The 72,089-nt window shown below is 32.7% G+C and overlaps 1 protein-coding gene across 1 annotated transcript; it reads right to left on the bottom strand.

Moving 5' to 3' along the window:
• Positions 1–17,310: 17,310 nt before the first annotated feature.
• On the bottom strand, positions 17,311–24,069 carry LOC149546326 (uncharacterized). The gene is given in 6 exon segments (XM_089791155.1): positions 17,311–17,845; positions 18,041–19,009; positions 19,012–21,090; positions 21,729–22,058; positions 22,187–23,312; positions 23,427–24,069. Coding segments are annotated over 6 exon segments (5,391 nt in total). The 5' UTR covers positions 23,966–24,069; the 3' UTR covers positions 17,311–17,497.
• Positions 24,070–72,089: the final 48,020 nt, after the last annotated feature.

Raw genomic sequence — 72,089 nt, forward strand, 5'->3', positions numbered from 1 at the left:
CTTCTAATACTAAGTTATCTCATGAACACTTCTCAGTGTGATGATAGTTATATCTTCATGTTTCTGACAATCCTAATGAGAGTACGTATGGAACTGCCTTGCTCTTCTACCTCTACTATTCTCCTACAAAGAGCTAGAGAATTTCATATTTAGATAAGTGCATGCAAGGTCTCTTACATTTTCTTTTTTCCACATGTGTTTCACTATATGTTTTTCCATGGTAAATTTAGAAGGGAAAAATCATAACTATGAGTGTGGTCTATGAAATTTATATTGATCTTTTTTATTTTGTAAAGATAATTTTTAATTATTATTTTACCAACAAAAAAAATTTATTGTTAAAATATTTGATGAATTAAATTATATAATATTTTTTCAATGTTGTAAATATTATATCTGTATTAAATATTAAACTATATAACAAGATGATTAAAAATCATTTTTCTCAAAATAGAAAATATTCATGATTTTTTTCAACTCAACAATAATTATTTCTTTTTTTAAGTTTACAAATAGACAACTAATAGACAATTTATGTTCTATTGTTGCACCTATTTTGTTGCATTGGGATGTGTATTGCATCTGTTCTCCTGAACTTGTTTTTGATTGAGTGTTATTTTTCTTGTGTTCTCATCTAGTCCTTGTGTTATGATCTTCATGATAGTGGTGTACCACACATGAGCACATGCGCATGCATTTGTCAAGTGACTTGCGAGGCCCAAACTCCCATTTGTTGTCTTTCGGAGAGTTCTGATCATTTTTGGATTGGGTTGGGAATATGCATGCCTACAAGCACTCATCGTTGGATGAGTATGGGTAAGGTATGGTAGCACCATGAAGGGAGCTTCTATCTCAAAACCTAGTGATCATTGTGCCCCAAGGGTTAGTAGAGGAAGTTTTAACTAGTGATAACTAAATGAAATACTGAGTAATAAAACTAAGATAATAAAAGGACACAATGTGAGAGCACTTCGTTAGGGAGTTGAACTGCACGATATCTAGCTTGGGCTTCACGATGCCAAGTGACTCCATGCAATGAGTCCCTACATAGTTATACATTGAGTGTCTAACCAAGACCTATAGTACTTGCATTGTCTCATGTTCTTGGTTTTAGTCATCTTTACTGTCAGGCATGAGTGTTAGCCATAGATGTTGCTTTATGTATGTTTGTGGTTGGATCATTATCTCCATTAGCACAATGGGAGTGGACCTATAGGTTTCACGTGGTTGGGAGGCATAGCTACCCTTACCACTACTAGAGACCATTGTACAAAGACAGTCTATTATTCCCATGCGACGGATGCTTGATTTTCACTTGGATTATTCAAGAATCCAGAGTATGCTTCCTTGTGATTTATGCTTTCATTGGAATGCTTGGATATCATGTTTATATGATGTTATTTATTTTATGCATTCCAATATTATGATGTTTAGCATATGATTAGATGATGTGATATGATTAGTTGGAATATCTATTGCTTTACTTGTTAGCATGTTAGATCTCCTTCCTCTTATGATGTTATTACATTTTAGTAGTAACATCCTCATAAGATAGTTTTCACTATCAAGTTGGCAATTTGGGATGTTACGTGTAGGGGATGGCTAGGACCTTTAAGGTCTCATGATGCTATTATGGTTGGGAGGAATCACACAAGTATTTTTTTTATTTTGAACATTGCAATGTTGCTTCTAGTATGTATCCTTATGTTGTTATGGTTTAGATGGTTAGTTGTGTTTTCTCGTTGATGCTATTGTGTTCAAGTGACCAAGCCTTGACTTGTGGATCAAGTACTCCCCAATGTGGAGGTTCTAAATCTCTATTTTATCCCTCTGAAGATTCTTGTATCAATTATTACATTTTATGGGTGACATTATTCTAGCATTGAACGATACTTATAAAGAATCGCACACCAAAAGAAGGAATATTGTGCAATACTGGAAAGTATTGCAAGCCTTAAGGAAAAAGGTTGTGTGATACTGGAAAGTATCACATGTCCATTCAAAAAACATTGTATGATACCGGATGAGTATTGCACGACCTTAGAAACTTTATCACTCATCCCTTGAAAGTATTGCACGACTTCTTGAGAAACATTGTAGATACTGGAAAGTATTACCCATGTTGTTTTAAATGTCCCATGGCTTTGTTAGGAAGAGGGATTTTTTTAGTGGCTATTATTTGCCAATTGGCTAATATGTATAGAAATTGGCTATAAAAAAGATCGTATACTAGTTGACCGGTTTGCCCAGATTTTATAAAATACTCATATAGTGGTCAAAGCGTTCGCCACTATTATTACATAATTTTAGTTTGGTAGTCGGTTTCTTCGCCCATATTTCTCTTTAATCTTTACTCTTATTCGCCATGGAATTAATTGAGTGTCTCTTTCGACAATCATCATTCGCCAAATGCCCATTTTCCTATGTGAATTTTTTTTTTTATGAGTGGCATTGTACTCCACAGACAAGTACAACTTACCTTGATACGTGTCAACATTTTGGTGACTACCTCGACAATTCTTCTTCCTTCAAGAAATGTTGGCTGAAATTAAACCTTAGCCATTGATCTTGGATCATCAAATGGTCAAATAATACATTTAACATAATTACATTTCAAAACATAATTCACCATCAATATTAATAATTTTATTATAAAAAAAATTATAATCGCCATTATTTTATAAAAATTGTCTAAACTATTAAAAAATTTGCCACCAAATATCCATTGATTAATGCATAATTCGCCAACACTATTAATTTTTTTTCACCCAAATAACATGTGATTCACCACAATTTTATAAATTTTGGGAGGGGGGGGTTCCTTAAAGTTATCCCTAGTTAGGAAACATGTTTGGGTGACCAACAGGTATGTTTTGTCTTGACCGAAATTTTTTGAGAGGTGTTTGGGTTACCCTTTGCGGAGTTCTTGATCTTATTGGTTTGACTTTGACTTTTTGAATTTGGAACGTGTTCAGATTTGAATGCATTTTATGATTTCCATTTTTGTCCCTTTTGATTAGTAGTGGCGTTTGGAGATTCATTGGTGTTTGGATGTTTGTTTAGTCTTCTATTGTGATCTTTGTGATCCTTGTAAGTTGATCGTCATGTGCATCTATACAGTTTGTGTATGTTTATATACATACATACATACATACATACATACATATATACACATATACAAGAATCTTTGGGTAGGGCATTACAAACTCCAACTCCTACATTACTTCAAGCTTGGAAGTAGTCAAGCACCTTAATTCTACAAACCTCTTTAAGACTATCCTTCCCTTTCTGAAGAGTACTAATCTTATCCAATAGTTTCTTCCTTATCAAAATTAGTCATTGCTTGATTGGACTTCTCACAAATAGTAGCAAGTTTCTCTAAACTATATCTTCTTCCTTAATTATCTTTTCAACATCAAGTACATAATTACCCAATCTAATACTATGAATATAAAGTTCTTTACCCTCTTAAATATAAGTCTTAAATTCATTTATGTGCACGTCAAATAGATGTGTCACTAGCGATGGAGACACATGAACAACTACACTCTATGGAAACCCCAATCTTCGAGTAGCCCAATAGAGAATTTTGGTATCAGGGTAGAAGATGTGTAGTGTGCACATTAAAATTTAATCCCCAATTTAATGTGATCCACTAGGAATAAATTCCTATTATATCTAAACATGGTTTACAAATGCCCATTTTTCACTACCACTATTAAAAACCAAACAAATATTGGTTTCAATTGTGAGATAGGTTTTGTAGAATCCATAAATGAGAAACCCTCTAGGAAAAACCTTTTTGATAAAAAAAAAAGTTTCAATTTTTTTGCCACTCAATTAAATAAAGCAAAAAGAAAACAAAATAATGCATGCTTGACAAACTCATTAACCCATCTCAATTATATTAATGCTTCTATAAAAAGAAACTGTTGTGATTTTACTTGCTTCATTTTTTGTTATATTTTATCTTTTTGCCAACACAAGCCTCTTCATTTTTTGTTAGATGTTATCCTTTAAAGCATAATATAGTTGGACGAAATAGTGAATTGAGTGAAGGAAAGTGATGAGATTAAGATTCTGAGTTGATCAGAAAGCAAAGAAGAGTCTAAAGAAGAGAAAAAGGCATAAAGAAAACTTGAAAATGCAAAGGTAGTTATTAGATCATTTCACTATTACTTTCTAACCATTCTAGCAGAAAATCTTATAATCAAGTGGATTTAACAATCCAATTTCTAAATCTTTTGTAAGGTGGCATTCAAATGAATGTACTAAGTCCTCTAACTAGACTACTCGTTATAGTGTTATAGATCATCTTTGGTGAAAATCAACTAACTATGTCACATCTAGCAAATGTGTTTTTGACCTTTAACACAATTTTCTCTTAATTGAGCACAATTTAGAAGGGTGAATTATTTGTGGGTGATAAGTCCCACAGTATTTTTTACCTAAATTAAATTTCCATGTTAAAAATTGGTGTCAAAGTGTGATTCAAAGTTTTGCATGTTGTTTTATGATTTTCATATGCATATTGTTATTTTGGTTGAATGTTTGAATCTGATTAATAAGATTATTTGTTGAAAATTATATCCTTCAACCTTCCAACAAATTCTTAAAAAAATTGTATGAGACCTCTTCCACCTAAAAAATAGAGCAGTAGCCCCTCCCATGGGACCCCTGCCTAAGAAACTCCATTCCTACCAGATGAGGAGCAACATGCTATCATATTCATGAACCCCGATAGAGAAGATGGTTGGCCAAGCTTTCCCTTCGATATGGAGTAGGTCCTACCAGCCCATTGAGGACAATCGTTCATCAATGTCTCGGCCAAGATTTTCTCGCCTCAAAGCTTGATAGAGTAAGAGCATTGTCATCATTCCACTAATCCTCAGCAAGATAAATTGTTTGATTGACCAATAATCATATAAATATTTAAAATTTGCAACACAATTTCTAACACTTTAGAAAAGATTTAATTTACTAACTGTAGAAAGCTTTAGAGGACTGAGTATTAAAGCTGAAGATGGTTAAAATGATTTACATCAATCATCTAAGTAAAAGGAAAAGGAAAACACTTCAAAAAGGAAATAAACAGAAGTGAAGGAAATCTGTGACTGACCAGCCTCTAACAAATAAAGGGAAGAACTCATGTTTCCATTGAAATATACAAACCTACCCTTGGAGATTTTATTTAGTAAGCCATCTACTTTGTTAAGCCACTCAATTGAAGCTTGAATTCCCCATTCTTTACAGATTTATGCATCTAAACTTGTTACCCGATTATCAAAATTGTCTCAATTTTGATCTTGTTAATCCTATAGTTATTTTTGAAACATGCCTCATTTTAACCATTGAAATGGTCATTTCATTTCTGATTTTTTGAGAAATGTTTCCCTCCAATACCTTTGGCTTGTTCCCAGCTCTGCTCAGCACTTTAAATTTTCAAAATCCAACTTCTGAGCCCAAAGTTATTGTAGGTTAATGGAGAGACCCAAAAATTCATATTTTCAATTTTATCATTAACCGTTAACCTCTCAAAAGGTTAAGGATAAGTTTCAAATTATGTATTTTGGAGGAGGTTAATTAACCTCTCCAAAATTATGTATTCTCTCTCTCTCTTCATTAACCTCTCAAAAGGTTAAGGTTCATGGGTCAAAACACGTATTTTGAACCAAATCATTAACCATTAAACTCTTTAAAAGGAGGCTAATGTTCAAGTTCAAAATATGCTTTTTCGAGACGGTTAGTAACCTCTCAAATTTCTTGATGAAAGATTGGATATATGGTGGTCCATGATCAGTCATAATGAAAACTCATGAATCTACAGGTGACAAGCTATTTCTGTAGAATTGAACATCTCCTCCAAGGAGCAGAAGCCATTCGCAAAGTTTATCCCAATGAAGATTGGCTTCATTTAACTAGACTCATTCATGATATGGGAAAGTTGTTGCGTCATCCAGATTTTGGAGTTGAACTTCAATGGGTTTTTGTAGGTGATACTTTCCCTGTGGGATGTGCACTCGATGAATCCATAGTTCATCTGCTCGGTGGAATCATAAACTATAAGGGAATGTGAATTAGAGATAAGGTGAGTGCGGCTGTTTGATTTATGTGATAGTTGGGCTTGAAACGTCAAAGATAGATTCCTAACTACACCAAGTATCTTTGATCAAAGAAAGCATGCGGTAGAGAGAGAGGAAGCCAGTAATGATCAAAAGGAAAGGAGAAAGTATGTTGCTGGAGCCATATTATGGACTAACGTTTTGTCTCAGAGTTTGCTCACATTTTGAAGAGAAGGCAGTCGATCTTCAAACCTTTGAATGCTCTTTGCCATTAAAATACATGCATAGAAACACAACAACTATTTGACCAAATGCTTTAAAAACCATTTCTATTACCTCGCTGCCAAGATTGCAGTATGTGACAAAATTTTAAGTTCTGAATGAAATCCAAACACGTGAGCCGTATTCATATTTCCAGCCACAGCTATGTCTTCTCCTCCTAATCTGCACATGCATGGTGGAATAGTATGTTGTGAAACAAGGTAGTTCTTTAGTATTTTGGAATCCCGCTATGCATTGGTTGGTGTGCACGAAAACCATAGAATGCATGGTCATTGAATTGTTTGTGAAAATGACAAGCCACTCAAGAAGGATAAGCTATCACGGTTTACTACTACTCACAAAGCCAGCGCTGGTAATGTTGTCTTTATTCTCTTTACACATATAGCACGTGTGACAAGGAAAACTTCACCAGTGCTATTCAAGTTAGTGAAAGTTGAGAGAAAATAGATAGCGAGCACAACCAAAAAAGGGGCATAGGAACAATCTGATCCAAGTTGCTACCCTCAACTGGAACAAGACAAAATATGTGGGCTGTCTATCTTCTATATATATATATATATATATATATATTCACCGAGTGGTCCTCCTTGGCAATTGACAACTCATGTATAGAATAGAGTGTTGTATATGCTATTCAGAGCTCAGAGAAATAATAGGCTGGATATGACAAAAATCCCTATGAATGCCTAATACGAGCTCCCAAATATGGTGATCCTCAGTCAAATGCATAGTGAATAATGTTGACAGATCTTTTTGATAAAATGTCTAATTTATCACTTTGAAGCTGGAAATAAAGAGGCAGTGCAAGGTTGAAGACATTTGGTGTAATCAAGAAAAAGATCAATAATGGAACCATGAAATACAAATATCAAAGGCCGGATTATGCACCTATTTTAAAAACTACACTTCCAAACATTGGTGATACCATTTTAGGAACTGTTTGTCTTCAAGATTTTTGGTCATCTCTTAAGAGCGGGGAGGTGACCCCCTTAGCCAGAAAGATATTGGAAAGCAGCCTAGCTCGAGTAGGAGGGCATCCCATTTCGGCACAGTGCCCCAATCTAGTACTAGAATGCATGAAAGCCTATCATCTGAATACCAAGGAAGTCATTTCATCAAATAATAAAGTGATTGTCCATATGGATCCTATTTCTATTGCCATTGCCTTCCGACTACCTGCCAAAGTGCAATATGCCAATGCCAATCTAAGAACTGCTAAGGAGTACTATATGGCGAATCAAACTCAGTGGTTAAACACTATTGCCAAGTCATAGCTCTTGCAACCAAGGAAAGGGAAATCTCAAATAGCCAAATCCATCTACAAATCATTGTTAAAGGAAGATGTAGCGAACATAGTAACTCTATTAAGAAGGATAATAGGACTTCAGGATTCACATGAATTTGAGGGTTGGATGTTCCTATTTATTAACATGGTTTTCGAAGGGAAGCAACACATTGATTGGGCTAAAATTATCAGTGACTCACTACATAGACAACTCATGGAACTTCAGGAAAATGATTGCTTCTACGTGACTTCATTCCTTTTCTACACTATTGCAAGTACCAAAATTTTGCAAGGGCTTAACTGACAAGGTATATATAATGATACGTATATTATTTAAAATCATCTTCCTCAGATACAGTATGACAATAGCCTACACCATTTTAGAAGAGTGAATGATGCGTTCACAATGCTGATTGTAAGAGAAATCCAAGGAAACATGGGACTCAGAATTTCACTAGAAGTAGTGATGAAACTACAAAAATATGGAAGTTTCTTCATATAGTTTCCGAAGTTCACTTATATTAGGTTACCTGCCTACGATGGGTGTCCCCTAATGCTACCTAGATTCATTGATGATAAATTGCTCCTGATTGAAATGTGCAAGCAGATTAGTCAAATTAACAAACTTTGCAAGAACAGGAAGATAGATGAAATACCTTTTCCTATCGGCATCAGATATTATAGCTATGACACTACATCAGATGCAAGGACTATAGAGAGATCCATTGCCACAATAAATTTGTATCCTTATACTATGTGTTTCCTTTATGATAGTAAAGGCTATGTAGTTAATGAGTTAAGGATAAACCCCAGCCTTGGTCACTTTCTGACTCTAGAGGACTTTTGGGAGCATTGTGAAAATGATTTCGAATTCAAGAAGAAAGATTGGATGTGACTTATAGTAAAGCAGGTAATAGACTTCAAGGTAGATATTGATATGACAGGTGTAGATGATGATGAAGGTTCCTTGGTCGATCCCTTCTACTATGAGAAAATCAAATTACTAGATCTTCCTCCTATATATTGGTCAGTTCAGGCATTAAAAAGCCTGAAACAAAGAACTACCTATGTCCTTAAAAGAACAAGAGATTGGGTTAGTAAAGTCAGAGCAGAAAAGGTGACTACTAAATTCCAAAGTAGATAGAGAAGAGGTAATCAAGGAGAATCATCTCGAATGGCATTAAAAGAAACTTTTGGTGAGAAAATGTAGCAATTAGATGCAAGTGCTCTAGATCAAGATGAAGATCTAAATCAGCCGGCTAAGTTTACAATCAAAAGGAGGAGGACAAAAATGAAAAGTAAATCTACTAGGTGAAATTAAGAAGGAAATGAGCCAATATGAAGGATCAAGGAACTCCTCAAGCTGTTGAACCACACATCCTTGTTACATCCTTTCATGATGTAGTAATTCTTCATTCGAGTCTCTCTCCTCCTGAGATATCAATAATAGACATCATATAGTTGGATAATTAATTATCTAATTCAGGAGATTTAATGATGATTGCTGAAAATATAATAGGTAACATGCAAGTTTTAGATACTATGCATTCATGGTTCTAGACCAATCTTCAGAAGAAGAAGAAAGTTGTTCAAATGATCCCGCCTCCATTTGATGTGATCTCTAGTTTCCTTTAGAAGCCTCCTAAAGTGAAAAAAGACTAAAGTGATGTCCAGGTTAGCTGTTGATAAAACTTCAAGAAGTCTATGTGTAGAAATAGCCAAGCCCATAATTGAAAAGAATGTTGATGAAGCATCTGAGTCAAATTTTATTCTGGATAAGGTTGATCTTGGTCCATCTACTGTAGAAAGAGACTTTCAAAATTTTGAAGTGGTTGCTGCCCAAATGTTACAAAGAGCAAAGAAGGAGAAAAGAACCAAGGAAACACTCAAGGAGCAAGTTCAGATGCTGGTGTCTTACATCAATTCGATTAGCAATTTCTTTAATACAAAGATAGTTGTTACGTCACCAACCTTAGTAGGTCTTGATGGCATTCTTGATCATGTTGTTGTTGAAAGAGTAAACGAACAAAAGTCACATAGTATGATGATCAAAGTTTGGATAAGTAGAAAGATAAAAGATGCTTCAAAACTGATAATTGGAGTGAAGAAAATATATGGGAAAGCCATCGAATAGATATAGGAAATTTCTAAAGAGCTAGAAAGTAGCAAAGAACAGAAAGTCACCTGGCAAAAAGTAGCCAATGAATTACAAGAAATGGCCAAGTTAGACACAAGCACTCTAGTTCTTGAGAAAATTATTGTTGATCCAAGTGAGAATCAAACATGTATCTAGAGTAAAAGTGTTAATTGGAAAATGATAAATATCAGCAAAGGGATCACTAAGTTTGAAAAACTAATAGCTTCTTGGGAGAAGCTGAAAACAAAATTTATGGATGAATTAATCTATACTATCACAGGTGGGGTGGCAGTAGGTGATCTTCAACATATTGATTGCCAATTTCTTCTTAACTCTTTCAGTATCCAAATTCATTCAGAAATAGAGAATCGAATATCGGATGCTGAAACTATTATAAAGCTCAGTTTGGTCGCAGTCACTCTGGAAGATTACAACATTTCAGCCTATCAACAAGAGTCAGAAGAGATCCAGGATAAATACTTCACAGCTAAACTCGGGATGGAGAATGTTTTCATTCCAAATTATGATTCAATGATGATCATCATCAATGCTTATAGGGCTTTCTGGGATAAGTCAGTCATGTCCAGATAGATAGAGTTCATAGCTAGAAGACCAGTGATTGAATATGTATACATCCTTAGAAATTCTAGCTGAAGTTTTGTTTTTGAAAGTTTTCCTTGTATAGGTTAATTTTATTGAGGTTAATTAACCTCTCCAAAATTAGGTATTTTGGAGGTGGTTACTAACCACGAAGAGGTAGTTATTGACCTTTGTGTCTATATAAGGGCTCTTTTTATCTTTCTAAAGGAGACTTTTTGGATTTAGAATAAGGGAATACTGTGCTGAAATTTTGATCAGGAGACAATTTTGGAAAGTATGTACAACTTTTGTCTTTGAAATTGAAAATCTCTATTATGTTCTTGGTGCAAGAAAATTAAATGAGATACACGTTTGGTTTCTTGTTCTAAAATCAAGATTGTTGCAGTATAAACTACTAATTCTATTGTAGTGAGCATTCTCACAATATTGTGCGAATGTTTATGAATCATGAATTAGCATGGTAATAATGGTCATTTTCAAGCATAGTTCTTGATTGCCTTTGTTATCATTCTATGTTGACTCAAGAAAGTTGTGAGGTCATTTGGTGCATTCGTCCTAAACAGCTTTCTCTTGATCTTTAAAATTTTAGATTCTTTATTTGAAAATCTTTAAAAATTATATCATACGAGGGAGTTGCCCCTCTAAACATAGAGGAAGGCCGCATAACAAGGGCCTATCCCACTGTTGTGAACAAGTTTGCCACATACACTTCGTTGGGCAATTTTTAAAGTGACAAATCTATTTACCAACAAAACTATAGAAGAAAATAAAAGAAAAAGTTGATTTTCCACAAGTTTGTTGAATCGATCAGCAATACATAATTGTCAAGTATCAGACACAAGATCTTATGAAAAGGAACATTCTTCAAAAGAAACAAGATCCCATAAAAAAACTTCTTAAAAAGGTAAACCAACAACATACTACCACATAGACAAAGCATAGGTTCTAGCAACGAAGGCATAGCTATCACAGCAAGCATCTGAGCTAGTTCCAGCTTTTGAGCCCTTGGCACTATATGAACTAATGCCAACTATGTTGGACTTTCCGTATGGTTTACTAGGGAAAAAACTTATAGAAGCCCCCAATAGTGCAAACCTTAGTCTAACGGATATATGACAAGTTATAAACTAGAAGACAGATAATAAAAATTAATGTCAAATGGTGCAACACAGTTAAGACAAGTGGGTTGTTATCATGTGTAGTTGTCATGAATTAGAACTTACACAACCTTACTCAGTGGACTTCATTTTTTCATTCAATTTTTAAAGAGAAAAAATAAAAATACAATGATCCCAGCCAATTGGAAAAAAAATAATTCCTAAAATAAAAATATCTATATAGACTATAGGATAAGGCGGACTTGCACCATTTCCAAGCAGCAAATTAATTTCATTTAGTGCCATGAAAACCTTTGTCTCCACCTAGAAAGGTGGGACTAACAAGCAAGATAAGCATTATGCATATACTCATGCAATAAAAAAACACATAGAAAATCTTTTGTCTCCTAAATTAGGGAAGGTGGTGTTATTTTACCATTCCAGTGGTATATTGCAAGAAGAGGAGACTACTGTGAAGGCAACTTTCCAAATTTTGTTTCAAATTAGTCCCTGCCTATATAATAGGCAGGGAACTAATGTTTTCAATAGACCTCCTTTTGATTAAGTGGCATGTTAAATAAATTTCACGCTTCAAAGATTTCAAAGGTATTATTTTTAAAATAATTATTTTTCTATTGAATAGAAGCATTTTTGGTGGGGTTAATTTTATTTTTAAATACAAAAATTTTGAAAAAAAAAAATGTAATGATAAGAATGAATTTATTAGACTGCCAGCAACTTGGCTATTGCATTTATTACCCCCAGCACGTGGCCCTACGGTTGAACAAATCAGATAATGCTAGCTACTGAAAAAGATCTGGTCAATTAATTTATAATTATATTTTGATTTCATCAGATAATGTTGGCTACTGAAAAAGGTCCTGTCAATTAATTTATAATTATATTTTGATTGAAATCAGATCCGCTGGCCAGAAACTATTGTTGTCACTTGGCTATAACGTTAATGGTAGAGTTTGACATGGCAATAAATAAAAGTTCAAAACTATGGTTAACAAAACCAACAATGGAATACATTTAATTTAATTGACATTCACTATATGGTTACTTACTTTCATGCATGTTTTAAATTAAATGGCCATGTAAAAAATATTTTCCTATGTGTTAGCTTGGTTCTATTTTTATTAATTACTTTTCAATTTTATTTTTCTAGTCACACATTACTCATTTCAATTTCTATATGTTGTGTAGGATGTATAAAATGTTAATTAAATTAAAGTATAGTTATTAGAATAATTAATTTGTGAATAATAATATGATAAAAGATTATTAAATTATAGATTATTGAACTACTTTTAATTTTTAGTTTTTAATAAATATTGAAAAGTTAAAATTTAAAAAAAGTTAAAGTTTAATTTAATGAAAGGAAGATAACAGTAAACAAGAACAATCATTTTAATGATGTTTTAATGTAAGTGCATTTAACTTCAATATAGATTTAAAAAAATTAGAATTTATAAGATTCATTCTTAAGTACTCTATGCAATAAACATACATTAGATTTATTAAAAACAGGCCTTGTATTAAATATAGCTTAACCATGTTAAATTTTGAAATTGAATATAAATGAAATTAGCAAGCTTATGTATTGTAACTTTAAGAGAGTTAGATAATGTTAATCCAAGATAAATATTTTATTCAATTATTAATCCAAATAAAGAAAGATTTGGATACAACATTTCAATATTTATTAGTATAGAGATTTTACTTTTATTATCTATAAATATTTTTTAATATTTTTTAACTTTGCATCGATATTTATAAATCTACCATTTATATCTTTATTCTACTTTAATTAATTAATCTTACAAAGTTCTATTTTTAAGAGTTATTCACAAAATTTTACATTTATTATAATTATGTTTATTGATAATCTACTTGATCTAACATTCATAAGGCAGGGACTCTAGCTTGCAAAGAGCTCTTGTTTCTGATGTACCTTATCAACAATTGTATTTAAAAGGAAGAAGATACTCCGATCTTTGCCTTTCTTCACGCCCCACGCCAAACCATCATTAATTATTCCTTGCTGACAAAGAACACCTTTACAAGTACAACCGTCCATAATTTCGGGAGGTAACTACCTTGGCAATTACCCATTCTCCTTGTGGCAACCGGCTACGGTGCAACATATTTGCACCTAGCCGGTATGCCTTGGCCTGCCCGTCGCCCTCACTGTACTTCCTTCGCTGACAGCACTGTGAGGAATTGCATTTATGTTGTCATGCCAAATCAATTAATTTTTATTTGAATATTTAAAATTATAGATAAAAATACATTTTATTTAGTTTTAAATAATTTATTTAATAATAAGTTTTAGATCTTACTTATATTTATTATTATATAATTTTAAAATAGTAATAATATTTTTTAAAAATTAAATTTATATATGTTATAAGTCAATTTTAAATATAATCAGGCATATCAGATATAACATTTTATTAATCGATTGAACACATTTCTTTAAAAAAAAAATTCACTAAAAATTAATATATTGTAATTTCAATCATCTAATTATTTCAATATATATATACAAACATAATACAATTTAAATCATTAATGTAAATACTAGTATAGAAAATTTAGAATTATCCATTATGATGCATTATTCAAATATTAATTATAAATTATCCATTTCAATTAACTAAATAATTATGATTTGCACCATATTTGCACCCAGTCAATGCCCATGTACATGCTCTGGCTTGCTCGTCTGGTGCCCTATCCTTCATTGACAACATTGTAGGGAAGTAAGTTCATGTTTCCGTGCAAAATACTTTTTGCAATTAATTAAAACTTATAGTTCATTACTACGAATATTTTATTTATTTATTATTCTTGTAGTACCTAAAACATAAAAACAAGAATTTAATGATAAGGCTCACTTTAGATTGTTCAACATTATAAATAATAAGTTGAATGATTCAATTTTAGAATATTTTAATTTTTATTAATATATTTAGTTATCAACTACAAAAATATAATTATATATTTTATTTAAATTTTTTAATAAGGACACTAATAAAAATATATTTAACCTTTAAGAAAAATATCAATTTATATATAAAAGACTTTTTTTTAAACAAAAGATAACAAGGCCTATATATAAATATATTAAAATATATTAAATTAAACTTAAAAATACATAGAAGTAGACATGAAGTTACAAGTGAATATTTTTAAGAGCGTACCTACAAACTGTAACCACAGCTATTGTAGACTATAATCCTCTATCTTATATTGTATACCAATAGAGTGGAATGAGATGTGGTAACATAGCATATAAGGCCACATCATAATGAAGATGATCATTGGTTAGTATGGATAAAATGTGATGGATGTTGGAGCGATGTATGATGTAAATGGCGATGTATGATGTATTGTTTTTTATTTTTTATTTAATGCATTAGATTTGTTTTGTGTATATGATTATAACATTTGGTTTATTATGTCAAGAATATATAAAAACCTTTATGATAGCTAAGGTTTTGTTGAAATATTCTTGTAGTCATATTTTAATTAATTAATTAAATGGTCTATATTGTAACTTTAAATTTGTTTGAAATAATAAGTTATTAATGTATAGAAAACAAATAAGCATGACACTGGTTTTGAAGTGCAAGTGCAATAAGATTTGAAATCTAATTTTATTTGATGTCTCAAATCATGTGGATTTATTTTTAAATTTAGATGTGAATGAGATCATATTTTATTAATTATTGAATTGTATTAAGCATATAGAAGTTTGTGATTGAAGAAGTCTAGAATTGGATAGGAAATCGACCATAGTATTTCATTATTGGGTGTGTCAAACAATGTCCAAAAAAACATTAAATAGATAAACCTACAACACTTAATGGAAGTGACCTTAGTATATCACTTTTAATCAAAATATAATGGTGTTGAAGATAATATTAGCTTGTATGCATTTGATTTTCATTGGTAGATGAGTGAGTTATATAATACATTCTAAATGGTAATTTTTGTAGGTATGTTTATTTGTTTTAGATAAATTATTTGAAGTCAAAATTTATTGTTTATTGTTTAAATTAAAATGTTTGTAGACATTCTATTGTTAAGATTCTTTATTTTCAGTTTTTCAAAATAATATATATTTTCCTTTTAAAGAGCTTCTAAAGATCATATTATTTCTATATCACACAAGAATGTAAGTTTTTACAATATCCTCTTTTGATCATTTTACTTTTCTTTCCCAATTTAAGGGAGGGACTAAAGCTCTACAAAGCCCTTTTTTTTTAATCAAACTTTTCCTTATTTTTTTAATCAAACTTTTCATATAACTATAGATGATTTTTAAAAAAATATTTAGAGTGACAAGTAAAAAAATATTTTGTTCTAATTTTAGATAATTTTGAAATTAGAAACATTAAAACAATATTAAAATTATGATTATCTATTTAAAAATAATTATTTTTCTATTGATATAAAATAGTTATTATTTCATAATTAATTAGTTAATAGAAATGAATAATTTATAATTAATATTTGAATAATGCATCATAATGGATAATTCTAAAATTTCTATACTAGTATTTACATTAATGATTTAAATTGTATTATGTTTGTATATATTGAAATAATTAGACGATTGAAATTACAATATATTAATTTTTAGTGAAAATGATTTTTTTTAGAAATGTGCTCAATCTATTAATAAAATGTTATATCGGATATGCATGATTATATTTAAAATATAACATATATAAATTTAATTTTTAAAAATAATTATTATTTTAATATTATATAATAATAAATATAAGTAAGATCTAAAACTTATTATTAAATAAATTATTTAAAACTAAATAAAATGTATTTTTATTTATAATTTTAAATATTCAAATAAAAACTAAATCTATAATTTTTAAAACATATTAAAAACTTATTTTAATTTATCATTCCATATATTCAAATTAAAATTATTAACTTATAATTTAATTCTCACTATGCATCCTACTAAACCATATAACATATTTAAAAAGTTTAGTTTTAAAAAAAATTAAGTAAGAAATTAAATTATAAAAGATTTGATTTTTTAAATTTAAAAATATTCGCAGTAATAATATATTTAAAAAGTTTAGTTTAAAAAACAAAAATTTAAAGTAAGAAATTAAAATTATAAAACGTTTGAAACGTGAGTCTCAAAATAAAATGATTTTACAGGACAACATAAATGTAGTTCCCTGACAGTGCTGTCAGAGAAGGAAGTACAGTGAGGGGGATGGGCAGGCCACGGCATATCGGCTAGGTGCAAATATGTTGCACCGTAACCGGTGCCGTTAAACTTGGCCGTAGAATCTTCAAAGGATTCGTTTAAGGGGTGAGGTGGAACAGTGCTACTCACCATGACCACACCCCATTCGATGTTGACATCACTCGGTGGACTCCAAAAGTCTGAATATTGAAAATAAGCCCCGGAAAGCATAGACGGGTTCAAATTTGACTCCGCTCTGTAGGTGTTGAATTTATTTTCATTAACAGATACAATTGAAGCATTACTTTAAAGATTTACACATGGTAGGCAGAATAAAACAAATGTGTTGAATGAAGAGTTGAAATAAATACCTTCAGCTTGGAAATTGTTAAAAATAATGTTTATTATAGTAGATGAGCATTAAATGCACATTCCAGAACTTTCTACTTGTTTCTTGGAGCTTTTTTCTTTGTGCAAAATGTGAATTTAAAATTATGTAAAAATCTCTAGAGTGCTTCCTTTCTTGAAGCTTCTCAAGAACCCTCTAGAAATATGTATGAGCTCTATAAATAGAGCATTCCTCTCAGCTGTAATAACATGAAGAAACTTTATAGCTCTTTGATATATTTGAGTCTTGTTTTTGCTGCTCTGTTTTTTATGTTCTGTTTTCATTCTTTGTGTTGCTGTTTTAATTCATCAGAAATGTAGTCCTGTATTACTGCCCTGCTGCAATATAGTAACTGGGTTGCTTCCAATGCTCACAAATCTTTAATACCCTGTATGCTCTCCAGCCTTTCGCAAGACTCAATGACAATGCTCTTCAAACAGCTCAGCCTGCCAAAAACTGGACGTTCTCCGCGTCATAATTTTTCCTCTCATTCCAGGAAATTGATGTTGCCACCGTTCATAATGTTGGAGGGTAACTATCGTGGTAATTATAAATTCTCCTTGTGGCAAGTTAAGCTCCCACGTAGAATCTTCAACGGATTCATTTATAGTGTGAAGTGGAGCAGAACTACTGACCACAACCCTACTGCATATGATGATGATATCACTCGGTGGACTCCAATGTTCCAGAAACCAGAGAGAAGCATCCGGAAGCGAATAAAGGTTCACTCTTCCAACCACTTGAATCATGGTTGACGGCACGCGCTGAAATGAAAAAGACCAAAGTAATTTTGGTTTATTTAAAGGAAATTATTTCCATTTACATATCCACTTCAGACATTACTTTAAAGATCCACACAATGTTAGTGAGAATAGAACAGTTAGTTCATTATGAACTGGAAAATCTTTTACCATCAAAAAGCGAAGATTGCATTTTAAATGAAGGGTTGAAATAAATACCTTCAACTTTGAAATAGAGTCTTTTATTGCTGCATTGCCGCAATATAGAAACTGAATTACTTCCAATGCTTGCAAATCTTCAATTCCTTGTATGTTATCGAGCCTTTCACACGACTCAATGACTATGCTCTTCAAACAGCTCAGATTGTCAAAAATTGGCAATTCTCTGCACCTCTGAACTTTGAGTTTGATCAGCATAGTTGGCATTGTTATGTTGCGAAACTTCTCACAAGAATTGATTTCAATCATCTTCAAGCGTCTGAGTTTGCCAAAACATGGCAGCTCCTCGAGCTCAGGGCTGTCACAAATGGACAACTCTTCAAGTTCAGTGAGACTTTCGATTGCTGTCAACATTGGTGATCCTCTATACAGCTTTTGGACTGTGATTTTGAAGAGTGTAGTTGGCAGTTTTATGTGCAGCTTCACACAAGAATCAATTGCAATCATCTCCAAAAAGATCAGTCCGGTGAGAATTGGCAATTCCTCAAGCTCGGGACACTCAGAAATGGACAACTCTTCAAGCTTTGTAAGATTACCAATTCCTTGTACCATTCTCAATTCTCTGCATCTGCGCACTGCAAGTTTGATGAGTGTGGTTGGCAGTAATATGCTCTGCAACTTGTCACAAGAATCAATTACAATAATTTTCCCACAACAATCAAATGCAATTCTGTGGAGAGAGTTCATTTTCTCAAGATACAACTGGAGCTCGAGCTGCTCACATCCAGAAATAATAAGTTCCACCAGATTTTTGAGAAAGGATATTTCTGACACTCTTTTCAATTCTTTACAAGACTCCAACTGAAGATTCTTCAATGTTTTTGGAAATGTAACTTTCTGTAGCTTCCTACATCTGACTATGCGAAGCTCCACCAAGCAATTTAAATCTGAAAAGCCAGGCAATTCTTCAAGCTCCGGACAATCTGATATCCACACTTGAGCCAGATGGCCCATATTAAGGTTACCTCTCTTACTGCTTTCAGAGTTGCACAATCACTCACATGAAGAGAGCTGAACTTACCTGATGCATCAATTGTAATCCTTTCCAAGCAACTTAGACCACAAACAACTGGGATCTCCTCAATCAATGCACACTCACTAATATGCAGCTCTCTAAGCTTTGTCAGATGGCCCATTGCAGCTACCATCTGCAAATTTTTGCACCTCTGCAGTCTGAGTTTTGCAACTGTCGTGGGTAATGCCACGTGATTCAGCTTCTGACAAGAGTCAATGATCAAGTCGCTCAGTCTGGAAAGATCTGGTAACCTCTCAAGCTCTTCACACTCGCTAATACAGAGATACGTAAGCTTTGGAAGACTGCCTATTGCAGTGATCATTTGCAATTCTCTGCACCTGTGTACTATAAGTCTGATAATTGTCGTTGGCAGTGTTATGCTGTGCAGCTTATCACAATAGGAAATGTTAATCCTCTCCAAGCAGGTCAACACCGCAAGATCTGGCAACCTCTCAAGCTCTTCACACTCACTAATGCACAGATATGTAAGCTTTGGAAGACTGCCTATTGCAGTTATCATTTGCAATTCTCTGCACCTGGATACTAGGAGTCTAATGAGTGTCCTTGGCAGTGTTAGGTTATGGAGCTTATCACAAGAGAAAATGTTCATCCTCTCCAAGCAGCTTGATACCGCGAGATCTGATAACCTCTCAAGCTGCCCACATTCACCAATGTAAACGTCTGTAAGCTTCGGAAGAAGGCCTATAGCTGCAATCATTTGCAACCAACTTTGACCAAGAAGCTGGGGACACTTCTGTATGTTTAACTCTGCGAGTTTTGTGAGACCGGAAATTCCTACCACTGTTTTGAGTGCTTTGCAAGAATTCAATTCAAGATGCTTTAGAGTTGTTGCTAAAGTCATGTTTTGCAGGCTCCCGCACTGGAGAATGCGAATTTCCTCAAGGTAAATTAGACGCTCAAAAGATGGCAGCTTTTTAAGCATTGGACAATCCACGATGGACAGTCCATTAAGATCAAAGTTACCCGATAGTCTCTTCAGACGTCCACAAGCAGTCAACCTTAGGTGATTGAGCTTTCCACATCCATTAATGGTAATCAGCTCTAGGCAACTTGGACTACAAATATCTGGAAAATTCTTAAGCTCTGGGCAGCCACAAATGTTCATCACTTGAATCCTTTTGAATGATATTTTTGAAACTGTTTCCAGATTTTCGCAACTGATCAGTTCAAAACTGTTCACCTTGACAAACTCATCAAGTTCTATCCTCTTCAGACTATTCGAACCCACCAAACGCAAATCAAGCTGAAGCATCCAACACCAAGAAATACTAATTTCTACAAGGTTCAGAAGATAAGATAGTCCTGTCACACTTTCCAAATTATCACAGCTCTTAACTTCAAGTTTTTCTAAGCAACTCAGATGTGCAAGACATAATTCATGAAGCTTTGGACATCTAGTAACATTCAATTCTACAAGCATCTCAAAACTGGGCAATCCTGGCACACTGTCCATATTACAATCTGCAATTCTTATCCTCTTGAGGCAGCTCAGACGGCCAAGATTTGGCTTCTCAAGCATAGGGCATGCACTAATGTTCAATTCTTCAAGCACTGTAAGATCAGATGTCACTGAAAAGATTTTGAGAAATTCACACTTGTTAACACTGAGGCAATTCAATGTCTCAACTCTTGCAAATTGCAATTCAGAAAGATTTTTCAAGGAAGAAAGTTCCAAGGATCCAAGATTTGGACAATAACTTCCATCAAGTACGACTTTTTTAATGTTTTCTTGCTCTTTAATTACTAGATCTTCCACGAAGCCCAATGAGGCCTTTACAATTGAAGACTTTAGGCAATTACAACTCTTCTTATGTTTTCTGACAGAAATCGTAGGCAAAGATCCTGAAAGCCTTCTACATGTCTTTCCAATCAATGACTTCATTCTTGACATTTGTTGCCCCTCCTTGACTTCCTTTTCGGCTTTCTTTTCCGCATGAGTTACTATTCCTAAGAAATCTGGATACTCTTCTAAAAAGGTTCCATAAATTTCCAGCTTTTTCAGTTGAGAGGGAGTCTGAAACCCAAAACAAATTTTTTTTGAACTTTCAATAGTATAAGTAAACGGGAATATACCAAACGTCTAATAGTAAGAAATAATCTAGCATTGAAGATTCTAAAATCATTGTTGTTTCTTTTAGCTAATCTAATAGATCAACTAACAAAATAATAAGGGGCTAGAACTATGGAGGGGCTTCCTTCAAAATAGAGTAGTGGCCCTTGAAATTTTTTAGGAATATTAATAATAAGCAGTCTCATGAATTTTTTAAATTGTTTCGTTTGAAAATAGTAGTTCTTAATTTTAGAAAGACACGGTCAAATTACTTTTGATGAAAAAATAGCGAGCAATTGTTAACATGTAGTAAGAAATTCCCTAAGCTGGTGGGGCTATTTTCAGCCCCACCCCATTTCCACCCTCCCAGATCAAAAGAGCTAAAAAATCACAGCTCCAATTTTATAAGAAAGGATTCTGAATAAATCTTCATCAACCAAAAAAATATTATCATAAGATCTCTCACTCCACAAAAATAGAACTCAAGCCCCTTCCATAGAACCGGTGTAATAGTACTTACAGCCTAGGAAAATAATGAATATCTGCAATGACATACTAATCCATATGATTAATTAATGAACTTTTTATGGAAAATAGAGTACCTCTGAATCATACTGCCACAATCTTTCGAAATATCCATTGCTGATTCTCAGACACTGCATATGTTGAAGCGGAATCCGTGGAGGAATTCCTGGCTGTACTCTCAAACTCTTGGGTTGCGCATGCCTTGAATGATTTAATTCGGAGGAATACAGTCCAGAATATAGATATGGATACCAAAGGTGAAGTAATAACAAACATGATGACGTTTCTGTACTATCATCAGAATCCCCTAGAAAGAATTTAACTTCAAAATTCAGGGGCTTGTCAAAAATTGAATGGAAACACCTTCCTCTTGTTTGAGCAACGATATCTTCAAATCCCTTTGATTCCTATATTCACACGAGGAACTCATTTTAGTTTTAGATATGGACTAAAATATAGTGCATTCACATAGGTCAAGGTTGAAATATTAATTTATTTGACGCTCAACATAAACCTGAAGGAGAAATAGGCATACCAATTCCATAAGATCCCGGTGACGCCACAGGCGACGAGGTTGGCTGAGCTCATCCGCCATTTCTCTTCCCAGGTCCCGCAAATGGTCATGCATTCTCAATACAGGCAAGGATTCTTCTATTTCTTCAATCAGACACTTATCCTTCAGTGCTTGCAGTCCATTTTCAGCGCTCCATCCCGATGCCTTCCACACACTAATGGCTATAGATTTTAATTGGTCAACAAAAAAGCATGCCATGTCCATGAAAATTTGCTTTTCCTCCATGTCTAAAGCATTAAAGCTTATTTTAAGGCTTGTTCTAATATCACGATGCATTGTCCTACCAAGTTTTTGAAGCTCTGACCTCCAATAATTTTCATCTCGGCCATGAACATGACTTCCAAGAACTTGAAGAGAAAGAGGTAAACCTCCACACATGCCCAGAAAATCGTCAACGAGTTTCTCATAGCCCCTAGCAGGATGAGATTGAGAGAAGGCGTGCCAACTGAAAAGCTGTCTAGCATCATCTTTATCCATTCCTTTCAAATGATAACCTACGTTAATATCCTTGGCTATAAGTATCCCTACATCTCGGGTTGTAATTATTACCAGACTATTCCCGGGCTTTTCTAGAATATACTGAATTGAAAAACTATCCAACTGTTTTACGTGATCAATATCATCTAGAACAATTAAGAGACTCAAAGAACTGCTTATTTTGATACAGTTAGAAATACAACTTAATCCTTCCTCTGTGCTTTGAAAATTGAGATCTTTTTCACCGAAAAGATCTTTGAGGAATTTCATTTGTAATGAAGGTAGCTTGGCTCCAGATGAAGCTTCCCGGACATCAAATAGAAAACAGGCTCGATCATATTGTTGACCCTTTCTATTAAACAACTCTTTCGAAAGAGTGGTTTTACCCACTCCGCCCATTCCGAAGATGCCGACGATCTTAGCCTTTCCTTCCTCTTCTTTATTCATTCCACAGTGGGTTTCAAAATCTTGAACAAGATTATTAAGGCATCGCTTTTCAAAATCTCGTACAAGCTTGTCAAGTGCTACTGGATAATTGGCGACATGCAAAGGCTTTAACCTCTGTACCTCCCTTTGGACTGCTGAGAGTATGCGTTTGTGGTCACCGATACTTTAAAACCAAAAATTGAATTTCATAAGAAATACATTTTAGCTAATAAATGTAAGGCCTATCATATTTACGAAGGCAATAAAAGAGAACAGAAAGAAGACAAAGAAAACTTACTTGGAATCATTTATTTCGTAACCAGTGGTGAATGAAATAGATTGGAGGGCTTCCTTCCACTTATGAAGCTTGTCTAGGTACCTGGATTTCTTGTGGTATCCAATGAATGCATCACCATATATTCCTTTTTCTATGTAGCGCAATGCCGAGGGTTCCACTCCATAAAAAATAGGAATAATCTTAGCTGGGCTTTGTAACATGTGAACCAGCTCCGCCAAACACCAAGGGGACTCTGCATATCTCTTGGAGAAGATAGCGATGTGAACTGCCGCAGAGTTGATAGCAGTCTCGATGGTGGAAGGAAAAGACTGACCAAGTTCCATCTCTTCCAAATCAAGAAAAGGCCGTATTCCTAATTCTTTGAGGGAAGTATAGAGCGGGAGAGCAAGGGAATATTTGGAATCGGGGCCTCTGTGATTGATGAAGACATCATACAATGTTGTTGATTTAGAAACCTTTCTCCTTATGCCCTCAGGTTCAATTCCTGAGAAAGCATGATTTTCGTCTTTTGGTTGGGCGGACGATGAAGATGATGCCATTGATTGCAGCTCAGGTCTTCGGAACGCGTTACCTAAATGATAAATGAGGAGGAAGAGCAGCGACACAAGATGAGAGTTAACGTAGGTAGATATAATAATTTAATGAGATATGTTGCAGGTAGGTTCGTTCCTTCCTCGAAGGAACAAGGAAATGGTCCTGTAGAAAATAGGGACACCACACAAATGTACAAACAATGGGTGGGAAAGTCTGATTTTGTCGGCCACTCCACATCGTGAAGACCCGCTAATTTCCGAGTACTGCAATAGAGGTTTCCGTGTAGATTTTATTTTTGTTCAATTCAACTTTAATTTGTATTAGCAATAGGCAATCACCTGAATTTATATAGTCCACTAGCCTTTCTGAAATATTCCCTCTGTTATAGATAATTCAAATTATTTGCTGTCAAAATCGGGAACCCTAAGCATTTTCATATTGGAAAATAATTGTTAAGTGATAAAGTAGATAAAATTGTGGTTTACACGACTTCCAAATTCCAAGCTTCTTCCCGAAACGAAAGATTATGGTCATTCGTCTTGCCCGCTGCAATCGTTTTCCGCTACTGGTGACATCAAAATTCCCAAACGCACACGACTCTTCTGGCCTTGTTAATTTTCAGTGAACGACCACATGGCTGTCTATTCTGTGGCATCGCTCTTCTTCCATTAATAAACTGTTGTAGTGTATAGACAAAGCCAATTTACGGATCTTCCACGTACATAGACGACTCCGGGCTTTCAGATTTGATTTTCCTTTAAGCCGATTTTTTCCACAAAAAATATCTCTACATTGCTTTCATCGTTTCTCTTGAGGTTTCGACAATCAGTGGCATCGCGGAGAAGAGGGAAACTGCACGCAAGCTTGAACATACGAATTTCCTAACGAGCATTATTTTGAATATTTGATTATAATAAACTTCATATTATTGAAAACAACTATTAGGCTATTTTCAATTAAGTGTAGCTTTTAATTGTACCTTTTAATTATTTTCATAGTTTAAAAAAATATCATAGTTAATTCAAAATTAAATAAATAAAATTATAATATTGTTTTCACAACAAGTTAAGCAACAAGAGTTGTGTAACACCTATAGTCCCGTCTTATGAAAAAGTAAGAGACTTGCAATTTTATAAAGGTACTTTGACAAAATAAATTGTATTTAAGAAAAATAAATTGAAATCTAATCTTTAATATTTAACTTGAGAGGAAAACTATTACAATATACATTTAAATAATTTTGTTATTTTTTATAGATAATATTAAATTTTAATTATACACTATTTATAGTTTAGATCTATTATATATTATTTAATATAATATTAAGATTAATTCAAATTAAATATTTAGTGTATATAAAATTTAAATTTTATTTATTATTAAATTTTTTAAATAATTAAAAGGCTAACTTGTCATAGTTATCATTATTATTATCATAAATATAATGCATGTCCTAGCTTGAAAGAGTTGGACCACTAAAGCATCTTCATAAAGCTCAAAGTCATAAAAGTTTCAAAGTTTCCTTTACAAAACGTTCACAAACGACCTTCTATTTGTTTAAATATTGTGCAAAAATAAAGAAAAGCCTGATATGGGAGATTAGAACAAACCACCAACATTTAAATTAGATCCCAATATTTGAAAATAGATTATTTAATTTTGCAAACTAAGCTTCTATTACTTTTGATATTCCAATTACAATGAATATATAATTATGTAAATTTATAATTTTTATATAAAATAACAATTAGAAAATTAATATATTCTATGTTGAAAATTTTTATTTATTGTTGAAGTTTTTTTTTTTTTGAGAAAAGAGGGGTAAAAATTTATTAAGACAGAAAGGAATACAACAAGGAGAGCTCAACAAAGAGCTCGATCCTGAGCAACAAGATCATCAAATTCTTGCACCATCTCAAAGGACAATTGCCTCCTATCCCTAATATTCCAATCTGGATCATGACTAGAAGCCCATTTGGCTAAACAATTAGCAGCTCTGTTCCATTCACGAGGAATATACGTGAACCTAATGAACTGAAAAGAGGTAGAGAAGAGAATAATCTACTTAACAACAATGGCCAGCTACCAGCTAACATCCTCAAGCTCCTGCGAAGAAAGCATGTTCACCACCACCTGGGAATCAGACTCACAGATAATCTTACTCCATCCCCACAAGCAACACTATTCCACAGCATATGAAATAGGCTAAGCTTCCATGAAATTGTTAGTGTAATCACCCTTATGAACTGAGAAGAAAAATTTAACATCCCCAAAACTACAACGAGCCACTCCCCCAATACTAGCAGGGCCAGGATTCCCACGGGAAGAACCATTAGTGTTAATTTTCAGAACTCCACAGGGAGGACGAGTCCAATGCCCATCCCAGTTAACCCGAACCTTCCTCTGATGCTAAAAGTGCCTGGACATAGAAGTAAACCTTTTAGCTGCAGCCCCATCCTGAAGATGAAAATTGACACAATTACAGATAGCAAGATCAACCAGATCCATACCCCTGTCAAGCTCACACTTCACATGAATAGTTTCCTGAAGAGAATGTGATATCTTCCACCAAAGATGCAAAACACCAAGCTGAACATCTTGGAATATGCGACGATTCCTCTCCAACCAAATATACCAAAGCATGAAAGATGGGCCAGCAATCCAAGCAGCATGGAGAGAAGAAGACTTGGAGGGAGCACTGCCCAAGCGAGCCCAGAACTCAGGCAAAGAGGAAGCATGCCTACAAGAGCAACTCCAAGTGCTCCACCAAAGGTGCCATATCTGAGTAGAATAGGAGCAATGGAAGAACAGATGGGAGACAGACTCCTCTCCATTACCACAAAAAACACAATAAGAGAGGCCCTGAAATCCACGTTTACAAAGATTATCCCAGGTAAGACAACGGTTGTGAGCCACTAGCCACATGAAAAAATTGTACTTGGACCAAGAAACTTTATTCTAAACTTGCTTCCACCAAGGGACCTCATCATCCCCAAATAATTGTCTAGTTATCTCCTGATACCCAGCAGAGACATGATATTTACCAGACAAGGTACCGCCTCAAGCCAAAACATCTAGACCAAGCAAAGAGGAACACTCTCTAGAGGCCATAATTTGAGAAAGCTCTTGACGATCCATGTTTGTACCTCTAGGAGGTTTATCAGAAGAATGCTTCCATTTGTAACCAACAAAAGGTCCCAATTGATAAGGAGTCTTGTAATGAGCCACTTTATCCCATCCAATAGAAAGAAAAGAGTCACAAAGAGACTAAAGATGAGGATACATGGATAAAATGGAAGAGAATCCATCCCAAGCATCAAACAAAAACAAAGCCTGAGAAACTCCTTTACATATCCAGAACAGACCCCTCTTCACCAACATCACACCTGTCTTCAAAGTATGTCAAACCATTGAGCCACGGCCTTCAAGAGGAAGTGCAGAAACAAAGCAAGGATCAACACCATGAAAATATTTATGAGTGATAATACGAGCCCAAAGTTGATGTTGTCCAGAGCACCATCGCCAATAAAGTTTAGCAGCCAAAGCTTGACTACTCAAGAGAGCAGATCGAAGACCAAGACCACCCTCCTTTTTAGGCCTACAAATAGTTGCCCAACTAACCAAGCTCCATTTAGTACTACGCAAATTACCACTCCAAAGGAATTGCTAGGAAAGAGCATCAAACTCCTTGAGAAAGTAAATAGGAGCAGCCTAAACCATGCTTTTATAAGTAGGAAGAGCTTGGATAACAACTTGAAGAAGAGTAACCCGGGCAGCAGTAGAAAGCCATCTATGAGTCCAATGATTTACCTTATCCTAAAGCTTGGTAATCAAATTTTTCCAGAAGAGACATGGCTGCCTAGAAACAGCAATAGGAATGCCAAGATAAGTCAAAGGAAATGACCCAATCTGAAACCGTAGGATACCAACAATCCTGTGTTGAATAGAATCAGGAGTGTTAAAAAAGTAAATGGAAGATTTGTGCTCATTAACTTTCTGGCCTGAAGCTGCCGAATAAATGTCCAAAGCATGTCAAAAGGCTTCAGCTTCCTTGATCCTAACAAGACCCGCAAGAGCAGAATCATCAACAAATTGAAGATGGGAAAGAGAAGATAAGCCATTACCCATCGCCAGCCTTGAATAGAATCTTGGGACACTTGATACTTAATGAATCTGCCCAAGCCTTCAGCCATGATGATGAATAGATATGGGGAGAGAGGGTCACCCTGGCGGAGGCCTCTAGAAGAACCAAATAGTTGAGAAGGTTAACCACTAATAAGAACAGAAAAAGAGGCAGAAGTAACACAACTCATAGGCCAACTCACCCAGTCAGAGCTAAATCCAAAAGAAAGAAGAATACTCCTTAGGAAACTCCATTTAACTCTATCGTAGGCCTTAGCCATATCAAACTTAACAAACATTACTCTCTCCCTTGAAGTAGCCATAGAGTAAATAGCCTCAGTAGCAATAACCACCCCATCCAAAATTTGTCTGCCAGCAACAAAACCACCTTGTTCTTCTAAGATAATAATGGGAAGCCACCTTTTCATTCTCTCAGCAATCAACTTAGTAATAACTTTGTAAACCACATTACATAAGGCAATTGGTCTAAAAAACTCCAATTGATTAGCACCCTCTCTCTTAGGAATAAGAGTCAAGAATGTAGAGTTCAAAGCTCGAAGCATCTTCTTGCTAGCATAGGATTCCTTAACCACCTCCAACAAATCATGATTAATGATGTCCCAAAAATTTTGAAAGAATTTAACTGGAAAGCCATCAGGACCAGGAGCCTTCCCCTTAGGCATGCCAAAGACCACCTCCTCTAGCTCTTCCAAAGAGATTGGACGCATGAGATAATCATTCATTTCCTGAGTGATAAGGGAAGGAATACAGGACAAAATAATATTTTCTTCATTATTAGTAGGAGGAGAGTCCTCAGAGAAGAGGGTAGAGAAGGACCAAGTAGCCTCCTAGAACAAAGCTGGCAAGGAATTCAGTTGGATACCTTTAAAATTAACCAAAGAAGAGATAGTGCTCTGATTCCGGCAAGATTACACTGTTTTGTGGAAGAAGGCAGTGTTTCGATCACCTTCCTAGAGCTAATCAACTCTAGCCTTTTGCTTCCAAAAAATTTCATCTCAAAGTTCCCATTCTTCTAGAGCTCTATAAGCAAGGGATTCAGCCTTGCCAAGATCCTCTGAGAAACCTCGATCTCTAATCTCCCTTGTGATGACATCAAGATCTTGTTGAGCAAGCCTCTTCATAAAGTGAAAGTTCCCAAAGCATTGCCTATTCCATATCCTGAGCTGCCTTTTAACATCTTGAAGCCTTTTAGAAAATGAGAACATTGTAGTACCATATGCAGGAGCACCATCTTTCCACCAACAGAAAACAAAATCACGAAGAGAAGAGTCACGAAGCCACATCAACTGGAACTTAAAACGAGGATGCTTTGGAACACAAGCCCCTATAGTAAAAAATTTGATTGCCAAATGATCTGAACCCCTCCAATCAAGGATTTTTGAAGAGATAGTAAGGGTGCCACTAACCCAGAAGCAAGAAACAAGAAATCTATCCAGACGTTCTCAGATAGCAGCAACACCAGTCTTTTGATTATTCCAAGTATAGAGACCATTAGAAGGCTTAACATCAGAGAGATGCAAAAGAGATATGTGTTGCTGAAGAAGAGCAGAAGAAGGCCCCAATCTAGCCAAACCACCATGCTTCTCCTCTAGACTTAAAACTGAATTGAAGTCCCCTGCTAACACCCAAGGATGATAAGGGTGACAATTTCTAACATATTGAATATGTTCCCAAAGTTCCTCCTTTCCCGCAAGATCAACAGGTGCATAGACATTAGTAACCATGATTACCTCTCCTGAGTCTAGAGAAGAAGCTACCATAGAGAGAGCTAAGTGAGAAGACACCCGGCCAAGGGGAGAAATTTTCTGAGGATCCCAAAATATAGCTAAACCACCAGCACTACCTATTGTCCCAACACACAGGCATTGGCCACGAGACCAAATACTAGAGGCATGTTGGACCATAGATGCCACAGAGAGCTTAGTCTCTTGGATACAAAAAACATCAGAACTATGATCAACCACCAAGTTATGAATAGCCTTTTGTCTAGGGATGCTATTCAACCCCCTAAAATTCCATGAGAGAATAATCATCATTGGGTAGAATTGGGAAAATGAGAATCCAAAAGTTTCACTAAACTAGACTCAATCAATATATATCCTGTGAGTTTAATCTTCTCTTGGTTTGTTTTGTGCCCACTCCTTAGAGGGGAAGTAAAAGAAACCAACTTAAAGGGTCGAGGCATCAACCCCAAGGGGAGAGGAGATCCCTTGCCCTTACCTGATGGTAGCACATCCTTAAACAAGTTAGCCAGAACAACATCATTATCCTCCAACACTGCAGGAGTCACTAGAGCCTTTGTCACAGGAGCTACAGGGACCTCACAGTTCTGGTATACTACAACTTGGGATGCCCCACAAGCGTCATTAGGAACAGATCCCTCATCTGGGAAAACTGGATCAGAAGAGATAGGAGGAGGAATACCCTCCTCTAAAACCATACTATCTAGCACCTCAAAGCAGTTAAAACCTGAATTAGATAATCTTTCTTTCAAAGGCCTCTTTTGACCATGTCCCTTAGCTCATGGGTGAATATTGGTAAATCCATCCTTATCCTGCATTTGAGCCTTACCCTTACCTGTAGCATCTTGCAGATTCATCCCCTTGGTAGTATTAGCCATCTGAGATTGTCCTTTCCCTGTAGTATCTGCCAAACCACCAGCATTGCTAGCTGTAGAACCATCCACTTCTTTGGACGTCAAGTTATGGGGGCACTAATGCTGTAAATGACCATACTCATGACAAATATGACAGTGGAAAGGGAGGGATTCATAATCTAACTATTGCACCCAAGAAGAAGCCCCGAGACAAATTTCTAAAGAATCTAGTAATGGGTTATTCAAATTAATTTCAACACAAATTCTAGCATAAGAAATAACCTTTTTATCGAGGGATTGATGTGCGATCGCAGTCGGCTTCCCCAACAAAGTAGCAATTTGTCAAAGGATGTCTTCACGCCAAAATTCCAAGGGAAGGTGAGGCAAGCGAACCCAAACTAGTACTGTTGAAGGGAGATCCTCAGCAGAATTAAATCCAAAATGCCAGGGTTTGATAAATAACCCCACATGGTTGTAAAAATAAGGGCCTCCTTCAAAAACATGATCACGATCAGACATGCAAGAGAATACAACAAAAAAATAACTATTCCCTGCCAACATAATCTCCATATCGCCTTCCACCTGCCATGAGCGGTGGATCCATGCCTCAAGAGCAGATAGGGAAATCCAAATTCCAAGAAATTTGCATATCAAAGCATGCTTGGTCCAATATTCAATGTCCTCCATTATAGCCATTGGAGGAATAACCAGAATAGGGCGATCATGGCTACGCGGAAAACAACCATTAACTTTTTTCAACTTGGAGCTCTCCCCTGAATAAAATGATTCAGATCGCATTGCATGCGTAGTTGAAGAAGAACCATCTGTTCTCACCAACGCAGAAGAAATCCCAGGCCCTGGCATGCAAACAATAAAAACCCCAATCCAAAACTGACTGCAGAAGATTTCCAAAAACACCTACGCAAACTATGTCCAGCAACTAGCAATCCAAATAGAACAGGAAAAAATAGGAAAGATCAAACAATAAGAACAAGCTAAGGGAAGAACCCTAGCCCAGCCAATAGCCAGCGCTTCTCCACATTCTCCAAAAAATCATACGCTCATACTACAATATTTCCATTGCTAGATTTTTTTCAATGTTTTAGAAACAATAGATCATCGACATTGTTGAAGATTATGTCAAATTTATTAAATTATAATAAATGTTGAAGATTATATTAAATTTTTAAAAGTGTAATATAGAAATATTATTAATAATGTAATAATGACTATCTATATTATTATCAAATTTATAATTTAATTGGAAGAAAAGAATTCAAACTAAAATGTTAAGAAAAGAAAGTACTCTTGTATTTGAAAATTGAATTCAATTTTAATTAAATATTTAAATTATTTTGATCATTTTTATTATCTTTTCAAATTTGATGATTTTAGCATAAATAATTATTAAAATTGTTTTAAAATATTACTCATTAAAAATAATTTAAAATAAAAAGTATTGACAATTATTTAAAATTAAAAAAATTATAAAACAAATATATTTAATTTTCTAATTGAAACAATTTTTTTTTTATCGATAAATAGCCTAGGCCTTGATAGTATTTATTAATAAAACTGATAATTTACAATAGAGTATCTTCGTTCAAATGAGCACTGGTAGGAAAGAACGGAGAAGAAAACCTCCAGTCTAGCCTAGGACCAATGTCCTTTATTATTACATCATAAAAGGGGCATACCCCAGTTAAATTAACTCATAAGTTATTATTACAAAGAAAAGATTGTAATACAAATTAATACAATATTCAACGATTCTTAAATGCAATTGTGACCAATTGTAGTTGGACCATTCCAGCCATTGCATTTTACACCTTCTGTATTGAGCAGTGTGCTCAAACCTACCTTATTGACTTAACCATCAGAATTGTTAGTGATATAACTGCATAATCTTTTTAAATATAATGGATGCCTTAGAGAAAATAATTATTCCTTTCTTTTAATTTATTTGTGTCATCTCCTACAATACTTAAAATAAGGTATACATCAAAATAATTATTTTTATTCCTTTATTAACAAAATCCTTAAACTATCTAAATAATTAATATTAGATGCCTTCCTAATAGTACCTTTGACACTGTATTTGAAATAATAAACCTTAACTCTTTTTTGCTGTGCTAAGTTATATAGATCAGTAAGCTCATTAAAATTCCTATAATATTCTGATGCCATAACTACATCTACATTTTCTTTAAAGATTCCAATGAATTAGTCTCAAACAACCAACACCTTAACTAGTCTTATGGAATGAACATTAGAACTTAAATGTTATTAACTGAAGATTTTTGCTAAATATCAATCAGCACCTCCGGAGTTATCACCTCAAACTCAAATAACAATCTCAAACATCTGATAATTAAGCTAACAAAGATTCTTAATCTTAATCCATAGTACCCAACCAAGAGGGGTTTTTAAAATAGAGTACCTCTCTTGATGCGAATGCTACCTTGAAGATATTAATTTTAATGTTAAATTTAGGAAGCTAATCATCAGAAGCTGTACTACCCACTCTAAATATTCAGACCAATTTTCAATAAGTATAATGCTACATTACTTGAATAGCTGAATGTAAATCTAAATAAGCATATCACAAAAATGAGAATTCCTTCCATCATAGAATAAAAACATATTCTTCTTATGTTATGTATTTATATTGAGTACAAAAAACTACCATAGTGCACTAACATGTATACAATCAAGGGCATTTAAACTACCCTTAACTTGATTCCAAACCATTACTGACCTACCTACACTTTACTAGAAACCAAAACCCTAATATAAATAGAAATTAATCTAGATTGATGTTTAACTAAACATGTTCTTAAAGACTGAAAGTAGTATATGAACAAAATGGGCCTTTTACCTAGATTCTGAATACATGAAAGGGACAATGCTACATGACCCAACCGTCTAACTTGAGAAAAAAAAAAAATCTAAATCAGCAGCTCCTTGATACACCTCATTTCTTCCAGAAAACCATTATTACTTCCACAAAATAGTTTGGATTTTCTGCATGAAAGTTTGGAGGAAATTCAAAAGAGAACCTTTCTCTACCATTCTTCTCTATATTAGGAGTACAGAAATTCAACCTATCCAGATTGTCAAATTCCACTCCTAGATGGATATAAGCCTTAAAAAGGCCATGATAATTGTTGATCCATCCCTAATCAAAATTCATCGTGATCTTTCTCCAACCAAAAAGGAAATGGAAACATGCTTCCATCTTGGGCTAGGCCATATTGAAACCCTATCTCTTTTTACTAGGCCTGGTCTCCTAGGAATATTAGCCACTGCAAGACTCCCCGGAGGATGGTCCTTATACATCTCTGAAAGAGGCACTCCCAAATCTTCACCCAAACTAAAGATAGCTTCTATTATACCTTGACACCAAGTGGAGTCAAAAATATTTAGACAAAGTCTTACCATAGTCCATTTGTTGACCCTGGCATAGGCCATGCAACCGATGAAAGTTCTTATAATATCACTCTTTGTCCTCTAGGTGTACTCATACTTGAAAACTCCTTCACCGATAGCTTTTCTAACCGTAATGCGGGTCATTCTATCCACTAACCTAAGGATTCGATTCCATCTTTCAAGTTTGATATTGCCTTCAAAGGCCATGGTGTGCACCTCAGTTGTATGGAAAACATAGATATTTGTATCCATCTTTGACAAATGCCTAACCTAATGAAAAATACCAGGTACTTTGATAAAATAAATAGACCAACAGCCAAAACCTCTAGAATCTCCTTGATTATCTTGAGATATTGGTGGATCTTGACATCATTTCCAAATGATAATGTTGACATACTCCAACCATGTGAATTACATATATCTATATGGAACATGATAGACCTATATGTTTATTGCAATCCTAGTAAACTCTAATACTACTCATCCAATGACTAATGAAGGAGCACTAAAGATACCCTTACTTTCCTTAGTGTCATTATAAAACCAACTTTTAATCACCTAATTGCTATATGTTCAGCCGAATATCTATAAAGTAAGGTATGATATGAAATATTGATGCCCTGAATAACCTATCCATGTATATAGATTGCCTGATCTAGCTATCCTAGGATAATTCATATCATAATATCAAATGTGTCTATTTAATCAAAAAAGACTAGGAATTAAAAAATTTAGAAAAACTAAAAGATCATCGCCTGTCTCCGATTTCTAGTAAGTTGACACCATCAGCACCTTTGTTAGCCAAAGTGTTTGCCTTCTAATTACCCTCTTGATATATATGAAAAATCTTGATATCCTCAAACCTATATATTAGACTAATAACTTCTTCTAGTTTCGAATTAAGGACCCAATTTGGGGTAGCTTTGTTCCTTATAGCATTTTAAATTATTTGAGAATCACCTTTGATGAAGATTTTTGATAATCCTAAATGATGACACTTCTTTAGCCCTTCTTCTAATGCTCCAAGCTCTGCCAAGTTATTAAAAGTGGCCTACATGATAGTATTAAAAAGTGGGTTGAGATGACACAATGATGCATAGATCATGGAAGTGCCTTCTTCCTTAGCAACCAACCATATTAGGTTGGTAATCCCATAGATCTCTTCTCTAACTCAAGATTGAGTGGTTCACTATCACCCGACAAGTCAATTATTTGATTACCTTCTCAACCAGTATCTAGTCGAGTGCACCCTTAGTGCCAGTATGAGCCCTTACCCTTAGCCTTACAATAATCTACAATAATTATTTGAGGGGGCCTACAATAATATGCATCCATATCCATAAAAGGGGTCCACCCATTATTTTGATAGGTGGCCCCTTAAAATAGATTATTGTATGCACAATAAAATAATAGGCCCTAGCCCAAAAATTTTATGGTATGGTAGGGGGTAGGGGAAGAATCTAATAATAGGGCCCAACAAGGAGAATGATTGATAATTTCCCTTGAAAACAAGCATTTCCTAAGGTTCCATAGCCCAGAAATTTGAGGGTAGGACGGTTCTGAAGAACACAGTTATGCATGCAAAATGGTGCATGAATGCAGAGGGCCCTACCCTCAAATTTTTTGGCTATGGGGTCACTCTTCTAAGCCATTGAACTTGGTAGCTAACTCCACCTGTGTCTAATTGATTACCCATGTTTTCTCTTCCCCGATTCCTTGTCCCACTTGAATGCTTTTTTGGGAGCCTACTATTTTAAGGGAGTTTCGCCTTAGCTCAAATACCTTAGTTTGAACATTTTCCCTATTCAGTTGAGCAAATGAATTTCCCTTTAGAATAGTAGGGGCCATAACTCGAAGCTATGTATGTATGGTACATTGATAAGTATAATGCCTATAGATAAGTAGGGACGTGGTATCCCTCAGGAATCAGAACAAGGGTTGTTAAAGCTAGATCCAAGCAGTATAGATAGTCTCCCAATCGACCAGAGCTAAGTGTTGATTCAAACCCATCCCCACCTATCCCTCTCTTTGGGTTCAGTTGTTCAATAGTATGTAATATAATGCCCATCGCCATAGAATAGTAGGGCCTATGCAGGGGATCTAGAATTAGAATTCCCCATGAATGCCCCTACCCCTGCATAACCCCCTCTATTTGAAAGGTAAGGGTAAGTCCCTATTATGGCTATTATTCTAGCAGGCTAATTAATGCTAGGGTGGTTGGGTAGATATAGTGTGTAAAGTAGGATGAGACATAATTTATAGGTTGCCTGCTTGGCTAGGAAAGCGTGGGTGTTCATGTTATGGTGGGAGGGCCTGGGGGTGGGAGGAGCGGCAACTATGTCCTCTGCAATAATAATATGCCCTTCATCTGCACCAACCTCGGGCACCCTACATGTGCATTCACATGTAGGCCCTGAGGGCCTATAGATAGTAGGGGCCTCCCACCCAATTATATAGAGGGGGGCTCAGTGCAGTGGGCATGTTACGTATATAATATTGAATCCCCCTACCCCCTGTATATAATGGATGCGAGAGATGATGGTGAAGTATTCTCATAACTCAATTATTACAATGGATTCTACATTTTCAATAAATAAACAAAGTGAAAGTAGACCAATGTCAATTATTTTACAGATCTCATAGTTTAGTTGAAATATAATTTATCAAAAAAATTGATTTATTATTGATTTATTTATGTGTAGTATGAGTTATATACATTACTAATTGTATTTGATGAACAAGAGGTTGGTGTACCTATTGCATTGGTCATATCTTCATGAAATAAAGTTGAGGATATATATGAATGACTAGGAGAAGTTTCTAAAAGAGGAAAACAATATAAAGAAGATTGACATGTCAATACATTCATGATAGATGATGGTAGTGCTGAGATTGAAGCAATTAGGTCTTATTACTCTCCAATTATATTTGTAAGAGTAAACTTTTTTTTTTGATAGGTATGAGGCCGAAGCCAAGATTAATTATTATGTTAATTATTATTATTTATTAAGTGTGAGTAGATTCGAACCCAAGACCTCTTCGATAAGAGGCTGACAATTCACCGTTGTCTTGTAAGATTTTGCCCATTTGTAAGAATATACTTAATACATAGGTTATAAAAAAATTCTTTCATAATTTTAAACATAAACAATTTTATTTTAACAATTAACTTTTTTAGGCTAGTACTTACAAATGTTTATAAATGTAACTTGCATATTATCTTCCAATTGCCATGTACTTTTGTGTATTTGATATGTGCATAGAGCATGGTTGAATAATGTATATAGGCGAGTCAATTTTATTTTAAATGTATGAAATAATATGTTCTTGAACATCATAGTTTCATAATAAGGATGTTGGAATAAACACATTCACTAGATTGGGTCAGATAATGTATGCAATGAGTGATTATGAAGACATCACAACTTGTTTGATAAAAAAATTCATGGAGGAATTCAAAGAAGAGAATAACTTCATTAATTACTTTGAAAAATCTTGGTGTCATGATGAGAATTATATCGGTAAGATCATATATCATATTGATTATGTATTATTTGCAATTGTATATATATTGTTATTATGTATATGCTAAGAGAACATTATCCTTTTGTATAGAAATGTGGGAAATTCTTTTTAGAGGCTTCTCTCATACAAATTAAGAAATGTATTCTTCCATAGAGTCATATCACATGCACATCAAGAGTCGCTACTTAACTGATTGCTCTAGAAAATGCACAAGGAGAATGCATTGGCTTATTCATGTTCTTCTTCATATGGTAGAGCCATATACTATAGAAACAAGACGCACCTGCAATTATCTAATTTTCTAACCAACTTTTAAAAGGAGAGATATTTCATTATAATTGCTTTAGAGAGATAAAAAAGAATAGAAGATACAGATTGTTGCCCATATGACTCCCTTCCTAACACATATAAAATAAGAAGTCAAACCTTTTCAACAAAATGGTATCTTGCATGAAAATCTGGACCAAATTTGCATGTGTGAGATTGTAAGTTGGCAAATGGAGGAAACACATGCAAACATGTGTTGAAGATTTTAGATCTTCTAAAGAGAAACCAACAAAGCAGGAAGATCAAGTTGTTGGTAAGTCTCAGTTGAGATTTAATTTTTATATTTACAAATTTCAATGATTATAATATTCTTGGGATCTAATTAAATTATTCCTATTAAAATACAGATGATGTTTTTACTTTGGTTGATGCAAATGATGAAGTTGGATGGAGTTGTGGTCATGAAAATAATAACATTGGTAATTTATCATATTTCTACTTACAAGTATATACTCTTCTATGGTTCCAACAACTAATTGATTCTTATTCCAATTATAAATGGTTCTAGAGATTGAAAAAATCAAGATGTACTTGGAGTTGCCACTGTTGATCCTCATAGAACTAGTAAGTTTCAATATCAACATTTTCTAGATTAAGATCAAGAGTTTTTAAATATATTTTTACTAAATAATTGTTATTTTTATTATAGATGGTGTCACATGTAATGATAAATTTCAAAATTCTATTGATCGCCTAAATTCATTGCTCCAAAATTTACCAACTATAGGAGATGACATTTTTATTTTTAGTCAGTGTGTTACATCAAGAGATTTATAAATGATATCTGGAAGCATCTCTTGCTTCATCCTCCAAATTTGAATCAATACCTGGTTCTTTGAACACACCTATGAGACATATGTCACCATGGTTTAGTCCCAGAAAAATGCACAAATATCATTCTATCAAACAAAGAAAAATACTATGTCTCAAAACTTGAGTGAAAGAGTTATGGAGCATGAAAACATTAAATTTCCTTCTATACGATGTAGAAAGCCAAAGAGAAAAAAAGTCACTAATCGCTCATCCATAGCAATACAAGGAGAAAGAGATATTATCATGTAACAAGGTGAGTATCATTATACAAAAATGTTTTAGTAATTTTGATAGTTTAATACTTCTTATTTTTGTTTCATATTTTAAGCATATGCCAATGTAGGTTTGGTTGATCAAGGAAATGATCTACGGTGTCGATTGCCTTTCTCTATTGATTTGAACCAAGTGACAACAAATGATATACAAGTAATAGATGGTAATTTACTAACCATTAAATTTGTTTAGTAAGTTTATAAAAAAGTTAGTTCCTATTTCTAACTTCTTTTTTATGATTAATTAAATAAATTCAAGATGTTATATATAGAAATCAACCATCAAGAAATGGTTGAGGTGACTATCAATTTTAGTGTATCTTAGATCAATTACTTAGTCTGATTTTACAATTGAACATTTTATTAAATTTGATCATTTTCCAAAATGCATTTTATTGCACCTATAGATGATCAAGAAGATCATGAACAACACAAGTTACCCTCTTGTGTTGATCTTAATCACTAGTAAAACCAGATGCAAATTATGGTAACAAAAATTACAAATTAAAATTCAATTATGGTGGTAAATTTTGATACAAAATTTAATTTACATTAACAAAATTATAAAATAAACATCAATTAATTTTAGGTCTTTATTTTTAAAATTAAACTTATCTAAGTTGATGTGTTAAATGTGTGTTATTGCACTAATAGATAATGGTAGATAATTGACACAAAACTCAAGAATGTGTCTCACCCTTTTCTATTCATCTTAACCAAATGATAGCAATGTAAAGTGGAGATGGTAAGAAAATTGTGAAATAAAATTATGTTCCCAATGTTTAATTTTAAAAATAATTTGATAAATTCAATAAATATCAACTATTATTTTCATCTCATTATTTTGTGATAATTTTTAAAGAGATAATCGAACAATTATGTTTAGGGCATGTAAAATTTATATTATGATTAAAATTATTACTAGTATATAACATATTAGTTTTTAGGTAAATATTTTATGATTGACATGTCTCTCTCATTGAGATGTGATATTTGTATGATGAGTGTTCATTATCAATTAATAACATATCATTTTTATTTTAATATCAAATCAATTTTTAAAAAATATAATTTCATTTGAATTTTTGTCTATGTATGCATCTAAGTTGTGGTTTACTATTCTTATTTAGTGTAACAATTACTAAATATAATATAATCATTCCTTTTTCATATAACAATTTCTAAATATTAAAAAAAAAATTAAAGTAATATTTTCCACTTTTTTAGCATCTCTAAATTTTGAATTTATTTATTTGAAAGATTATAATAAAATAAAATGTCTTAAAATTATTCTTAAATTTGATAAGAAAGAATTTTTTTTTAAAAACGAAACAAAATGGCCTATGTGAGTAGTGAAATACTTTATTTTCATTTTCATTAAAAATTTACTCTCCATGTAATATTTAAATGGCAACATCAATTAATGCTTAATTCTAAAATTATAATTTAACTTTTCATTCAAACAACCATCTATATAAGAAACTTCTTACCATAATCAAAACAATGTAATATTAGATTGTTTATCTTCAAACTCTCTTCATACTTAATACATATTACTAAAGCTATTATCATTTTCTTTTACTACTATGTTATTACTAAATAACAATATTCTTGTTTGACACATTCTTAATTATTATCCATCAACTAATCTCATATAAATTAATACTTATTTACAACTTATCATTCTACTAATCTCACATAAATTAATAGTTAAATAAGATTTAGCATTGTGACTTTCCACTTAAACTATGCTCTATATAAGCTTGTGCATCATCATCCAATGTGAAGAAAATCTGTTAAACAAGAATATTATACCACGTTGTGTGGTGATTTTTGTTCTGTTTTGTTTCATACATGCATGATAAGGGTATGATTTTTGAAAATATTTTTTTAATATAAAGATGGCTAGAGAAAGACTTTTAATATAAATTAGGTAGAAGAATAAAAAGTACATTGCAAACATCTAAAGCTATAATTATGCCGAGAGGCATAATACTACAATGGCATCAATCCCTCTATAGGTGGTCATCCGTGTAAAAAATAAAATCCTTTCACATTCCTTAACTGCCAGCACAACAATGCAAGCTCTTCCAAATTCCTCAGGCACCAAAGAAATCATAAATACAACAGAGACCGCGGTGGCAATAGAAGATATACATTACATATTTAATGGTGATGCAATTCATTACATAATTTGTGTCGATGTGTCTATTGTTCTCTACCAAAGAACATATATGGGTGACGCCATGCAGCAAATCATGATTAAGCCATTCTAACATAACGTAAGTGATGAATATGAAGGGATTATAATGCGTGATGCCGATATATTTTCTCTCATTAACATTTTAATTTCATTTTCAATCTCTTGAATAGAGAAGATTCACTGATTGATTCCATTTGATCACAAAAGGAGATTATGTTAGGGCTGTATTTTAGATTTCATCTTGCAAATGAATATCTTGACTAAATCTATTTACTTTTCCCTATAGGAATATTAAGTTGTGTTTTTAAATTTGATTTGAAGCTCATTTTTAGGCCGCTAGCAATTCCGAGAATCATTTCAAAGTAACTATCAATGATAGGTTACCATCCATCTTTGAAAACTCTGCATTGATTTTTGGTTAATAGTGTAATTATCCGCATGCAGATCGCCTACTTTTTGCAGTGCATGAACTGTTATTTAAAAGTGGTGCTTTGAATAAAGTTCCATTTGTTGGAAAATAGTCATAATCTTATAATTGATTTGAGAGGCTTTGATAATAAGGGTAGACAACAAGTTCGAGTGAAACGTGAAAGTCATTTTTAGGTGGCTTGCAAAGCTTCCATGGAAGTGTGTAGATCCATTTATTCTCCAGATGTCTCCATACCATTTTTTCTTATTGAGCAGCATAACAATATTTTTCTCGCAGTTCACAGATTTTTACATAAGAATACAATTTGAATTTTTTTTCTTATTCAGTTCACCATTATTCTATCCAATGATTTTTTCAAAAAATTTAAAAAATATGTAACATGTATTTGAGTTATATGAGGCATTAGTAGACGAACCAGTTAAAAGAAAAGGTAGCAGTTGAGTCGAAATGAATAATCATATGAAGAAAGGGATTCTGTGTTTTATAAATGTGCATCTATTCAAGTAATAGTGTTTTGTCTTAGCATCAAAATACTTGTGTTTGACAGTTTTAAAAATTGAGCAGATAATTTTGCATTCCAACAGAATTTCCATTCTTTGTAAAGTTTTTGAGCATATAAACATAGAAACAAGTGATCTCAAAATATAGAAAATATAGTAACAAGATGATTATTTTTCAATATGTATGTATGTATGTATGTATGTATGTATGTATATATGTGTGTGTGTGTGTGTATATATATATATATATACACACACACACACACACATATATACATACATACATACATACATACATACATACATATATATATAAGGTTGTTTCTTTCTTTCTATATTAATAATCTTGTATGATTTCTTTGAAAGTGTATCAATATCATTATTATATAAAGGGGAAGATAATCTATATCATTGCATGAGTAGTAATGTATATCTATTATAATTGAAAAATATATACTAAACTTACATTGCAAATTGAATTAGAACAACAATATATTCTTGTAAACAATAATTGTCAATGAAAAACCCAAGCTATAAATACTAATTCATAGTTGTCATTGATGATAAATTATAATCCTATCCCTAATTGTAAATGCTAAAATTGCATTGTAAATATTAAAACATAACCTAATACAAAATATTAACCCTAATATTAAATGTTAAACACTAATCCTAAGCCTAACCCTTATCATAAATGCTAAACCCTAATTATAAATGCTAAATATTTATAATAACCCTAATCATAAATGTCAAACCCTTGTCTTATCCTAAATAAAATTCTTAAGCTTAAATGTTAAATGTTAAGCCCACCCTAACCCTAAATAGTAACCCTAATTATGATTTACATGTAGGGTTATGTTTAACATTTAAGATCAGGGTTTAGGACTTAGGATTAGGATTTCTATTCAATTTTAGATTATAATTAAGGATAGCATTAGGATTTATAATTTATAATTAGGGTTTAGATTTAGCATGTATAATTAGGTTTTAGATTTAGTATTTCTATTTAAAACTAAGGGTTATGATAATTATTAGGGTTAGGGTATAGGTTTGCTAATTATAGTATGGCTATGATTTAGGCTACTTTACATCAAGATTATTATTATGGTTGGGGCTAGGGTTCAATTATAAGGCTTAGGATTTATACTTATAGTTTGGACTAGGGTATAACATTTAGGAGTAACTACAATAGTAAATATAAATGGAACAATAATTCTATCTCTAAATTTTAACCATAATTGAAACTCTAACCCTAACACTTAAAATGCTATACCTAATGATAATTATTTCTCTAACCTAAACATAACGTTAAACTGGACTAATATTAGTAACCAAAACCCAAAACATTATGTAAATAGTACCTCAACCCTAAAATCTTACCTTGATCCTAATCCTCTCTCTAGCCATACAAGAAATCCTATCTTGAACCATTATGTAAATCCTAATTTTAACTTTAACTATTTCTCTAGTTCCTAACAACAAACCTAAATCTAACTATACCACCAACCCAAAATCTAATGCTAACCCTAACCAAGGAAATAGGTTGTAAGCTCAATATTAAACCCTAATGATAATATTTATCCTAACTCTCAATATAACATTAACCCTAACTAGACCCTAATACAAACCCTAATCAAAACCTAATCCAAATACCATTCATAAACATAACCCTAAATATAATATAAACCCTAACACTAACCATAAGTATAAGCATTAAATCATAACACTAACTATAATGCTAAGTCAAATCCGAACCTTAACTATAATCCTAATCATAACCTTAACCCTAACCCTAATGTGAAGCATAATTATTTCTCTAACATAAATTTAATGCTAAATCTAACTACATCACTAATCCAAAGCCTAAAGAAAACCTTAATCATGATGTAAATCCCAATACTAACCTTAAAGCTTAATCTTAATCTGGCCATACCCAAGCCCTAAACCTAAAGTAATCATAATCCTAACCTTAACCCTAACTGTAAAGCCAAATTTAGAACACTAATCCCATAAACAATCCTAACTCTAACCCTAACTATATTCATGATGTAAATCCTAACATTAAACATGATCTAGACCTTAACCCAAACCCTAACCCTAACCACATCTAATATATAGCCCTCAAATAATATAACTACAATAATTATTCTAAACCTAAATATAATTCTAGCCATAACTATAACCCTAGGTAAATCCTAATCATAATTATGATCCTAACATTAAGCATAATAATTATAATAACCCTAAGTTGTTCACCATAATAAAAATCCTAAACCTAACAAAATTCTAAACCATAATCTTAATTCTAACCCTCTTCACATCCATATGCAAAATTGTAGACCCGATCATTATATAAACCTTAACAATAGCCATATGCTCAATCCTAACAACAAACCTTAACGATAATCCTAATTGTAATTATTATTCTTACACTAACACTGGCTTGCACCCTAATCTAAACACATATCATAAACCCTACCATGGTATAAACTCCAACAAATATCTAAATTACATTCCTACATTATAACCATGCCAATAATATTCACCATTACATTAACCCTAATCATAAACCTCTTCATAGTTGTATGCCAAACCATGTACATGGAACCAACTATTATGTAAACCCTAACTTTAGACAATCATAATCCTAATTTTAAAGGTCTTAACTATAAATAAATAAAAATTATAACTATTACTAGATAACCCCATGTAAACCCTAAAAATACCCATTATACTAACTCCAAACCCTAGCCATAATCTAAGCTCTAGTTCTAGCCTTAACATAAACCATAACCCTGAACTTAGCCTTGACCCCTAAACCTATCTATTTCTCTAGATTAAGAATGGTCCTAAACTTTAAATTCAGCATTGACCTATAATCTAAACCATACCCTAAACCTTAATTATATTTGTTACCCTTACCCCAACACTAATAACCTTAACCATAACCCAATCCTATTATAATTTATGAACTTAAACTAAATCCTAATTTGAACAATAACCCTAAATGCTAATCCTTTAATGCCAACTCTAACCATACCCTAAATCCTAATAATAGTCTACATCTAACTATAGCACTTTATCATATACTTGATCAAAACCCTGAACATAACCATAAAACTAATTCTCATCTAATATAATATCCCAACCATGGTCCTAACTATAATATTCTAACTTTGCCTCAAAAGTTTTGGAGAGTGCATGCACACCACCGTCTACCATCTGGTATTGACAGAAAATTAGGGTGACTTTAGGCGATTCTGACAAAAATGTCAAATTCATTACCGTGGGTGCGTAGATGAAGTCATGCTTTCAACATCACAAGTAAACATCTAATATCGAATATGTTATTCAAATTATTGAACGATGGCGGAGCATCTGCGAGGAAGGCGCAAGGTAGATTTTGATGGAGGTGCGAAACCAGGTCCAAAGTCTAGTTCAGCCTGCCATCCAAGTGTTAATCACTCAACAGAGCGACTGGATGTGACGGGTTGTGGAAATGGCTGTCAGGATTCAATCCGAAATAGGGTTCATGTTCATCAACAGGATAAGGATATGCGACAAAATAAGGGCAAGTCGTCTGGTTCTGATCCTGTTCCTCTTGACATTACTTCCATTTTCTCCACTACACCAATTGTACAACCGGCTCAGGGTCATGATTTTTCACAGATTTTTTCTTCAACCCCAGTGGTTCAACCAGTCAAATATGCTTTACATCCTCTTCCGTTCTAGAAGTGTTCCTTTAGACATATAAATTCTGAACGAAATCAGATTGATATTGACAAATCGATTTTCAAAGGGAAATTTCCATGATCGACGGTCTGGGTTGAAATCTCAAGCACCAGGTATTGCAAATTCAAAGCCTTGGTCAAAAACATCCAATTTTGAAAAAGGTGAATCTTCCTACCAAAGACATCATTCTGAGATTCCAAAAAAAATTGAGCGGAAGAAGATGGTTAAAAATAATTCAGCGCGAGAAAATTTGTCTCCTCAGAGAGGAGCCTCTGATTTAATGGTGCCAGTGAAAAGGTACAAACCTAGAAGAAAACATAAATCCACGGCATGGAGAAAGTATAATCGCAGGGTTTTCGAAAAGCAGTCCATATTTGATATCTGTGAGGGTACTCCTCCCAATTTGCCTAATCATTTGCAAGAGGATTTGATTCAAGAAAAGATGGGTATGCGGTCTAAGGTGTTTCTGTATGGTCCTTCACGAGCCCACTTCATTCCAAAAAAGATCTGGCGGAAGAAAGTTCTGAGGAATGTGGATCAAGTTCCACAGAATCCTAAACATGATCTGCAATTGCATGTCAGTTTTCCTTCTCATATGCTCCAATACTCGATTGATATTCTTCGACAATCAGCCCTCATAGGTCAATTTTCTTCTTCCTCCTTATCATTTTCGGACATTAAGAACTGGGATTTTGAATCTTGGTCTAGCCTCAAGGATATTTTTTACACTAATCCGGATTCCAAGTTTTTTATTGCTATAGATAACACCAAAGAAGAAAGAGATGTTGTTCATAAACATAAGGGTTGGTTTTGTCATGGAGTGGGACTATATACCTTCTTGTGGATCCCAAATTTCAACCCAGGTGATATATCTGTACAATTTTTCCCATATTGGGTCTCTTTTCCTCAATTACCACTAGAATACTGTGATCCTGAGATAGTTAAAATTATAGCTAACAAGTTGGGGATTTTCTTAAAACATGATCTTATTCCTTTTGCATGCCCTCACTTGGAAGTAAGAGAATGTTTGCTGATTGATATGCACAAATCCTTTCCTACCTCTATATCTCTCATATCTAAGTGGGGTAATTGGTCACAGTAAGTTAAGATTCAGGATGCATCTGTAGTCAATAAATTCCAAGCTAATCTTGGTCCCTTCAGCAATATGTGTCAAACTGATCAAGGGGATATATTAGAAGTATGTTCAGACCATTGCTCTGACCCAAAAAATTGCTCTCAGAAAACCAATAAGCAGGATGATCATTGCAATTTGGAGCCCAGGACCATACATTCAAAATCAGGGGATCAGGATTATATATATATATGCTTATTTGCATAATATACAATCAAAGTCAGTTGAGCACGACTATACATATCTGCACAATGGTCTACATATGGAAAACCCACTGCATAATGGTATAGATATGCATAACCCATCTGCATTTAACCATATGAATATGCTTTACTTTCAACATATCTTTTGGATTATGGTTTTCTTCCAATGGGTTTTTAATAGCAATAAAGTGTTTCTGTTGGGTGCTTCGTCTTCTCGTTTGGATTCTACTTCAAGATCTTCTAGATTGCCTAAAGTCCATCAATCATTAGTTCCAAAGTCATTACAATTGAAAATAGAAGTTTCTCTTTATTAATATGGCCTACTCGGCGTCTATATCTCCAGCCTGCTCTTGTTGTATTGAGACTCATTTGTGATCAAATTATATCTGAAATTGCCACTTCTATCATTTTTGGCATTGCAAAAGAAGAAGGTATTCATGATGAGGAATATATCTCGCCTGTGCTTGACAAATTGCTCAGAGAATTTCAATTTTGGAATAAATTGATACCAAGTCAGTTCTCTGATAGCAAGAGAAATCAATTTTAATTACCCCAGTCCAATGATGCAGTAGGTGAAGATTTAATTATAGATGACTCTATGGGGTTGGAGACCAATATATATAAGCAAGTGCAAAATTCTATTGATTCGATTCCTCAAGATTCTTATTTTCAGCATGAGCAAGTTCAATCTTTGCAGAATGGTGCATCTACTATTGAAGGTCAAGACACTCTTGAGATTCAGACCTTATCAATTGTGCAAACTCTATCCACAGTAACTCCCAATGCAAAAACACCTAAGTCGAGAGGCTGACCAAAGGGCTCTAAAACTAAAACAAAAATTGCAACCATTATTCATACAACATTGGATAGTAGTTTTGTTGTCACCAAAAGATCGACAAGGTGAACATAGTGTTCTTGTCCACAATGAAAATCAACTCATAGAATATCAGAGGTATTAATGCCTCTAACAAAAGGCAGAGAATCAAACAAGTAATTGATTCTATGCAAACAGATATTATTTTACTACAGGAAACCAAGTTGTCACAAGGTAATTTTGATAAAACAATTGCAAAATGGAAAAAATGGAAATCTTTTCATGTTCAGGGAATAGGAGCTTTTGGGGGTCTTGCTGTTCCTTGGAATCCTCTTACAGTTAATGCACAGCTCCTCCATCAAGATAACAATTGGCAGATGCTTCATATATCTACATTTGACATATCTTTTATTTTGATTAACGTCTATGGACCTTCTTCATCTCAAAAGAAAGCATGCTTATGCGAATCCATCACTCTCTCTCTTCAGGATCAAGAAATGCAGTAAATTGTTATAGGAGATGATTTTAATGCTTTATTATCTCAAATAGAGAAAAAAGGAGGTATCATTCCCCCCCACTAAAACTTTACAAGATTTTAATTGTTTTGTTGATAATAATAATCTTATGGATATTCATCCAACAAATGGATCATTTACATGGACAAGTAAGAGATCTGGGTTTGCACATATTGCTGCTCGTCTTGATAGATTTCTATTATCACTTGACTGGAAATTGAGTTGTTTGAATATTTCCTCAGAATATTCTCACACCACCAGGATTTGATCATTTCCCTATATCTTTAAATCTCAATTTCAAAGACAAATGCAATGAGAAACACTTTCCTTTGTCCTTTAAATTTGAAAGTATGTGGCTTAGGCACCCAAAATTTCTCAAAAATGTTCAGCAGTGGTGGAATGAAGCTCCAGTGAATGGATTTAAAATGCATCAATTTTCCTTGAAGCTGAAATATGTTGAGTCTCAAATCAGAATTTGGAATCAGCAGGTCTTCAAAAATGTATTTTTTCAAAAATTTGTAGTCAAATAACAATTAGATGAAGTATATAATCAAATCATTCAAAATGGTATGAATGAAGAAACATATGCTTCTTCGAAGAATCTACACCTCGAATGGGAAGAATTATGTGCTAGAGAGGAAACTTATTGGAGACAAAAGTCTGGAGAACTATGGCTTCAAGATGGTGATAGAAATACAAAAAAAAATTCATGCATCAGTTAAACAAAAGAGAGTCAATAATTCAATTTTTCGTATCAAAGATGATATTTTAGGTGATCTCCTTACTAATGAAAATCTTATTCGGTCTGAAGGGGTGAAGTTTTTCAAAAATCTCCTTGCACCTGATATCATGCTCTCTCCCACTACCACACAAGTAGACGAACTTCTTAATTCTATCCCTAAGATGATTACACCCCAAGATAATGATATGTTGATGGCACCTTTTACTATCCAAGAAATCTGCAAGGTTGTTTTTTCTTTTCCTCTAGATAAAGCCCCAAGCCCTGATGGCTTCACTGCCTTTTTTTATCAAAGTTGTTGGGATATCATTTGATGGGATCCATTGGCGGCTGCTAGAGAATCTAGAAGATCCAAAAGCATGCTTAAGTATTTCAACACCACCAATATTTCAATCATCCCAAAAATTAAGGATCCTCAAACTTTTGCAGATTTTAGGCCAATCTCATTATGTAATTTGTCCTACAAGATCATAACTAAAGCTATATACCTTCGAATGCAGCACCATATTCCTCATATTATCTCACTAGAGCAAGGTGGATTTGTTTTGGGCAGGGAAACTATGGAAGGGGCTCTAGTGGCACATGAAGTTCTCCATTCCATAAATTCAAACCAATCTTCAAATTTTGTTATCAAACTTGATATGATGAAAGCCTATGATAGAGTTTGCTGGAAATTTTTGTTGCAAGTGCTTTCCAAAATGGGTTTCTCAAAAAAATAGTGTAAATGGATTAAGGCATGTATCTCAGGTGCTTGGGTTTTAGTGATAATTAATGGTAAACCTGTGGATTTCTTTTCTTCTACTCAAGGAGTCAGACAGGGGGATCCTCTATCTCTAGCTCTCTTTATTATTATGGTTGAAGCCTTTAGTAGGACCATCTCACATCAACATATGCTCAACAAATGGCAGAGTGCTCTTATTTTGGGTACAAATATTGCAATCATGCATTCCCTTTTTGCAGATGATACACTATTATTTCGTTTGTCAAATTTTTAGGAGGCTCAACATATTCTTTATGTTCTCAATTTATATTCAACAGTGTCTAGTCAAGCCATTACAAAGGATGGAAATTACTTGGTAAAAGAGGGGTATAAAATTTTGTAGTATAATGATTTGATAAAAACTACTTGCAGGGCATTTTCATTCTATTGGAATCATGTTGTACTCCCTAAGGTAGGCTATTTCTCATGGCTTGCATTAAAGCACAAGATTTTAACTAGTGATAGATTAAACAAATTACATATTGCTCCCTCTTTCAAATATGTTTTTTGTGATGAGTATGAAGAAACAGTGGATCACCTTTTTGTCACATGCATGTTTGGTTATCATTGCCGGTGCTTTGTTTTGAATAAATTAAACTACAATACTCCTCTCCAAAACAATCTTTGGGATCTTTTTCAAGCTTGGCCAGTTCTTTATCAAAACTCATTATTTTCAAACCTTTGGAAATGTATCCCAACTTTGGTCATTTGGGCTATTTAGTGGGAATGAAATAAATGTATTTTTAGAAAGGAGTGTCATCCATTAGATATTGTTTTGGAAGGAGTTGAAAGATCTATCTCAGAGGTAACAGATTTTAGCTTGAAAAAGACTAAATTCAATCTGGTTGTAACTCACTGTGATTCTCAAGTGGTTCAAAATTGGAAATATTTTCTCATTCCTGATGGGTGGAAAATTAGTAATTTATCCACTTCTTCCTTAATCCATAAGAATATAGGTTGGAGACCCCTAGTTAATGGATATTGGAAGTTTAATTTCGATGGTGCATCTAGAGGCAATCCAGGTCCTTCTGGTTTTGGTGCGTCTATTAGAAAACTCATTTGGAGATGTTGTGGCAATTACAGTGTCTCCTTTGCCTATTAACACAAACAACATGGTAGTGGCACAAGCCCTGTTAGCTGGTCTCATATTAGCAAAACAAGGTAACTTCCACCAGTTGCATATAGAAGGGGATTCCTTTGTCATTATTGATGCTTGTATCCATACACGTATCCATTCTTGAAAGTTAAAATATATTTTTAATCAAATTTGGAGGCTTCTTGATGAATGTAGAGATGTTTGTATTTTGCATACTTATCAAGAAGGGAATCAAGTTGCAGATTATTTATCGAATTTGAGTTGTGATGGGCTTGTTGTTTCAACACTTCATCCTTTATCCATAATCGAGAAACATGATGTTTAAAAAAAACTTATTCAGGTTGATATGGCTACTGGATCGTGTTCACATTAATTATTCCATATATTTACATATCGTATGGAATTGTTAGAGTTTAAAGTTGACATGACTTAACCAATACGATTTGGTCATTTTATGGCACATTTTGTACTAGCGGCATTCAATCTGCATATTGTGACTTGATCTTTCATGTGGCAATATTCGAGTCATTATGTATTCGAGCCTAATGGTGAGCTGGGTTGGTCCCAAAATACTTCAGAAATTTGCTCTGGCTGGAGACATCATTCTGATTACAAGGGGATTAGCATGGTGATCATGGTTCTTCAGAAGGTGGCAATCAGGCTATTTGGGAGGGGTTACTAGATGCTGGTAGTAAGTTCCTACGTGGATTTGATGATATGATTGAATAATCTTGTGAACATGTATTTCAGTTTTTTGATCTCTTTTTTTGTTGGTTTTATCGTTTGGATATTGAGGATCCTTCTATATGTATAGAACTGATAGAATTTTTGTACGCGATTATACTTTGCCCTTGATGGGTGGTAGTGACTTCACCCTTTGTAATTATACTACAAAATATATAAATTATGTATATTATAGGGATGATATTGGGTTTTCTTCACTGAGGTTGACCTTGTTGAATCAATTTAATAAAATATTATAGTGGCTTGTCACTTTTGTCTTAAAAAGAAAAAAAAACACTAAAATCTAATCCTAACCCTACCCCTAACCCTAATATTAACACTGACCCTATCTCAAATTATAATAATAAATTGAAACTAACACTAACCCTAATATAAGTTGTAATGCTAAATTTCAACCATAATAAATTAATTATTCAATGTGTTATGCATATGACTACTTGCTACTAGCTAATATATTGTACTGAATCTTTACTCTTAACTAGTTATTAAATAATTCATTTTCAACAAATCTTTATGAATTAAAATTAAATATGTTCAAAAAAATAATAATTTTTAATAGTTTACATGCACATTTTTAAGTTATTAAATTGTGAAATTTATTTATTGATTATGTGATTGGATATGAAAGTTTTACTCTTATATGGGCGATATGAAAAACTAACAATTTTGTTACAAAATGTTAGCTATATGTTGATTATGAAATTTTTAATCTTATATGAACAATTTCTACTATATTTTTATCTATATGTACAAACTATTATAATGCAATATAGTGAATGTTTGTTTCAAAATAATTTGGTAAATTATATTTTTAGCTTAACTATTATATAATTTTAAATATTTATTATGTTCTATTGATTTTTTTCATATGTTTTATATTTTTTGAACATATAAAGCTAATCCTTGTGCATTATTTATGATTTAGTTTTAATTGTGAAAACTATTAATTTAATTTGGATTATTATTAAATGTTATTTTAATTTAACTTATGGCTATAATCATTCTATATAATTTCAATAATAAAATAATAAAATTGAAAAATAAAATATTTTAGAAAATGATAGTATAGATAATTGAAATGCAATTGAATAATATTACAATATATCTTTTTATTTTCAATATAAAAATATTTTTAAATATAAAAAATAAATTATATTATCTCACTTTAACAAAGCTTAAAATAATTAAAAATTTATTTTACATTTTATATTATTATTTTTCTATAATACTAATAGGCTAGTACTTAGTCACTACGAGACACTTGTTTACCTTTAATATGCATTAAAAAATTCAATGCCTTGATGCATCTTGGCATATTTTACATATAGAACATATATTAGCTAGTTGTAGTGTTTGTGATTCCACTATTTACAAGAGATGTTTAGGTATTTATAGAAATAGAGGGGGTGCTCCATGAGAAAATAGATTAATTATGTCTTTATTTTAAAATATTTCAATACTAATTATTTGTTGATGCCTGTAATAACATTTAAGTTGGGCACTGGCTAAATAGCTGAATATTTGCACTCGCTTATAGCCAGTGCCGTTAGTTACCGTCTATTCTCCATCTACCATAAAACGTACCACTTCTGGCATTCGTATAAAAATTTTAAAACATATTTATGCTCTTTTCATTGCTGTACAAATGGTACTTTGGTCATTTCCAAATTTATACAGTAAAGTTTAAAATTTATGTTAAAATAATTATTTTAGATCAAAATTTTCTATCTAGTATTATTATACTATGTAATAATCATATGAAGAGGATGTAAATATATTATGTAATAATAATAATATGAAGAGAAATGTAAATTTAAATGAAGTTAAAAATAATTTTGAATATACTTGATTTTTTTTTTGAAATAGATGTGTTATATCAAATTTTTTTATCTAATATTGGTATTATTATACTATGTAATAATAGTATGAAGGGGATGTAAATATGTTATGCAATAATAATATGAAGAGAAATGGAAATTTAAATAAAATTAAAAATAATTTTGAATATAAAATGTTTATTGATTTCAAATAATTGTTTGAAATAGATGTGTTTCTAATAAATTAAAGAATTTTTAAATCTTATAATAAAAGGTGAATTTAAAATGGATCTTAATATTTTTTTTGAGTAATAAGTGTTACAATCTATTCAATAATATATATATATATATATATATATATATATAAAACTTTTATACAAGATTATAAATTTGTTCTCTCGTTAAGAATTTAAAATTTGATGTCCTTGTTTGTATATTTAGTTTCTATACATTTTTTATATGTTATGTTGGATGAACACTATAAATAATAATTGTGAGGATTATGGAGATTTAGCAGCAAGATTTAGTAGGGTCTTTGGTGGTATCTTTTCAAATCTATGGTCTTCAGCGATGCACAAATAGTGACGCGTGCCCTAGAGACATGGATGTAGTTTGTGGAGGAGAATGCTCCTCTACTTTGGTTTGAGTTTTCTCACCTATTCTCATTAAAAAAAATTCAGTTCTACATTTACTTCTCTTATGGAAACAGGTTGTGATGGACCCATTAAACTTGATAACATTATGGTATCGCCTCCATCTTATGCTTTTTCCTTGGCCTCTGATGCTTCTACCTTGCCCTATGGTTCTATCACCACACCATTGGCTACTAAACCTAACCCTAACCCTCCAACCTTACCTCCAAAAAAGTATTTTATTGGAATGGTGGTATCCAAAAATCATGGGGTCTTCATTGATATGAGATTTGTGTAGGTGGTTGGAGGTAAGAGATTGTTCGAAGAAGGTAAGGACTCTCTCGACATCTTGACTAAATTTGTTGTATCTCCCAATGATGCTATGCTTAAAGAAATTGAAATGGAGAAGTCTCAGCTTTGTGACATTGCAATTTTCTTTGCTTGCGTAGATGTTGAAAAATGCCCTCCTAGGAAGTTTCTTGATGATTGGTTTCATAATTTGTGGAATTTGAAATTAGGGCTTAAAATATCTTTCTATAGACAGGTCCAGAAAGGGCTTTTTATTATTTTCTTTGGTAGTCATGAGGCTCAGACTGAAGCCCTAAAGCAACAGTATTGGAATGTCAATAAAACCTCCTTTAGGGCTTTGGCATGGTCACATGATGCGGTCTGTGAAATTTTTTTGGCATTGTCTTCACCCATATGGATTATTATAAAGGAGGTCCCTCCTTTCTTATGGAAATTCCTTGCTCAACTGCTTGCACCGTTTGCATCCATTATTAGAATCGACCAAACCTCTAGGCTTGTGTCTAATCTGGATGCTAGGGTTTTAGTCTCTCTAAAACTAGGAATTGATATCCCTCAAAAACTTACCTTGAAAATTCATGGAGAAACTATTACCTACCCGATTGAAATCCTCGGTGGTCTTAATGCCTAGTATTTGTGTAAAAAAGAAGGGCATATTCGAAAGAACTGCCTGATTATTAATAAGAAGAAGACTGGACTGACTCAAGGGGACATTGAGAGCAGCATCCCTAATAACAAAGAACTAGTTATTATTCCCTCTACCTTAAATCCTAATAGGAATGTCGATAAACCTTCTAGTCCTCTCACTAGAAAAGGCACTTATAAACCCAGCACTAACAACTCTATAGTTAATCAACCCAGTAAGATTCAATACTCTGCCATCTCTGACTAGAGAAACACTTTGAGGGATAATGAGGGTTTTCAAGTAGTGAAATACAAGAAACCTAGGAGAAATAATGCTCAACAATTGGCCCTTGATTAGATCCATGCTACCCCTAAAACTAACCCCTTTTCTGCTTTGGCTTCTCCTACTATGTTGATTGAAGATGGACCCCCTATTGATAGTATGATCTCTAGTAAGAATATTTTTGAAGGCCAGAGCTTAATCCATGATAGGTCTGTTGATGCTACCATGAGCGAGGTCACTATAGACTTGGTTAGTCATCCTAACTTGAGTGTAGTCCCCCCTTCTCGCGATAGCACCGTCAGCCCTCCCATCTCTTCCCTTAAAGAATTGGATGATGATTTCTTCATTGAAGTCATACTTGCTAACAAAAATCCTGATAATACTAAGTCTCAGAATCAGGTTGGTGCTAAGTTTAATGGGAACCTTGGAAATTCTAATTGCATGATGACCCAGACCCTAGATGGATCTCATGCTATTGGGGATTTTGACTTGATTGGCTACTAGCCTAACCTTACCCAACTATTTAATGGTGAGAAAGAGGATGATTCCCTCACAGGATCTAATGGATCTATAAAAAAGTTAGGCCCTTGGGCTCATAAAATAAAAAGAAGAATGGGGAGATATCGGCTCCTCCTACTGGCCCATCATTGCAATCTTCATCATGAAGTGCATATCTTGGAATACAAGAGGCCTTGAGTCTCTTGATAGGAAATCTATCATTAAGAGATTTTTATTGGGGCATAAAAACATAGATTTTTTTATGATACAATAGCTTAAAGGTGCTAACTTTCTTCTTAGTTCCTCTCTAGACTTTATCTGGAGGGATGCTATTAAATTTTTTACCAATCATCCTAAAGGGAAAGGTGGTGCTTCTTTACTCATCAATCCTTATTGGGAAAAATATATTAACTTAGCTAGCTACTCCTCTTGTAACAGAGTAGCTTGGGTTGTTATTGATTTTAAAGGTTCATTCTTTGGTGTATGTTCTATCTACGCTCCTAATGAGGTTAAGGATAGGATCATTCTATGGAATTGGTTGTATAATCTTCTTGACATTCCTTGGATCCTGGCTGGAGACTTTAACATGGTCGAGAAACAAGATGATAAGTTTGGTGGTCTTCCTTTTGCCTAGAAACATCAAGAGAAGTTACATTGGGATCGTTGTAAACATAAATTTAATTTGTTTGATCCTATGGAAGGGCATAAAAGGGATACCCCTGGCCTCTAGTACACATGGTGTAATTTTCAATAGGGGTCTAAGAGGATTTACTCCAGGCTTGATAGATTCTATGTGAACTTTGATTTTTTCTCATTCTCTCCTAACCAACAGCATTCCCCTATCTTTGCCTCCTCCTCTACTCTTTTAGATCATCTCCCTATAAGTGCTCTCATTAATGTTAGAAATGATCTTGCTCCTAGCACTCATAATAATGAAAAATTTATCCTTAATACTTCATTTCTTAATGACCAGTGCTTTTGTGCTATTGTTAAGATGGTTAGGTTGTTTAATCTTGCTAATAATTTCTCCTCCCAAGTTGATAGGTGGAATAGAAATTTCTCCTCGTGGAGGAAAACTTTTCAAACCCTAGGCCAAAGGAAGGCTAAAAACTATAGAAGAGTGGAAAATGTATTAAATGAATGCCTTCATCTTGCTGAATTAGATGTGCAAGCTAATCCCACTTCCATTCCTCATGTCAAATGTGTCTTGATTACCAGAGATATACTGAGGAAATATCAACACATTAAAACCATTGGAGCCTTTGTTAGAAGCCGTCAGCAATGGTTGAACATATTAAAACCATTGGAGCCTCTGTTAGAAACCGTCAGCAATGGTTGAAATATGGGGGATAAGGGTTCTAAATTCTTCTTTAAATACCTTAAACAAAAGCAAAGTAAGGAGAAAATTGATAGAATTGTGGTTGATAACCAGGAGCTTAGTGATATTAATGACATTGTTGTTGCCTTTGAGAAGTTTTACAAAGCCTTATTCAATTATGAGGATAGCAGCAATTCCAAAGAGCTCAGAAGTAGATGTCAAAAGCTTATTCCCAAGAAAATTATTGAGGATGTTGTCTCCATCCTTAGGGCTAGGATCCCAGTTCAAGAGATCTCTAATATTATATTTGCTCTTAAGAAAGATAAACCACCTGGGCTTGATGGTCTCCCTGCTAAATTTTACAAATCCAATATTGATTGGATTCCCAAGGACTTATTTGACCTATATTTCAAAGCCTATGATCGTGGCACGCTTTTCAATTCTATCAATATGGGGATTATCAAACTTATCCCTAAGGATGGAGATAAGTTCTGTATCAAGAATTGGCAGCTAATTACTTTGCTTAATGTTTCATATAAAATTCTAGCCAAAGCCTTGGCTTCTTGTCTTGTCAATCTTCTTCCTAAGTTCATATGTCCCACTTAGATAGGATTTATTAACTTGGGTTGGTGTATTTTAGAGAACCCTGTCACCAATTGGGAGTCAATGGATTGGGCTAAGACTTTGAATCAGAACTTTGCTATGTTTCTTTTAGATTTTGAGAAAGCCTACGACCATGTTGAATGGGAATTCATCTTTTCTATTCTTCAAGCGTTTGGATTCCCTGATGAATTTTCTAGGTATATTCAAGTCTTTCTTAAGGATTCATCTGCTAGAATTGAAATCAGTGGTTTTCTATCTAACCCTATACCTCTATCCTCGTCCATTTGATAGGGATGTCCCCTTGTTCATGGTCTCTTTTTCATTGCTTCTGATGCCTTGTACTATATCCTTAGAGATAACACTATTTCTCCCAAAGTTAATGGGATTTCTCTCCCTAATAATTATGAGCTTCTTAATATCCAATTTGCGGATGATACTTTTCTTTTCCTTGAATTATCTTGTATTAATATTCAACATCTTAATCTTAAACTTGATCTGTTTGAGACCATTTCTAGCGTTCACATATCCAAATCCAAATCGGTTATGCTTGGTTGGAAAGAGGAGCCTCCCGATTGGTTTCTCTAGTTTGGATACTCATGGGGTGGACCTAATAAGATTGTCAGATATTTGGGGGTTCCTTTTTCCATTTCCTCATCTCTCAAAGACATGTGGATTTGGATTAAGGATAAAATTGTTAAGAAGCTCTACAAGTGGGATAACAGGTTGTTGTCACTTGCTGGTAGAGTGCAGGTGTGTGAGAAAATCTTGTCATCCTATAGTATATACTACTCCTCTGTGTGGATGTTCAGTAACTACCAAGTGTTTGAGATTTAGAAAGCCATTAGGAGATTCTTATGGTCTGATGGAAAAGCTCATAGGAAGAAACATGTTGTTAAATGGAGTTGGTGTCATGTTGCCAAGAACTTTGGTGGCTTAGGCCTAAAAGACCTTAGGATCCAAGGAATTTATCTTTCTGCTACGTGGATTTTTCAGGCTCTTGATGGTTAGGAACCTTGGAAGATTCTACTTAGAAACAACATTTAGTCTAGTTACCCTAAGCAGGCCAAACATTGGAAAATCTTCCTTTTGCTGATCTGGTTGTTGGGTTCTTCCCTGTCTCTATCCAAGGATACCTAGTTTTCAAGTCTATCTAGAAAACTTTGGAGCTTGTGAGGGGTTTTATCTATAATTCCAACTTTGCTAGAAATAACTCTATTCAAAGTGAGTGTTCTATATGGTGGAACCTGCAACATAATGATAAGCCTCTTGCCATGACTCAAGGTTGTTCTACGAAATTTTGGGGTAAAAGCACAAAACTGTGTCACCTTTTATAAAGGAAAAGTGATATTAGAATTTAAACTCTTCAACTTTGACGACATAAAAGTGGCATTTGTGTTTAGAATTTGAAGATGATGTAAACTAATGAAATGTGTAAAATTGGATGAACTTTATGTCTATAATTTATTTTTTTAAAAATTGAGTAAAAAATTTATTTATTTTTGAATTTTTAAAGTCTATTTTTTAATTTTTTTAAAATACTAAAAATATGGAGTTTTTTTCCTATCAAACAAATATATGCAAATGTTCATATTTTGGTTTGATTTTGGAATATGTTAGAGTTGACATGTATACCTAGTGCACAAAAAAATAAAAATTGAAATTTGGCTAATATTTTTCAAGTTATAACTAGTCAAAGTCAAAGTTATCAGAAATTGATAGTTTTTTTCTCCCATCAAACTTTTTCTCTCAAATCTACATATTCTTTAAAAAAATTACATATTCTTGAAGAAGACTCTCTCCTCTAGTGCAAAATTAAAAAATAATAATTTTTTAATATGATTTACTATTTTTTTCTTATTTTTTAATAGACATCTTCCTGAATCTTAAGATACCTACTTGTAATATTTTCAAATTATAACATATTATCCTTAATCAAAATAATAATAAAATTATATGATCATAATCATGACTCCGAGACCTACAAAAGTATATTTTTAGTTTTTAAAAAAATTTCAATTTAGTAGGTCAAATTGGCCTTCAAAGTTAGATGTTTACAAAAAAATTAATTTTTGCTTGTGTGGCTGCCACCTAGGATGCCACACACAGTTTTGGCCAGAATCATTTTGGCCATAACTATTTCGGCCGAACCCGTTCCAGCTAAAACCCCTGTTAGCAAATGTTAGTTTACAATTTAGAACTCATGACTTAATTTAGTAGTTTGAATTAGAGTTAAGAATGTTAATAAAGTAAATGGGATATAGTTTTATTAAGGTTGATAGTAAGTAAGTGGTTAGGGTAATGGAATCAAAAATCATCATTACCTAATAAGACCTATTATATCCTAATAATACATATTAAGACTTATTAGAACATATAAAAAATAGTATGACCTATTAGGATTCCTATGTCCCCTTAAGACACACATGTATGGATAATGTACCTAAAAACGTATCATAAGTGATCTTAATGTGTTGTTTGGTAATGTAAGACTCATTATTACCTAACAATACCTATTATGTGCTAGTAAATATATGAATACCTATTAGAACCTATAACAGACATAATGACCTACTAGGGGTCCCTAGGTCCCCTTAACATATATATGGATAAAAATATGTACAAATGTATGATAAGAGGTCCTTATGTGTCATTTGGTAATGTAAGAATAATTATTACCTAATAAGTGGCTCATAGAAATAATCTCAAAATTTTCTTAATTAGTGCAAACATAATGGGACAATGGGTTTAAAAAGTAGCAAATCCAAATGAGCACACGAGAACACCATAAGATCTACAACTGAATTGCATGAATAGATTAGAATATTAAGTCCTTAAACACTTTGTAAGTGATATGTCATGTAGACTACACTATTGAATCCTCAAGCACTCTATTGTGACTTGTTTAAGTGGTTTATTAGAAAGGAATCCTTAGAGTTCTTTTGAGTGGCTTGTTTGAGTGACGTTACTCCATACACTTATCACTCTTGTTTCAACGTCCTTATAGGTAGGTAACATTTAAAAGATCATTTTATAGATTATTACATTGTCTATTGGGCACACATCTTACCTTATTTTGTATTCTTCATTGATTTGTTTTCTTGAAGTTGGTTGATTCTCCATAGTTTAGTATAGTTATATTCTTTATGTGTGTGTGCGTGCATGTGTCTATCTTTTTATATGCTTTATTATTTAAGCAAAATATTATCAAGCATAAATATATAGGTAAATGACTTTATTCAAAGGCATCATTGTATTCCTTCCACACTTGTCTTTCTTGTTCTCTAACTCATATTAGTAAAAAATTTGGGATATTATTACTATGATTTAAATTGTACATAAAAATAGATGCTTTTTAATTGAGTGAGTTTTACCTCAAAATATTTATTGTTCTACTAATATGGTGCCTGATTAATTATATTAATCTTACGTGCTATAAGATCAAACTAGTTGTTAAAATGAACATCATGAATATCTAAGTGTGTTTCATTCAATTAGTAAAGTGCCTATGTTATGGTTAGAATGTGGTATAGGTTATAATTGTAGTTGATATAGGGTTATGTTAGAAAGTGTATTTAATGTCAAAATTAATTTCACTATAAGAGATTATGTTTTACCTCAAGTTATGTTAGAAACTAAACAATGTGCCCTAAAGTTTTTCTACATTTTTTACTAATGTTTTCTACATTTTTTAACTAATTTTTTTTTTTACATTTTTACCTAATGTTTTTCTATATTTTTACCTAATATTTTTCTACACTTTTAACTAATGTTTTACTACATTTTTACCTAATGCTTGACTAAATTCTTACTAACAAATTAATTTAAGTACCATTCTAAAACAATTTAAAATAATTTAAAACAATTTAATTTCTAACAAATTAATTAATTAAAACAATTTAAATATATTAAAAAATTAACAATTCCAAATATTTTACTCACAAAATAGGTAAAAAAAAACTACTTTAAGTACCATTAACATTTACTAATAAAAAAAAAATTAAAAAATGGAAAAAAATGGAGAAAAAAAATCTCCCACAAACCGGTTACAACCGAAACTCCTGAATTGTTCTCCAAGAACTTAGGAACTGTAACAGTGAAAATGATAGCCGCAAGGGGTTTTTGGCACTTTTATAAAACCACAGAGGTTTTTGTCATAACCGTTTTGGCCGAAACATTACGCGTCACGTCGATGCACGAAACCATCACACATTCTGGCCAAAACTCTTCTGGCCAAAATACCTTTTGGTATCACGAAAGGTGACACAGGTTTGTGCTTCCACCCTTTGGAATAGCCTTGCTATCAAGAGCTTTAATGACATTTTGGAGAATGATAACCTTGCTAGTTGGCAGGGTATTAGAATCAAGTTCGATCTTCTTATCTCCCATAAACGTATGTATAATATGGTTACCAATGCCTACCACAATCTTAATCTTCCCTGTAGCTGTGATGTGGACTCTCATAGGTTTCTGAATTTTTGTTGGGGTGATGGATGTCTCCTACAGAAAAATTAAAGCTAAAGATATATATAAGGTGCTCAATAAAGACAACTCTATTATTTCTCACCTTAATACCACTTGTTATATGAACTTGAACTCTCTTGAATGGCAAAAAATTCTCGACAGATTTTGGAAATCACATATTCCCCTCAAAATCTTACATTTGAAATGGTAGCTTCTTCTTGATAGACTTCCTATTAAAAATCATGTTGGTGATATTGAACTTTGTATTATCTGCCGAGTTCCTAAAAATTTAAGGCATATATTTTGTACTTGTCAATTTGCTAGGATTATATGTAAGTTTTTTTGGAATCTCTATAGTTGATCGTGTTCCTATTTTAGATACCATTCTTGGCAACCTATCTGGTCTTAAAAAGGATGCCAATTTTTTCTCGAACATTCTCTCCTCTCATATTCTTTGGTTTATTTGGAAAGGTAGAAATGAGGACAAATTTCAAGATGTTGGTAGATCCCTTACTTTGTTTCATTTGAAACTCATACTTTTAAGATTGTCTTGCAGATTTGCTACATTATGAAGCTTGAGATGGACAAGCTAAAAAGATTCCTCCATGATGGGCTCTCTACGATGTTCATTTATGAGATGAAACATGGGCTGGAATTGGCTAGCATTATTGATAACCAGACTTCTTTTGGAAAGGATCTCAAGGAGCTACTCAAGGAAATACGTGAGAACAAAGGCCCCTTTTCTGATAGACATGACTTCCTTACTCAACTTCTCAAGTGAAAGAACATCATATGGATGGAAGGAGAGCTTGGATGGATAGCTTGGTTCGATGATCATGATGATGTTCTGGAATAGCTTATTTGTCTCCTTTTTTGTGATTTTGTTAGAACTGCTACTTAATGTGTTAGTTGGATGATTTTGGCTGATAGTTGGACTTTGAACTTGGTGGTTGAGGCTCACCTCCCCCCTTCTTTTGATACTATACCTTTTTTGTTCTCTCAATTATTTAATTTAAAAAATAATAATAATTGTTATATTAGAATTGTTAATATGTTACAAGAGAACGTGTTATATTAAGTTAAATCTACAATATAGGTGTAAACCGAGTTTTATTTTAATGTACCAATTAAAATGTGTAGATGCAAATGATTCTACGAAGTCTCTATATGTTTTCTAAATAAGTATAGATCCAACTACCATTTAATTTTTTAGCTAAGAATTCCCATAGACATGATGGCTTATTGTAAAATCTCTTTGAAGTGTGATAATATTTCACAAGATCAACCACATTAAACTATCTACAGAAATCAAAATACTAACGAAGAGAGTTTGTTATAAAACAATGAGTATAAAAAGGAATAGAGGTTGCATAGATAATTGTCTTCAAAGGGACATAGATTTGTTGGGTATGATGTTTAAGCATCTTTGCATAATATAAGATTATTTTATTCTTACAAATAAGATCTTTATTTCAACCATATTAGAATTTATATTTCAAAAATAATATTTTAGTAAATATATTATTTATTTTGTGGGAGTGTAAAAAGGGATAGAGATTAGATATAAGTAGATGATGTCTTGATCTAACCAATAGAATAATTATATGTAATGTTTAAGTTTTTTTTAATAATATAATTATTTTTTAATGTGATAATAATATAATTATTTTAATAATATATTTCAAACTATTTATTTATTTAAATTTTTATGAGATATATTTGTAATCATAAAATGTAAATTTGATTTACTCTTTTTATTTTTATTTTTATTTAAAAATAATCTTTTTTATAATGTATCAATTTGATTATTATTTGATATATTTTATTTTAACATTTAAAAATAGAATTATTTATTATTATGAAAAAATTATGATTTTCTTTTGTATTTATGAAATTTAAATTTAGTTTGCTCTTATGTTTATTTAGAAACCGACAAGAATCAACAAATTAAACATTAAAAAATAAAATTTAATAATTATTCTTTATTTAAAAATCTAAAAAAAAATTCAAATTTCAAATTTTAATTAATTTTTTTAAAAATTATTTATTATAAATAAAATTCTTTTAATAAAGAAACTCCAAAATAAATAAATAAAAATTATATTTAAAAAATATTTTTTAGTTACATTATATTTTCTTCTTATAATATTTTAAATTGTAAAACGTACTAATATTAAATATCAATCCTACCCATCATTTACAATATATTTTAAAAAAAATGTGATTGATATTTTCAGTTTTAAAATGTACTTGTTGTAACTGAAAATGTAAATATGAAAGCTTTGAACCCGCAATTGAGAAAATTAATAGGACTCGCACACATGCAACGTAGTATAAATGTTTTTACTTTTTTATTAGAAGTAGTAAGTTTTGTAGGAAATAGAGAACAAGCGGTAACTAATGGCAACAGCTACCCAAGAAGGAGGATCGACTACCTGGGTATGCCCCCCATCCTGATGCCTCCTCATGTCGTCCTGCATCCATGCCACCTTCCTATCCTGCGACCGTACTCATCCCTGATGATGATAGACCAAAGTACCTGGAACAAACACGTTGAGGAAGGTGGAGAATTTAATTCATCCAAGATCACCAGCTACAAACAAGATTTGCATGCCAAGAAATAAAACATGCTGATATTAATGACACACCAACTTTCACAAAAAGAAGACACATTAAAAAAAAGAAGCAGGAAGGTTGCTAGTTTCCATAGCACAATAAGGGTGAAGCACCTACTGAAATCTTACTGCTGTTACTGCCAACCATTTGCCTCCCCACTCTTCACTAGGCCAAAGGTATGTGCGCAAAATGTTTTGCTTTGATTTTCATATCATTCATTGGTATAGTTTTGCTTTGATTTTTATTATTATTCATTATAATATATAATGCAAAGATCTTTGTAACTTAGGGTTTACTGTTGTAGAATAACTAAGCTTGGTAATGGTAGTAACTTGTTTCACTCACAATCCTCAGTAGCAAGAGGAGCTGGCCTCAGTAATTGATCCCTTGCTTACATTTCCATCTATTTTATCTTCTTATAGTTAATGACCACATTCATATACTCATAATTCAGTCTGCTCAACATATGAATCTATTGGTAGGGTTCCAAAGCAATAAAACCATAGTTTTATTGGCTTTATGTTTTATGGGTTTTCTTGGATTCCCCACTACTGCATTCTGAAAAAAAAAAAAAAGAATCTATCATTGCCTATTCTCAATGCCCACAGCTAGATTGAGTTAGGATTTTGGGTGATTGAATATAGTTGGAGCCCATAATTTAAAAGTTAAGGATTCAGGTTCATATCATAGATTATCTCAACTGTTATATGAACTTGAATCTTATGCATATATGATATCCATCAGTTATATTTACATTAATGACAGTCTAATGAATAACAGTCCAAATAAATGGCAACAATAAGTTTTGATTAGGGAATTAATCTAGCCATACTTTTTGTATCATGACTTCTAATACTAATCTTTATATCACTATATCTCATATACTGATATTGCTATGAGGATTTAGTCAAACTCATTTCTCTATTGATTATAAATATATCTATGTATTATAATGATTATCTTATAATAAACTATTAAGTGATCTAAATTTTTAGATATTTTAGATTCATTGATATTTTAAAAAAATCAATGTTAAAAAAACTGTTGTTTTTATAAAATTAAAATTAAATTTTATATACAATATTTATTTATTTATTCATTTATTATTATTATAAATAAGAATTTAAATTAGTTTTTGAAAGTTTTAATTTATTTTATATTGTATAACTAATTGTATAATGTAATTTAAATCTATATAATTTAATAAGATCAAAAGTATAAATTTTAGTATAATTTTATATATTTTTATTATACAATAATTAATATATAAAAAATAAGTCTAATATATTTGATTATTATTTATAATTTAATAAGAACTAATAGAATATAATAAAGTTAATTTTTCATCTTTAATATATTTTTTTACTTTTTGAAAGATCAAAAATATAATATCCTAATTAAGTATAATAATATTAAAATATATATTTATTGAAGCACTTGATAATAATAAATTGAATTATTTTTTCATTCTTTATCTTATTGATAATATTTAATTATATATATTTTTTTAAAATACAAATTGTGAGTGTTTTTTTGTTTAGAACAAATATGAAATGAGAATAAAACAAAAGTATTTTTGTGTTGTGTTTTATTTTTATTTTGGGTGATTTGATAATATGAGACCAGTTTTTCTACATGAAAGTACAAAGGCAAGTCGACAATCAAAAGTCTTTCAGCTAATAATAAAAAAATATAAAGAACAATTTTTAATTAAATTAGGGGAAGAGTACCAAGAGCTACTATAGTACTTTTGAATCCTAAGCTACTTAATGATACAATAGATTTTGACCATTTTCTTAGTCTCATATATAACTCAAGTTGTTGATAAGTGATCTTTGAATTTATCTATCATGAGATTTTGGCTTGATCTCTGATTCAAAAACTTTAATGTAAATTAGAATGAGATGTTTCAAAATTTGAAATTTGTAATGATTTTCTTTGCCATACTTATAGGTACATGACATTCTAAAAATAATTCTTTTTTGAGTTGCTTATATATATATATATATATATATATATATATATATATATATATATATGAATGCACAAAAAATGTACCTAACATCCTACATGTTTTTGAATGCACAACTTTTGATTTGACAACTTTGTATATAACTTAATTACTCATAACTTATGATTTAGCTTTGAGGTAAAATTTGTTGAATCCTTCATATGTGCAAGTGTTAAAAGTGGTTATAATGCCATTTGAGTTATATTTTATATCATTCTATTATCCACTTACTTTGAAGCCAAAATAAGTGGTACAATTGATCCAATACTTACACAAATGTTCCAATAATCAAGAATAAAGTTAGCATAATTATCTAATGATCTCTCATTAAAACAAGAACAATTTTAAATACTGTACACTCCTACTCCTAATTTTTTTTTTGATGGGGGTCATCCACAAAGAAGTGTTAGGTACTTGATATGGAAAATCCATAGCAGCAAAAAAAGGAAAATAGAAAAGGATGGGATAAGTAGGCGCATGAAGAAAATTAGGAGTAAAAGAAAAATAAATAAATTACTAAGGGTGAGATTGACTGCTTAAATCATACAATAATATTTGCTCTACACTTTAAAGTTTTAAACACCTAAAATTGACTGAGACTCTCTAAGATAAAATACTACAAATTTACAAGGATGTAGTAGGACTAGTAAATGTTGAGTTCATGTCTTAAATTCTATAAAGGGAATTTTTGGGGCTTAATCATTATTGACAAGTTAGTATTAAAGAATATACTCTTTTGTTCTTATTCTTTATATAGATGAGAAAGATCTCATCTCGTAGTTGTTAAATGCTTATGAAGATGGTTTTCCATATTTTTTATTACAAGAAAATAGGTTTAAAGGGACCTCAATCCCTTTACAAATAAATTTTGAGAGGGATCTAGAACTCCACTAAAGAACCTATTACAAGGATAAAACACTATAAATTAGCAACTAACAAACAACTAAGAATCAACATCCTAGTGTATGCACCCTAAAATGGTCATCTTGACTATGTGCCCCTATTTCATAATTTATTTCAAGCTTGAATCGATATTTACATCACCATTTCCTTTCATGAAATTAAGTTATTTGAATTATTTAATTAATCATTATTATTTTACATCAATTTCCTTGATTAAATTGGAGTTAATGTATTTAATTAATTTTAAATAAATGGTTGGATCATCTTGATTTTTGTATTATTTAATAAAAGGAATTTTCTCCCTTTTGATTAAATAAAACCCCTCCTCACTTAATGTTATGTGCAACAATTATTATTTTAAAAGAAATAATTAAATAAATGTCACATGCTTTATTTTATAAGAAAAGAGATTATTTTACATTTAAATTAAATAAAAACACCCCTCATCTTATAATTTTTATGGAGTTTTACACTCCACATCTCTTAATTAAATGTTAATTGCACATTCTCTTATGTGGGTTTTACATTTTCATTTAATTTTCATTTTCCCTCTAATTTGGGAATACCTCTTGGCTTTGGTATATTATTGCATATCTTGTGTTTTCTTATTTTGCTTGTTGCTTTGTTTGTTGTGAGCGAGCATTCAAGCATAAACGAAAGCTACAATAGAGAAAAATGCATTGCAAAGATTACTAGGTATTTTGCTAGATCTCTATAACACTTGGATTTGGAACTAAAATGAACATCTCATGTGTTTGAATTGAGTGATTTTACATACTTTCATAGATTCGCACATCATTTGGTGCTCTAAAATTGGATCTAGATTTTCTTTCACGCATATATGTTTCACATAATAATTAGGCCCTATGGACACTATTTGGGAGATCTTGAGAGACTGAGCTTCATTCGCTTGCTTTACATGCGAAGCTCCTCTTGATGATGGATCCCCTTATAGGTAGGGAAGGATATTTGTCATTGTCTCACTATTCCGCTTGGGTTTGTCCTCAACATCCACTAGTACTTTCTCTTTTGAGACCAATGGTGTTTGTTGTTAGATTTTTCAAAAAGTTGGTGAGGTGATTTCAAATTAGTGTGTCAAAGAATCTTGTTTGCTATGATTGGGTAAGGTGAAGAGGCTAAAGGAGTATGCTATATTCCCTTTTGGGCACATCATAAACTTGGAACCCTTAAATCCAAACCAAGTCCTCATGTGGTACAACTTTGTGAGTCTTCCTTGATTAGAGAGGGTTAAACCATAGTGCACATTCCCTTTATTGGGTCAACCACATGGATCGTACCTCAAGTGGTAATAGCCATTTTTGACATGATAGTAGCAACCGCTATATAAATGTCCTTGTGTGGGAAATTCCCACAAGTGTAGTCTTTTGTTGGGTTGTCGGATCTCCTCAGTATCTTCGATTGATTAAATTCTTGGAATATGTCAAAACCCTGGTATGCTAGGACTGGATTTCGCCTACTCTAGATTGGAAAAGCTACAGAGTTGACCATTACTAAGAACCTTAGTGCTGCCAAATTTTCTTTTCTAGGACTATGTGCGTGATTAAAAAATATTTTGAGAACATACACAGTAGTGGTTCCAGGGATTAGATTCATACTATGACACTATTTTTGTTCATGTACAAGGTTTCTTTGTCCCTTGCCCATTGCTTGTAGATGTTTTCTTGAAATCCCTGATTGTTGTTCTATGTGCCTAATTATTATTTATAAATCTAAAATTGATCTTAGTTGGTTAAAAAAGGACAACTCATCATTCATCATTTGGACTCTAGGGTGACCATGTTTTTGTTATTCTTGAGTTGATTTGACCATTGTGGACCTAATCTTGAGTGTCTAAAATTGTTGTCACTTTGGATCCTTGCATCATAACTATCTTTGAGTTAGTAAGTCTTGTCTTATCTTGTCGCCAACATCAAAACTTGCAAAGTTAGAGATTTTCCTAGTGGAGAAAGTTTTCTTTGGGATTCTTTGATTTCATCATTGGATTGTGGGTATTCACTTGTCTAAACATATCAATTTATCTCATATTGTTACATTTTATTATAGAACATTATAACTCTTGGATAATTCCACAATTGTGAGACCAATAGTGGCATATTGTGTTAACCAGTCGTCAGACCTCTATTGGCACTTTATGTTAATGAGAGTGATAGACAATTGCATTGTTACACCTTATTAATTGGACAAGTGATTACTTTACTACCCAAGAGTGATACCAACGCTTCTTGGAGTCTTCCTATTTACTAGTGTTTTCCCTCTCATGTAGGTTACGACTAGGTTTCAAGTAAGTCACGGTAAACAACCTCAAGTTAAATTTAGTCAATTACTCTAAGTTCCAACTCATCAAAAATGTAAAGGAAAAGAACCTATCTTTGATCAAACACCTAAGGGAAAAATGAAAATTGAGTTTATTCCTCCTAGCAATCTTAGCAAATTGAGCATACCTAGGCCCTCTTCACTTTTTGAGCAAGACATGTTATTCACTGGAAGCAAAGATAAAAGCATGGAGATGTCTTGTCACTAATGTCAATACAATTCTTTCCTTTTGTCATTATTCTTGCCTCTCTTGGTCATCTCAAAACTATACCATTGAGATTACATCCCATGTTAGTTGTACTCAAGTTCATTAAAAATTATTATAAGCTTAAATTAATGTACATACATAACACAAAGCCTAGTATTAAAAAGTAAATTAGGTGATCATCTTTAATGACACAATAAATGTATAACTAGTGGACTAATCAAATTAGATTTTAATAACAATAGATTTATAAATGACAACATGATTTCCTAGTAAAGGTTTTGAAATTATAGAAATTTATTTTCTATATAAGAGGAATTCACTTATTAGGGAAATATGAATCATGTGTCCTAGGCTTGCACTAACATGCATCTCATTACTAGATCACAAAATTAGAAAAATATAGAATAATATATATAATATCAACTTCTAATATAATTTTGAGAAATCATTTCATTGATGGTATAGTGAAATTATTTCATATTGAGGATTTAGTTGTATTTATTGTGATTTCAATATACTAATTGTTTTATTGAGGATATATGTAATAATCCCTATTAGTTTGTTTTTTTAAACATGTTTCAACAAGTTAAGGGTCACTAACCATATTAATATTCCTCAAAATGGATGCAAAGTTTAAATGGCAATCACTCATCAAACTACTTGTGCAAGATGTCCCCAATGAAGGAAATGATTTTTCAAGTGCACAACTAGAGTGGAGACCTATTGGACATCATAATGCATTTATGGATTTATGTATTGCTATCCCTCTTGAGAGACTCTCTCACTTTGTCAAGGGAGAAGGTCTATTGGATGGTATAGAAACAACATTCATATGAAAAGAACATACTGAGAAGAACTTGACAAATCCTACTAACCATGCTACCAAGATGTACTCAAGGTTTGTTTAGATTTAGTATAATAATTAAGCTTGCAATTTTCTAATTTTTTAAAATTTATTGATTATAAATTGGTATAAATATATTTGTACATGCATATACAGATATCAATGTGCACTTGGACCTAATGATAACAGAAGAAAATCCCAAACAAATATGCAAAGGTTACCAAGGTTTGCTTGAAGAAAAGGGGTTGTAAAATACACTTTTGTGTTAGAGTTATTTATGGAAGACCAGATATTGCCATCATTACTTATATGAGTTTAGTCATCAAGATGCTAGTGATGAATTTTGTCATGGAAAGGATGACCCTTCTAGTGATCCAAGGAGTATGGTTGCACCGAGATTGTCAAATTAATATAAATCTTATATTGAATCATTGTTATTGATGGGTGTGGAGGTTTCCACAATATGTGAGCAACATTATTTGGATCCTAGTCTTATGAAGTTAATGAATAAGAGGGACACATTTCTGGTAGGAAAAGATGTAATGAATGCATGGAAAAGGGTGTGTTCCCTTCAATCACAAAAAAATGAAAATGATGCCAAAAGTGTAAGTTTATGGCACACAGAGGAGAAATACAACTTCTTCTACTATAAAACACCTAGTAGTGGAGAAAACATTCCATTTATAATACGTATTCAA

The sequence above is a fragment of the Cupressus sempervirens genome, chromosome 7 (genome assembly GCF_028749045.1).
Source record: "Cupressus sempervirens isolate cs-2001-9-10 chromosome 7, ASM2874904v1, whole genome shotgun sequence".
Lineage (NCBI taxonomy): Eukaryota > Viridiplantae > Streptophyta > Pinopsida > Cupressales > Cupressaceae > Cupressus > Cupressus sempervirens.